This window comes from Osmia lignaria, unplaced genomic scaffold, assembly GCF_051020975.1.
Source record: "Osmia lignaria lignaria isolate PbOS001 unplaced genomic scaffold, iyOsmLign1 scaffold0006, whole genome shotgun sequence".
NCBI classification, from domain to species: domain Eukaryota; kingdom Metazoa; phylum Arthropoda; class Insecta; order Hymenoptera; family Megachilidae; genus Osmia; species Osmia lignaria.
In genome coordinates, this window is record NW_027478163.1 from 13,743,636 (window position 1) to 13,815,724 (window position 72,089).

A 72,089-nucleotide genomic window follows, 5' to 3' on the forward strand; every position below is an offset into this window, starting at 1 on the left:
ACATTTTCCCATAGCTGGCATCGTTTCCGAGATATTTGCAGATATATCTCAAGGGAAGGGGCCTGACGGACATATTCCGAGATATTTCTTCTTCTTGTTGTTCCTCTTCTGCACAGCTAAGCTGGAAGTGGCATTTGCAGCTCGCAATAGTGCAGAGTTATCTCAAAGAAAGAGGCCACGGTGTTTCTGCACCTCTATTATGTTGGTGCAGCTTCGGAACTTTTAAATATCTTGATATATCTCGAGAACTACGCATCTGATCAAAAAATATCATAGAACATAAAAAGTAGGAAACTTAATTCTCTACAAAAAAGGTCTCTTAACGTTTTGCAATAGCTCGCTTTGTTTCCGAGATATTTGCAGATTTATCTCAAGGGAAGGGTCCTGACGGACATATTTCGAGATATTTCTTCTTCTTGTTGTTCTTCTTCTGCACAGCTAAACTGGAAGTGGCATTTCCAGCTCGCAATAGTGCAGAGTTATCCCAAAGAAAGGGGCCACGGTGTTTCTGTATCTCTATTATGTTGGTGCGGCTTCGGAACTTTTAAATATCTCGATATATCTCGAAAACTACGCTTCTGATCAAAAAATATCATAGAACATAAAAAGTAGGAAACTTAATTCTCTACAAAAAAGTCTGTTAACATTTTGCTATAGCTCGCTTCGTTTCCGAGATATTTGCAGATTTATCTCAAGGGAAGGGGCCTAACGGACATATTCCGAGATATTTCTTCTACTTGTTGTTCCTCTTCTGCACAGCTAAGCTGGAAGTGGCATTTGCAGCTCGCAATAGTGCAGAGTTATCTCAAAGAAAGAGGCCACGGTGTTTCTGCACCTCTATTATGTTGGTGCAGCTTCGGAACTTTTAAATATCTTGATATATCTCGAGAACTACGCATCTGATCAAAAAATATCATAGAACATAAAAAGTAGGAAAGTTAATTCTCTACAAAAAAGGTCTCTTAACGTTTTGCAATAGCTCGCTTTGTTTCCGAGATATTTGCAGATTTATCTCAAGGGAAGGGTCCTGACGGATATATTTCGAGATATTTCTTCTTCTTGTTGTCTTCTTCTGCACAGCTAAACTGGAAGTGGCATTTCCAGCTCGCAATAGTGCAGAGTTATCCCAAAGAAAGGGGCCACGGTGTTTCTGTATCTCTATTATGTTGGTGCAGCTTCGGAACTTTTAAATATCTTGATATATCTCGAGAACTACGCATCTGATCAAAAAATATCATAGAACATAAATTGTAGGGAACATAATTCTCTACAAAAAAGGTCTCTTAACATTTTGCCATAGCTCGCTTCGTTTCCGAGATATTTGCAGATTTATCTCAAGGGAAGGGTCCTGATGGACATATTTCGAGATATTTCTTCTTCTTGTTGTTCTTCTTCTGCACAGCTAAACTGGAAGTGGCATTTCCAGCTCGCAGTAGTGCAGAGTTATCTCAAAGAGAGGGGCCACGGTGTTTCTGTATCTCTATTATGTTGTTGCGGCTTCGGAACTTTTAAATATCTCGATATATCTCGAAAACTACGCTTCTGATCAAAAAATATCATAGAACATAGATTGTAGGAAACATAATTCTCTACAAAAAAGGTCTCTTAACATTTTGCCATGGCTCGCTTCGTTTCCGAGATACTTGCCGATTTATCTCAAGGGAAGGGGCCTGACGGACATATTTCGAGATATTTCTTCTTCTTGTTGTTCTTCTTCTGCACAGCTAAGCTGGAAGTGGCATTTGCAGCTCGCAATTGTGCAGAGTTATCTCAAAGAGAGGGGCCACGGTGTTTCTGTATCTCTATTATGTTGGTGCGGCTTCGGAACTTTTAAATATCTTGATATATCTCGAGAACTACGAATCTGGTCAGAAAATATCATAGAAGATAAAAAGTAGGAAACTTAATTCTCAACAAAAAAGGTCTCTTAACATTTTGCCATAGCTCGCTTCGTTTCCGAGATATTTGCAGATTTATCTCAAGGGAAGGGTCCTGATGGACATATTTCGAGATATTTCTTCTTCTTGTTGTTCTTCTTCTGCACAGCTAAACTGGAAGTGGCATTTCCAGCTCGCAATCGTGCAGAGTTATCTCAAAGAAAGGGGCCACGGTGTTTCTGTATCTCTATTATGTTGGTGCGGCTTCGGAACTTTTAAATATCTTGATATATCTCGAGAACTACGCCTCTGATCGAAAATATCATAGAACATAAAAAGTAGGAAACTTAATTCTCTACAAAAAAGGTCTCTTAACAGTTTGCCATAGCTCGCTTCGTTTCCGAGATATTTGCAGATATATCTCAAGGGAAGGGGCCTGACGGACATATTTCGAGATATTTCTTCTTCTTGTTGTTCTTCTTCTGCACAGCTAAGCTGGAAGTGGCATTTACAGCTCGCAATATATGCATAGTTATCTGAAAGAAAGGGGCCACGGTGTTTCTGTATCTCTATTATGTTGGTGCGGCTTCGGAACTTTTAAATATCTCGATATATCTCGAAAACTACGCTTCTGATCAAAAAATATCATACAACATAAATTGTAGGAAACATAATTCCCTACAAAAAAGGTCTCTTAACATTTTGCCATAGCTCGCTTCGTTTCCGAGATATTTGCAGATTTATCTCAAGGGAAGGGTCCTGATGGACATATTTCGAGATATTTCTTCTTCTTGTTGTTCTTCTTCTGCACAGCTAAACTGGAAGTGGCATTTCCAGCTCGCAATAGTGCAGAGTTATCTCAAAGAGAGGGGCCACGGTATTTCTGTATCTCTATTATGTTGGTGCGGCTTCGGAACTTTTAAATATCTTGATATATCTCGAGAACTACTCATCTGATCAAAAAATATCATAGAAGATAAAAAGTAGGAAACTTAATTCTCTACAAAAAAGGTCTCTTAACATTTTCCCATAGCTGGCATCGTTTCCGAGATATTTGCAGATATATCTCAAGGGAAGGGGCCTGACGGACATATTCCGAGATATTTCTTCTTCTTGTTGTTCCTCTTCTGCACAGCTAAGCTGGAAGTGGCATTTGCAGCTCGCAATAGTGCAGAGTTATCTCAAAGAAAGAGGCCACGGTGTTTCTGCACCTCTATTATGTTGGTGGAGCTTCGGAACTTTTAAATATCTTGATATATCTCGAGAACTACGCATCTGATCAAAAAATATCATAGAACATAAATTGTAGGGAACATAATTCTCTACAAAAAAGGTCTCTTAACATTTTGCCATAGCTCACTTCGTTTCCGAGATATTTGCAGATTTATCTCAAGGGAAGGGTCCTGATGGACATATTTCGAGATATTTCTTCTTCTTGTTGTTCTTCTTCTGCACAGCTAAACTGGAAGTGGCATTTCCAGCTCGCAATAGTGCAGAGTTATCTCAAAGAGAGGGGCCACGGTGTTTCTGTATCTCTATTATGTTGGTGCGTCTTCGGAACTTTTAAATATCTTGATATATCTCGAGAACTACGCATCTGATCAAAAAATATCATAGAACATAAATTGTAGGAAACATAATTCTCTACAAAAAAGGTCTCTTAACATTTTGCCATAGCTCGCTTCGTTTCCGAGATACTTGCCGATTTATCTCAAGGGAAGGGGCCTGACGGACATATTTCGAGATATTTCTTCTTCTTGTTGTTCTTATTCTGCACAGCTAAGCTGGAAGTGGCATTTGCAGCTCGCAATTGTGCAGAGTTATCTCAAAGAGAGGGGCCACGGTGTTTCTGTATCTCTATTATGTTGGTGCGGCTTCGGAACTTTTAAATATCTTGATATATCTCGAGAACTACGAATCTGGTCAGAAAATATCATAGAAGATAAAAAGTAGGAAACTTAATTCTCTACAAAAAAGGTCTCTTAACATTTTGCCATAGCTCGCTTCGTTTCCGAGATATTTGCAGATTTATCTCAAGGTAAGGGGCCTGACGGACATATTTCGAGATATTTCTTCTTCTTGTTGTTCTTCTTCTGCACAGCTAAGCTGGAAGTGGCATTTGCAGCTCGCAATAGTGCATAGTTATCTGAAAGAAAGGGGCCACGGTGTTTCTGTATCTCTATTATGTTGGTGCGGCTTCGGAACTTTTAAATATCTCGATATATCTCGAAAACTACGTTTCTGATCAAAAAATATCATAGAACATAAATTGTAGGAAACATAATTCTCTACAAAAAAGGTCTCTTAACATTTTGCCATAGCTCGCTTCGTTTCCGAGATATTTGCAGATTTATCTCAAGGGAAGGGGCCTAACGGACATATTTCGTGATATTTCTTCTTCTTGTTGTTCTTCTTCTGCACAGCTAAGCTGGAAGTGGCATTTGCAGCTCGCAATAGTGCAGAGTTATCTCAAAGAAAGGGGCCACGGTGTTTCTGTATCTCTATTATGTTGGTGCGGCTTCTTAACTTTTAAATATCTTGATATATCTCGAGAACTACGCATCTGATCAAAAAATTTCATAGAACATACAAAGTAGGAAACTCAATTCTCTACAAAAAAGGTCTCTTAACATTTTGCAATAGCTCGCTTCGTTTCCGAGATATTTGCAGATTTATCTCAAGGGAAGGGGCCTGACGGACATATTTCGAGATATTTCTTCTTCTTGTTGTTCTTCTTCTGCACAGCTAAGCTGGAAGTGGCATTTGCGGCTCGCACTAGTGCAGAGTTATCTCAAAGAAAGGGGCCACGGTGTTTCTGTATCTCTATTATGTTGGTGCGGCTTCGGAACTTTTAAATATCTTGATATATCTCGAGAACTACGCATCTGATCAAAAAATATCATAGAACATAAAAAGTAGGAAACTTAATTCTCTACAAAAAAGGTCTCTTAACGTTTTGCAATAGCTCGCTTTGTTTCCGAGATATTTGCAGATTTATCTCAAGGGAAGGGTCCTGACGGACACATTTCGAGATATTTCTTCTTCTTGTTGTTCTTCTTCTGCACAGCTAAACTGGAAGTGGCATTTCCAGCTCGCAATAGTGCAGAGTTATCCCAAAGAAAGGGGCCACGGTGTTTCTGTATCTCTATTGTGTTGGTGCGGCTTCGGAACTTTTAAATATCTCGATATATCTCGAAAACTACGCTTCTGATCAAAAAATATCATAGAACATAAATTGTAGGAAACATAATTCTCTACAAAAAAGGTCTCTTAACAGTTTGCCATAGCTCGCTTCGTTTCCGAGATATTTGCAGATATATCTCAAGGGAAGGGGCCTGACGGACATATTTCGAGATATTTCTTCTTCTTGTTGTTCTTCTTCTGCACAGCTAAGCTGGAAGTGGCATTTACAGCTTGCAATAGTGCATAGTTATCTGAAAGAAAGGGGCCACGGTGTTTCTGTATCTCTATTATGTTGGTGCGGCTTCGGAACTTTTAAATATCTCGATATATCTCGAAAACTACGCTTCTGATCAAAAAATATCATAGAACATAAATTGTAGGAAACATAATTCCCTACAAAAAGGTCTGTTAACATTTTGCCATAGCTCGCTTCGTTTCCGAGATATTTGCAGATTTATCTCAAGGGAAGGGTCCTGATGGACATATTTCGAGATATTTCTTCTTCTTGTTGTTCTTCTTCTGCACAGCTAAACTGGAAGTGGCATTTCCAGCTCGCAATAGTGCAGAGTTATCTCAAAGAGAGGGGCCACGGTGTTTCTGTATCTCTATTATGTTGGTGCGGCTTCGGAACTTTTAAATATCTTGATATATCTCGAGAACTACGCATCTGATCAAAAAATATCATAGAACATAAATTGTAGGGAACATAATTCTCTACAAAAAAGGTCTCTTAACATTTTGCCATAGCTCGCTTCGTTTCCGAGATATTTGCAGATATATCTCAAGGGAAGGGGCCTGACGGACATATTCCGAGATATTTCTTCTTCTTGTTGTTCCTCTTCTGCACAGCTAAGCTGGAAGTGGCATTTGCAGCTCGCAATAGTGCAGAGTTATCTCAAAGAGAGGGGCCACGGTGTTTCTGTATCTCTATTATGTTGGTGCGGCTTCGGAACTTTTAAATATCTTGATATATCTCGAGAACTACGAATCTGGTCAGAAAATATCATAGAAGATAAAAAGTAGGAAACTTAATTCTCTACAAAAAAGGTCTCTTAACATTTTGCCATAGCTCGCTTCGTTTCCGAGATATTTGCAGATTTATCTCAAGGTAAGGGGCCTGACGGACATATTTCGAGATATTTCTTCTTCTTGTTGTTCTTCTTCTGCACAGCTAAGCTGGAAGTGGCATTTGCAGCTCGCAATAGTGCATAGTTATCTGAAAGAAAGGGGCCACGGTGTTTCTGTATCTCTATTATGTTGGTGCGGCTTCGGAACTTTTAAATATCTCGATATATCTCGAAAACTACGCTTCTGATCAAAAAATATCATAGAACATAAATTGTAGGAAACATAATTCTCTACAAAAAAGGTCTCTTAACATTTTGCCATAGCTCGCTTTGTTTCCGAGATATTTGCAGATATATCTCAAGGGAAGGGGCCTGACGGACATATTTCGAGATATTTCTTCTTCTTGTTGTTCTTCTTCTGCACAGCTAAGCTGGAAGTGGCATTTACAGCTCGCAATAGTGCAGAGTTATCTCAAAGAAAGGGGCCACGGTGTTTCTGTATCTCTATTATGTTGGTGCGGCTTCGGAACTTTTAAATATCTTGATATATCTCGAGAACTACGCATCTGATCAAAAAATATCATAGAAGATAAAAAGTAGGAAACTTAATTCTCTACAAAAAAGGTTTCTTAACATTTTCCCATAGCTGGCATCGTTTCCGAGATATTTGCAGATTTATCTCAAGGGAAGGGGCCTGACGGACATATTCCGAGATATTTCTTCTTCTTGTTGTTCCTCTTCTGCACAGCTAAGCTGGAAGTGGCATTTGCAGCTCGCAATAGTGCAGAGTTATCTCAAAGAAAGGGGCCACGGTGTTTCTGTATCTCTATTATGTTGGTGCGGCTTCGGAACTTTTAAATATCTTGATATATCTCGAGAACTACGCATCTGATCAAAAAATATCATAGAACATAAAAAGTAGGAAACTTAATTGTCTACAAATAAGGTCTCTTAACATTTTGGCATACCTCGCTTCGTTTCCGAGATATTTGCAGATTTATCTCAAGGGAAGGGGCCTGACGGACATATTTCGAGATATTTCTTCTTCTTGTTGTTCTTCTTCTGCACAGCTAAGCTGGAAGTGGCATTTGCAGCTCGCAATAGTGCATAGTTATCTGAAAGAAAGGGGCCACGGTGTTTCTGTATCTCTATTATGTTGGTGCGGCTTCGGAACTTTTAAATATCTCGATATATCTCGAAAACTACGCTTCTGATCAAAAAATATCATAGAACATAAATTGTAGGAAACATAATTCTCTACAAAAAAGGTCTCTTAACATTTTGCCATAGCTCGCTTTGTTTCCGAGATATTTGCAGATATATCTCAAGGGAAGGGGCCTGACGGACATATTTCGAGATATTTCTTCTTCTTGTTGTTCTTCTTCTGCACAGCTAAGCTGGAAGTGGCATTTACAGCTCGCAATAGTGCAGAGTTATCTCAAAGAAAGGGGCCACGGTGTTTCTGTATCTCTATTATGTTGGTGCGGCTTCGGAACTTTTAAATATCTTGATATATCTCGAGAACTACGCATCTGATCAAAAAATATCATAGAAGATAAAAAGTAGGAAACTTAATTCTCTACAAAAAAGGTTTCTTAACATTTTCCCATAGCTGGCATCGTTTCCGAGATATTTGCAGATTTATCTCAAGGGAAGGGGCCTGACGGACATATTCCGAGATATTTCTTCTTCTTGTTGTTCCTCTTCTGCACAGCTAAGCTGGAAGTGGCATTTGCAGCTCGCAATAGTGCAGAGTTATCTCAAAGAAAGGGGCCACGGTGTTTCTGTATCTCTATTATGTTGGTGCGGCTTCGGAACTTTTAAATATCTTGATATATCTCGAGAACTACGCATCTGATCAAAAAATATCATAGAACATAAAAAGTAGGAAACTTAATTGTCTACAAATAAGGTCTCTTAACATTTTGGCATACCTCGCTTCGTTTCCGAGATATTTGCAGATTTATCTCAAGGGAAGGGGCCTGACGGACATATTTCGAGATATTTCTTCTTCTTGTTGTTCTTCTTCTGCACAGCTAAGCTGGAAGTGGCATTTGCAGCTCGCAATAGTGCAGAGTTATCGCAAAGAAAGGGGCCACGGTGTTTCTGTATCTCTATTATGTTGGTGCGGCTTCGGAACTTTTAAATATCTTGATATATCTCGAGAACTACGCATCTGATCAAAAAATATCATAGAACATGAATTGTAGGGAACATAATTCTCTACAAAAAAGGTCTCTTAACATTTTGCCATAGCTCGCTTCGTTTCCGAGATATTTGCAGATTTATCTCAAGGGAAGGGTCCTGATGGACATATTTCGAGATATTTCTTCTTCTTGTTGTTCTTCTTCTGCACAGCTAAACTGGAAGTGGCATTTCCAGCTCGCAATCGTGCAGAGTTATCTCAAAGAAAGGGGCCACGGTGTTTCTGTACCTCTATTATGTTGGTGCGGCTTCGGAACTTTTAAATATCTTGATACATCTCGAGAACTACGCCTCTGATCGAAAAATATTATAGAACATGAAAAGTAGGAAACTGAATTCTCTACAAAAAAGGTCTCTTAACATTTTGCCATAGCTCGCTTCGTTTCCGAGATATTTGCAGATTCAGCTCAAAGGAACTGGCCTGACGGACATATTTCGAGATATTTCTTCTTCTTGTTGTTCTTCCTCTGCACAGCTAAGCTGGAAGTGGCATTTGCAGCTCGCAATAGTGCAGAGTTATCTCAAAGAAAGGGGCCACGGTGTTTCTGTACCTCTATTATGTTGGTGCGGCTTCGGAACTTTTAAATATCTTGATATATCTCGAGAACTACGCATCTGATCAACAAATATCATAGAACATAAAAAGTAGGAAACTTAATTCTCTATAAAAAAGGTCTCTTAACATTTTGCCATAGCTCGCTTCGTTTCCGAGATATTTGCATATTCAGCTCAAAGGAACTGGCCTGACGGACATATTTCGAGATATTTCGTCTTCTTGTTGTTCTTCCTCTGCACAGCTAAGCTGGAAGTGGCATTTGCAGCTCGCAATAGTGCAGAGTTATCTCAAAGAAAGGGGCCACGGTGTTTCTGTATCTCTATTATGTGGGAGCGGCTTCGGAACTTTTAAATATCTCGATATATCTCGAAAACTACGCTTCTGATCAAAAAATATCATAGAATATAAATTGTAGGAAACATAATTCTCGACAAGAAAGGTCTCTTAACATTTTGCCATAGCTCGCTTCGTTTCCGAGATATTTGCAGATTTATCTGAAGGGAAGGGGCCTGACGGACATATTTCGAGATATTTCTTCTTCTTGTTGTTCTTCTTCTGCACAGCTAAGCTGGAAGTGGCATTTGCGGCTCGCACTAGTGCAGAGTTATCTCAAAGAAAGGGGCCACGGTGTTTCTGTATCTCTATTATGTTGGTGCGGCTTCGGAACTTTTAAATATCTCGATATATCTCGAAAACTACGCTTCTGATCAAAAAATATCATAGAACATAAATTGTAGGAAACATAATTCTCTACAAAAAACGTCTCTTAACATTTTGCCATAGCTCGCTTCGTTTCCGAGATATTTGCAGATTCAGCTCAAAGGAACTGGCCTGACGGACATATTTCGAGATATTTCTTCTTCTTGTTGTTCTTCCTCTGCACAGCTAAGCTGGAAGTGGCATTTGCAGCTCGCAATAGTGCAGAGTTATCTCAAAGAAAGGGTCCACGGTGTTTCTGTATCTCTATTATGTTGGTGCGGCTTCGGAACTTTTCAATATCTTGATATATCTCGAGAACTACGCATCTGATCAAAAAATATCATAGAACATAAAAAGTAGAAAACTTAATTCTCTACAAAAAAGGTCTCTTAACATTTTGCCATAGCTCGCTTCGTTTCCGAGATATTTGCAGATTTATCTCAAGGGAAGGGGCCTGACGGACATATTTCGAGATATTTCTTCTTCTTGTTGTTCTTCTTCTGCACAGCTAAGCTGGAAGTGGCATTTGCGGCTCGCACTAGTGCAGAGTTATCTCAAAGAAAGGGGCCACGGTGTTTCTGTATCTCTATTATGTTGGTGCGGCTTCGGAACTTTTGAATATCTCGATATATCTCGAAAACTACGCTTCTGATCAAAAAATATCATAGAACATAAATTGTAGGAAACATAATTCTCTACAAAAAAGGTCTCTCAACATTTTGCCATAGCTCGCTTCGTTTCCGAGATATTTGCAGATATATCTCAAGGGAAGGGGCCTGACGGACATATTTCGAGATATTTCTTCTTCTTCTTGTTCTTCTTCTGCACAGCTAAGCTGAAAGTGGCATTTACAGCTCGCAATAGTGCAGAGTTATGTCAAAGAAAGGGGCCACGGTGTTTCTGTATCTCTATTATGTTGGTGCGGCTTCGGAACTTTTAAATACCTCGATATATCTCGAAAACTACGCTTCTGATCAAAAAATATCATAGAACATAAATTGTAGGAAACTTAATTCTCTACAAAAAAGGGCTCTTAACATTTTGCCATAGCTCGCTTCGTTTCCGAGATATTTGCAGATTTATCTCAAGGGAAGGGGCCTGACGGACATATTTCGAGATATTTCTTCTTCTTGTTGTTCTTCTTCTGCAAAGCTAAGCTGGAAGTGGCATTTGCGGCTCGCACTAGTGCAGAGTTATCTCAAAGAAAGGGGCCACGGTGTTTCTGTATCTCTATTATGTTGGTGCGGCTTCGGAACTTTTAAATATCTCGATATATCTCGAAAACTACGCTTCTGATCAAAAAATATCATAGAACGTAAATTGTAGGAAACATAATTCTCGACAAAAAAGGTCTCTTAACATTTTGCCATAGCTCGCTTCGTTTACGAGATATTTGCAGATATATCTCAAGGGAAGGGGCCTGACGGACATATTTCGAGATATTTCTTCTTCTTGTTGTTCTTCTTCTGCACAGCTAAGCTGGACGTGGCATTTGCAGCTCGCAATAGTGCAGAGTTATCTCAAAGAAAGGGGCCACGGTGTTTCTGTACCTCTATTATTTTGGTGCGGCTTCGGAACTTTTAAATATCTTGATATATCTCGAGAACTACGCCTCTGATCGAAAAATATTATAGAACATAAAAAGTAGGAAACTGAATTCTCTACAAAAAAGGTCTCTTAACATTTTGCCATAGCTCGCTTCGTTTCCGAGATATTTGCAGATTTATCTCAAGGGAAGGGGCCGACGGACATATTTCGAGATATTTCTTCTTCTTGTTGTTCTTCCTCTGCACAGCTAAGCTGGAAGTGGCATTTGCAGCTCGCAATAGTGCAGAGTTATCTCAAAGAAAGGGGCCACGGTGTTTCTGTACCTCTATTATGTTGGTGCGGCTTCGGAACTTTTAAATATCTTGATATATCTCGAGAACTACGCATCTGATCAACAAATATCATAGAACATAAAAAGTAGGAAACTTAATTCTCTATAAAGAAGGTCTCTTAACATTTTGCCATAGCTCGCTTCGTTTCCGAGATATTTGCATATTCAGCTCAAAGGAACTGGCCTGACGGACATATTTCGAGATATTTCGTCTTCTTGTTGTTCTTCCTCTGCACAGCTAAGCTGGAAGTGGCATTTGCAGCTCGCAATAGTGCAGAGTTATCTCAAAGAAAGGGGCCACGGTGTTTCTGTATCTCTATTATGCGGGAGCGGCTTCGGAACTTTTAAATATCTCGATATATCTCGAAAACTACGCTTCTGATCAAAAAATATCATAGAATATAAATTGTAGGAAACATAATTCTCTACAAAAAACGTCTCTTAACATTTTGCCATAGCTCGCTTCGTTTCCGAGATATTTGCAGATTCAGCTCAAAGGAACTGGCCTGACGGACATATTTCGAGATATTTCTTCTTCTTGTTGTTCTTCCTCTGCTCAGCTAAGCTGGAAGTGGCATTTGCAGCTCGCAATAGTGCAGAGTTATCTCAAAGAAAGGGGCCACGGTGTTTCTGTATCTCTATTATGTGGGTGCGGCTTCGGAACTTTTAAATATGTCGATATATCTCGAGAACTACGCATCTGATCAAAAAATATCCTAGAACATAAAAAGTAGGAAACTTAATTCTCTACAAATAAGGTCTCTTAACATTTTGCCATAGCTCGCTTCGTTTCCGAGATATTTGCAGATTCAGCTCAAAGGAACTGGCCTGACGGACATATTTCGAGATATTTCTTCTTCTTGTTGTTCTTCCTCTGCACAGCTAAGCTGGAAGTGGCATTTGCAGCTCGCAATAGTGCAGAGTTATCTCAAAGAAAGGGGCCACGGTGTTTCTGTATCTCTATTATGTTGGTGCGGCTTCGGAACTTTTCAATATCTTGATATATCTCGAGAACTACGCATCTGATCAAAAAATATCATAGAACATAAAAAGTAGAAAACTTAATTCTCTACAAAAAAGGTCTCTTAACATTTTGCCATAGCTCGCTTCGTTTCCGAGATATTTGCAGATTTATCTCAAGGGAAGGGGCCTGACGGACATATTTCGAGATATTTCTTCTTCTTGTTGTTCTTCTTCTGCACAGCTAAGCTGGAAGTGGCATTTGCGGCTCGCACTAGTGCAGAGTTATCTCAAAGAAAGGGGCCACGGTGTTTCTGTATCTCTATTATGTTGGTGCGGCTTCGGAACTTTTAAATATCTCGATATATCTCGAAAACTACGCTTCTGATCAAAAAATATCATAGAACATAAAAAGTAGAAAACTTAATTCTCTACAAAAAAGGTCTCTTAACATTTTGCCATAGCTCGCTTCGTTTCCGAGATATTTGCAGATTTATCTCAAGGGAAGGGGCCTGACGGACATATTTCGAGATATTTCTTCTTCTTGTTGTTCTTCTTCTGCACAGCTAAGCTGGAAGTGGCATTTGCGGCTCGCACTAGTGCAGAGTTATCTCAAAGAAAGGGGCCACGGTGTTTCTGTATCTCTATTATGTTGGTGCGGCTTCGGAACTTTTAAATATCTCGATATATCTCGAAAACTACGCTTCTGATCAAAAAATATCATAGAACATAAATTGTAGGAAACATAATTCTCGACAAAAAAGGTCTCTTAACATTTTGCCATAGCTCGCTTCGTTTACGAGATATTTGCAGATATATCTCAAGGGAAGGGGCCTGACGGACATATTTCGAGATATTTCTTCTTCTTGTTGTTCTTCTTCTGCACAGCTAAGCTGGAAGTGGCATTTACAGCTCGCAATAGTGCAGAGTTATCTCAAAGAAAGGGGCCACGGTGTTTCTGTATCTCTATTATGTTGGTGCGGTTTCGGAACTTTTAAATATCTTGATATATCTCGAGAACTACGCATCTGATCAAAAAATATCCTAGAACATAAAAAGTAGGAAACTTAATTCTCTACAAATAAGGTCTCTTAACATTTTGCCATAGCTCGCTTCGTTTCCGAGATATTTGCAGATTCAGCTCAAAGGAACTGGCCTGACGGACATATTTCGAGATATTTCTTCTTCTTGTTGTTCTTCCTCTGCACAGCTAAGCTGGAAGTGGCATTTGCAGCTCGCAATAGTGCAGAGTTATCTCAAAGAAAGGGGCCACGGTGTTTCTGTATCTCTATTATGTTGGTGCGGCTTCGGAACTTTTCAATATCTTGATATATCTCGAGAACTACGCATCTGATCAAAAAATATCATAGAACATAAAAAGTAGAAAACTTAATTCTCTACAAAAAAGGTCTCTTAACATTTTGCCATAGCTCGCTTCGTTTCCGAGATATTTGCAGATTTATCTCAAGGGAAGGGGCCTGACGGACATATTTCGAGATATTTCTTCTTCTTGTTGTTCTTCTTCTGCACAGCTAAGCTGGAAGTGGCATTTGCCGCTCGCACTAGTGCAGAGTTATCTCAAAGAAAGGGGCCACGGTGTTTCTGTACCTCTATTATGTTGGTGCAGCTTCGGAGCTTTTAAATATCTTGATATATCTCGAGAACTACGCATCTGATCAAAAAATATCATAGAACATAAAAAGTAGGAAACTTAATTCTCTACAAAAAAGGTCTCTTAACGTTTTGCAATAGCTCGCTTCGTTTCCGAGATATTTGCAGATTTATCTCAAGGGAAGGGTCCTGACGGACATATTTCGAGATATTTCTTCTTCTTGTTGTTCTTCTTCTACACAGCTAAACTGGAAGTGGCATTTCCAGCTCGCAATAGTGCAGAGTTATCCCAAAGAAAGGGGCCACGGTGTTTCTGTATCGCTATTATGTTGGTGCGGCTTCGGAACTTTTAAATATCTCGATATATCTCGAAAACTACGCTTCTGATCAAAAAATATCATAGAACATAAATTGTAGGAAACATAATTCTCTACAAAAAACGTCTCTTAACATTTTGCCATAGCTCGCTTCGTTTCCGAGATATTTGCAGATTCAGCTCAAAGGAACTGGCCTGACGGACATATTTCGAGATATTTCTTCTTCTTGTTGTTCTTCCTCTGCACAGCTAAGCTGGAACTGGCATTTGCAGCTCGCAATAGTGCAGAGTTATCTCAAAGAAAGGGGCCACGGTGTTTCTGTACCTCTATTATGTTGGTGCGGCTTCGGAACTTTTAAATATCTTGATATATCTCGAGAACTACGCATCTGATCAACAAATATCATAGAACATAAAAAGTAGGAAACTTAATTTTCTATAAAGAAGGTCTCTTAACATTTTGCCATAGCTCGCTTCGTTTCCGAGATATTTGCATATTCAGCTCAAAGGAACTGGCCTGACGGACATATTTCGAGATATTTCGTCTTCTTGTTGTTCTTCCTCTGCACAGCTAAGCTGGAAGTGGCATTTGCAGCTCGCAATAGTGCAGAGTTATCTCAAAGAAAGGGGCCACGGTGTTTCTGTATCTCTATTATGTGGGTGCGGCTTCGGAACTTTTCAATATCTCGATATATCTCGAAAACTACGCTTCTGATCAAAAAATATCATAGAATATAAATTGTAGGAAACATAATTCTCTACAAAAAAGGTCTCTTAACATTTTGCCATAGCTCGCTTCGTTTCCGAGATATTTGCAGATATATCTCAAGGGAAGGGGCCTGACGGACATATTTCGAGATATTTCTTCTTCTTGTTGTTCTTCTTCTGCACAGCTAAGCTGGAAGTGGCATTTACAGCTCGCAATAGTGCAGAGTTATCTCAAAGAAAGGGGCCACGGTGTTTCTGTATCTCTATTATGTTGGTGCGGCTTCGGAACTTTTAAATATCTCGATATATCTCGAAAACTACGCTTCTGATCAAAAAATATCATAGAACATAAATTGTAGGAAACATAATTCTCTACAAAAAAGGGCTCTTAACATTTTGCCATAGCTCGCTTCGTTTCCGAGATATTCGCAGATTTATCTCAAGGGAAGGGGCCTGACGGACATATTTCGAGATATTTCTTCTTCTTGTTGTTCTTCCTCTGCACAGCTAAGCTGGAAGTGGCATTTGCAGCTCGCAATAGTGCAGAGTTATCTCAAAGAAAGGGGCCACGGTGTTTCTGTACCTCTATTATGTTGGTGGGGCTTCGGAACTTTTAAATATCTTGATATATCTCGAGAACTACGCATCTGATCAACAAATATCATACAACATAAAAAGTAGGAAACTTAATTCTCTATAAAAAAGGTCTCTTAACATTTTGCCATAGCTCGCTTCGTTTCCGAGATATTTGCAGATTCAGCTCAAAGGAACTGGCCTGACGGACATATTTCGAGATATTTCTTCTTCTTGTTGTTCTTCCTCTGCACAGCTAAGCTGGAAGTGGCATTAGCAGCTCGCAATGGTGCAGAGTTATCTCAAAGAAAGGGGCCACGGTGTTTCTGTATCTCTATTATGTGGGTGCGGCTTCGAACTTTTAAATATCTCGATATATCTCGAAAACTACGCTTCTGATCAAAAAATATCATAGAATATAAATTGTAGGAAACATAATTCTCTACAAAAAAGGTCTCTTAACATTTTGCCATAGCTCGCTTCGTTTCCGAGATATTTGCAGATATATCTCAAGGGAAGGGGCCCGACGGACATATTTCGAGATATTTCTTCTTCTTGTTGTTCTTCTTCTGCACAGCTAAGCTGGAAGTGGCATTTACAGCTCGCAATAGTGCAGAGTTATCTCAAAGAAAGGGGCCACGGTGTTTCTGTATCTCTATTATGTTGGTGCGGTTTCGGAACTTTTAAATATCTTGATATATCTCGAGAACTACGCATCTGATCAAAAAATATCCTAGAACATAAAAAGTAGGAAACTTAATTCTCTACAAATAAGGTCTCTTAACATTTTGCCATAGCTCGCTTCGTTTCCGAGATATTTGCAGATTCAGCTCAAAGGAACTGGCCTGACGGACATATTTCGAGATATTTCTTCTTCTTGTTGTTCTTCCTCTGCACAGCTAAGCTGGAAGTGGCATTTGCAGCTCGCAATAGTGCAGAGTTATCTCAAAGAAAGGGGCCACGGTGTTTCTGTATCTCTATTATGTTGGTGCGGCTTCGGAACTTTTCAATATCTTGATATATCTCGAGAACTACGCATCTGATCAAAAAATATCATAGAACATAAAAAGTAGAAAACTTAATTCTCTACAAAAAAGGTCTCTTAACATTTTGCCATAGCTCGCTTCGTTTCCGAGATATTTGCAGATTTATCTCAAGGGAAGGGGCCTGACGGACATATTTCGAGATATTTCTTCTTCTTGTTGTTCTTCTTCTGCACAGCTAAGCTGGAAGTGGCATTTGCGGCTCGCACTAGTGCAGAGTTATCTCAAAGAAAGGGGCCACGGTGTTTCTGTATCTCTATTATGTTGGTGCGGCTTCGGAACTTTTAAATATCTCGATATATCTCGAAAACTACGCTTCTGATCAAAAAATATCATAGAACATAAATTGTAGGAAACATAATTCTCTACAAAAAACGTCTCTTAACATTTTGCCATAGCTCGCTTCGTTTCCGAGATATTTGCAGATTCAGCTCAAAGGAACTGGCCTGACGGACATATTTCGAGATATTTCTTCTTCTTGTTGTTCTTCCTCTGCACAGCTAAGCTGGAAGTGGCATTAGCAGCTCGCAATAGTGCAGAGTTATCTCAAAGAAAGGGGCCACGGTGTTTCTGTATCTCTATTATGTTGGTGCGGCTTCGGAACTTTTAAATATCTTGATATATCTCGAGAACTACGCATCTGATCAAAAAATATGATAGAACATAAAAAGTAGGAAACTTAATTCTCTATAAAAAAGGTCTCTTAACATTTTGCCATAGCTCGCTTCGTTTCCGAGATATTTGCAGATATATCTCAAGGGAAGGGGCCTGACGGATATATTTCGAGATATTTCTTCTTCTTGTTGTTCTTCTTCTGCACAGCTAAGCTGGAAGTGGCATTTGCGGCTCGCACTAGTGCAGAGTTATCTCAAAGAAAGGGGCCACGGTGTTTCTGTATCTCTATTATGTTGGTGCGGCTTCGGAACTTTTAAATATCTCGATATATCTCGAAAACTACGCTTCTGATCAAAAAATATCATAGAACATAAAAAGTAGGAAACTTAATTCTCTACAAATAAGGTCTCTTAACATTTTGCCATAGCTCGCTTCGTTTCCGAGATATTTGCAGATTCAGCTCAAAGGAACTGGCCTGACGGACATATTTCGAGATATTTCTTCTTCTTGTTGTTCTTCCTCTGCACAGCTAAGCTGGAAGTGGCATTTGCAGCTCGCAATAGTGCAGAGTTATCTCAAAGAAAGGGGCCACGGTGTTTCTGTATCTCTATTATGTTGGTGCGGCTTCGGAACTTTTCAATATCTTGATATATCTCGAGAACTACGCATCTGATCAAAAAATATCATAGAACATAAAAAGTAGAAAACTTAATTCTCTACAAAAAAGGTCTCTTAACATTTTGCCATAGCTCGCTTCGTTTCCGAGATATTTGCAGATTTATCTCAAGGGAAGGGGCCTGACGGACATATTTCGAGATATTTCTTCTTCTTGTTGTTCTTCTTCTGCACAGCTAAGCTGGAAGTGGCATTTGCGGCTCGCACTAGTGCAGAGTTATCTCAAAGAAAGGGGCCACGGTGTTTCTGTATCTCTATTATGTTGGTGCGGCTTCGGAACTTTTAAATATCTCGATATATCTCGAAAACTACGCTTCTGATCAAAAAATATCATAGAACATAAATTGTAGGAAACATAATTCTCGACAAGAAAGGTCTCTTAACATTTTGCCATAGCTCGCTTCGTTTACGAGATATTTGCAGATATACCTCAAGGGAAGGGGCCTGACGGACATATTTCGAGATATTTCTTCTTCTTGTTGTTCTTCTTCTAAACAGCTAAGCTGAAAGTGGCATTTACAGCTCGCAATAGTGCAGAGTTATCTCAAAGAAAGGGGCCACGGTGTTTCTGTATCTCTATTATGTTGGTGCGGCTTCGGAACTTTTAAATATCTCGATATATCTCGAAAACTACGCTTCTGATCAACAAATATCATAGAACATAAAAAGTAGGAAACTTAATTCTCTATAAAAAAGGTCTCTTAACATTTTGCCATAGCTCGCTTCGTTTCCGAGATATTTGCATATTCAGCTCAAAGGAACTGGCCTGACGGACATATTTCGAGATATTTCGTCTTCTTGTTGTTCTTCCTCTGCACAGCTAAGCTGGAAGTGGCATTTGCAGCTCGCAATAGTGCAGAGTTATCTCAAAGAAAGGGGCCACGGTGTTTCTGTATCTCTATTATGTGGGAGCGGCTTCGGAACTTTTAAATATCTCGATATATCTCGAAAACTACGCTTCTGATCAAAAAATATCATAGAATATAAATTGTAGGAAACATAATTCTCGACAAGAAAGGTCTCTTAACATTTTGCCATAGCTCGCTTCGTTTCCGAGATATTTGCAGATTTATCTGAAGGGAAGGGGCCTGACGGACATATTTCGAGATATTTCTTCTTCTTGTTGTTCTTCTTCTGCACAGCTAAGCTGGAAGTGGCATTTGCGGCTCGCGCTAGTGCAGAGTTATCTCAAAGAAAGGGGCCACGGTGTTTCTGTATCTCTATTATGTTGGTGCGGCTTCGGAACTTTTAAATATCTCGATATATCTCGAAAACTACGCTTCTGATCAAAAAATATCATAGAACATAAATTGTAGGAAACATAATTCTCTACAAAAAACGTCTCTTAACATTTTGCCATAGCTCGCTTCGTTTCCGAGATATTTGCAGATTCAGCTCAAAGGAACTGGCCTGACGGACATATTTCGAGATATTTCTTCTTCTTGTTGTTCTTCCTCTGCACAGCTAAGCTGGAAGTGGCATTAGCAGCTCGCAATAGTGCAGAGTTATCTCAAAGAAAGGGGCCACGGTGTTTCTGTATCTCTATTATGTTGGTGCGGCTTCGGAACTTTTAAATATCTTGATATATCTCGAGAACTACGCATCTGATCAAAAAATATGATAGAACATAAAAAGTAGGAAACTTAATTCTCTATAAAAAAGGTCTCTTAACATTTTGCCATAGCTCGCTTCGTTTCCGAGATATTTGCAGATATATCTCAAGGGAAGGGGCCTGACGGACATATTTCGAGATATTTCTTCTTCTTGTTGTTCTTCTTCTGCACAGCTAAGCTGGAAGTGGCATTTGCGGCTCGCACTAGTGCAGAGTTATCTCAAAGAAAGGGGCCACGGTGTTTCTGTATCTCTATTATGTTGGTGCGGCTTCGGAACTTTTAAATATCTCGATATATCTCGAAAACTACGCTTCTGATCAAAAAATATCATAGAACATAAATTGTAGGAAACATAATTCTCGACAAGAAAGGTCTCTTAACATTTTGCCATAGCTCGCTTCGTTTACGAGATATTTGCAGATATACCTCAAGGGAAGGGGCCTGACGGACATATTTCGAGATATTTCTTCTTCTTGTTGTTCTTCTTCTGCACAGCTAAGCTGAAAGTGGCATTTACAGCTCGCAATAGTGCAGAGTTATCTCAAAGAAAGGGGCCACGGTGTTTCTGTATCTCTATTATGTTGGTGCGGCTTCGGAACTTTTAAATATCTCGATATATCTCGAAAACTACGCTTCTGATCAACAAATATCATAGAACATAAAAAGTAGGAAACTTAATTCTCTATAAAAAAGGTCTCTTAACATTTTGCCATAGCTCGCTTCGTTTCCGAGATATTTGCATATTCAGCTCAAAGGAACTGGCCTGACGGACATATTTCGAGATATTTCGTCTTCTTGTTGTTCTTCCTCTGCACAGCTAAGCTGGAAGTGGCATTTGCAGCTCGCAATAGTGCAGAGTTATCTCAAAGAAAGGGGCCACGGTGTTTCTGTATCTCTATTATGTGGGAGCGGCTTCGGAACTTTTAAATATCTCGATATATCTCGAAAACTACGCTTCTGATCAAAAAATATCATAGAATATAAATTGTAGGAAACATAATTCTCGACAAGAAAGGTCTCTTAACATTTTGCCATAGCACGCTTCGTTTCCGAGATATTTGCAGATTTATCTGAAGGGAAGGGGCCTGACGGACATATTTCGAGATATTTCTTCTTCTTGTTGTTCTTCTTCTGCACAGCTAAGCTGGAAGTGGCATTTGCGGCTCGCGCTAGTGCAGAGTTATCTCAAAGAAAGGGGCCACGGTGTTTCTGTATCACTATTATGTTGGTGCGGCTTCGGAACTTTTAAATATCTCGATATATCTCGAAAACTACGCTTCTGATCAAAAAATATCATAGAACATAAATTGTAGGAAACATAATTCTCTACAAAAAACGTCTCTTAACATTTTGCCATAGCTCGCTTCGCTTCCGAGATATTTGCAGATTCAGCTCAAAGGAACTGGCCTGACGGACATATTTCGAGATATTTCTTCTTCTTGTTGTTCTTCCTCTGCACAGCTAAGCTGGAAGTGGCATTTGCAGCTCGCAATAGTGCAGAGTTATCTCAAAGAAAGGGGCCACGGTGTTTCTGTACCTCTATTATGTTGGTGCGGCTTCGGAACTTTTAAATATCTTGATATATCTCGAGAACTACGCATCTGATCAACAAATATCATAGAACATAAAAAGTAGGAAACTTAATTCTCTATAAAAAAGGTCTCTTAACATTTTGCCAGAGCTCGCTTCGTTTCCGAGATATTTGCATATTCAGCTCAAAGGAACTGGCCTGACGGACATATTTCGAGATATTTCGTCTTCTTGTTGTTCTTCCTCTGCACAGCTAAGCTGGAAGTGGCATTTGCAGCTCGCAATAGTGCAGAGTTATCTCAAAGAAAGGGGCCACGGTGTTTCTGTATCTCTATTATGTTGCTGCGGTTTCGGAACTTTTAAATATCTTGATATATCTCGAGAACTACGCATCTGATCAAAAAATATCCTAGAACATAAAAAGTAGGAAACTTAATTCTCTACAAATAAGGTCTCTTAACATTTTGCCATAGCTCGCTTCGTTTCCGAGATATTTGCAGATTCAGCTCAAAGGAACTGGCCTGACGGACATATTTCGAGATATTTCTTCTTCTTGTTGTTCTTCCTCTGCACAGCTAAGCTGGAAGTGGCATTTGCAGCTCGCAATAGTGCAGAGTTATCTCAAAGAAAGGGGCCACGGTGTTTCTGTATCTCTATTATGTTGGTGCGGCTTCGGAGCTTTTCAATATCTTGATATATCTCGAGAACTACGCATCTGATCAAAAAATATCATAGAACATAAGAAGTAGAAAACTTAATTCTCTACAAAAAAGGTCTCTTAACATTTTGCCATAGCTCGCTTCGTTTCCGAGATATTTGCAGATTTATCTCAAGGGAAGGGGCCTGACGGACATATTTCGAGATATTTCTTCTTCTTGTTGTTCTTCTTCTGCACAGCTAAGCTGGAAGTGGCATTTGCGGCTCGCACTAGTGCAGAGTTATCTCAAAGAAAGGGGCCACGGTGTTTCTGTATCTCTATTATGTTGGTGCGGCTTCGGAACTTTTAAATATCTTGATATATCTCGAGAACTACGCATCTGATCAAAAAATATCATAGAACATAAAAAGTAGGAAACTTAATTCTCTATAAAAAAGGTCTCTTAACATTTTGCCATAGCTCGCTTCGTTTCCGAGATATTTGCAGATTTATCTCAAGGGAAGGGGCCTGACGGACATATTTCGAGATATTTCTTCTTCTTGTTGTTCTTCTTCTGCACAGCTAAGCTGGAAGTGGCATTTCCGGCTCGCACTAGTGCAGAGTTATCTCAAAGAAAGGGGCCACGGTGTTTCTGTATCTCTATTATGTTGGTGCGGCTTCGGAACTTTTAAATATCTCGATATATCTCGAAAACTACGCTTCTGATCAAAAAATATCATAGAACATAAATTGTAGGAAACATAATTCTCTACAAAAAAGGGCTCTTAACATTTTGCCATAGCTCGCTTCGTTTCCGAGATATTTGCAGATTTATCTCAAGCGAAGGTGCCTGACGGACATATTTCGAGATATTTCTTCTTCTTGTTGTTCTTCTTCTGCAGAGCTAAGCTGGAAGTGGCATTTGCGGCTCGCACTAGTGCAGAGTTATCTCAAAGAAAGGGGCCACGGTGTTTCTGTATCTCTATTATGTTGGTGCGGCTTCGGAACTTTTAAATATCTCGATATATCTCGAAAACTACGCTTCTGATCAAAAAATATCATAGAACATAAATTGTAGGAAACATAATTCTCTACAAAAAAGGTCTCTTAACATTCTGCCATAGCTAGCTTCGTTTCCGAGATATTTGCAGATATATCTCAAGGGAAGGGGCCTGACGGACATATTTCGAGATATTTCTTCTTCTTGTTGTTCTTCTTCTGCACAGCTAAGCTGAAAGTGGCATTTACAGCTCGCAATAGTGCAGAGTTATGTCAAAGAAAGGGGCCACGGTGTTTCTGTATCTCTATTATGTTGGTGCGGCTTCGGAACTTTTAAATACCTCGATATATCTCGAAAACTACGCTTCTGATCAAAAAATATCATAGAACATAAATTGTAGGAAACTTAATTCTCTACAAAAAAGGGCTCTTAACATTTTGCCATAGCTCGCTTCGTTTCCGAGATATTTGCAGATTTATCTCAAGGGAAGGGGCCTGACGGACATATTTCGAGATATTTCTTCTTCTTGTTGTTCTTCCTCTGCACAGCTAAGCTGGAAGTGGCATTTGCGGCTCGCACTAGTGCAGAGTTATCTCAAAGAAAGGGGCCACGGTGTTTCTGTATCTCTATTATGTTGGTGCGGCTTCGGAACTTTTAAATATCTCGATATATCTCGAAAACTACGGTTCTGATAAAAAAATATCATAGAACATAAATTGTAGGAAACATAATTCTCTACAAAAAACGTCTCTTAACATTTTGCCATAGCTCGCTTCGTTTCCGAGATATTTGCAGATTCAGCTCAAAGGAACTGGCCTGACGGACATATTTCGAGATATTTCTTCTTCTTGTTGTTCTTCCTCTGCACAGCTAAGCTGAAAGTGGCATTTACAGCTCGCAATAGTGCAGAGTTATCTCAAAGAAAGGGGCCACGGTGTTTCTGTATCTCGATTATGTTGGTGCGGCTTCGGAACTTTTAAATATCTCGATATATCTCGAAAAATACGCTTCTGATCAAAAAATATCATACAACATAAATTGTAGGAAACATAATTCTCTACAAAAAAGGGCTCTTAACATTTTGCCATAGCTCGCTTCGTTTCCGAGATATTTGCAGATTTATCTCAAGCGAAGGGGCCTGACGGACATATTTCGAGATATTTCTTCTTCTTGTTGTTCTTCTTCTGCACAGCTAAGCTGGAAGTGGCATTTGCGGCTCGCACTAGTGCAGAGTTATCTCAAAGAAAGGGGCCACGGTGTTTCTGTATCTCTATTATGTTGGTGCGGCTTCGGAACTTTTAAATATCTCGATATATCTCGAAAACTACGCTTCTGATCAAAAAATATCATAGAACATAAATTGTAGGAAACATAATTCCCTACAAAAAAGGTCTCTTAACATTCTGCCATAGCTCGCTTCGTTTCCGAGATATTTGCAGATATATCTCAAGGGAAGGGGCCTGACGGACATATTTCGAGATATTTCTTCTTCTTGTTGTTCTTCTTCTGCACAGCTAAGCTGAAAGTGGCATTTACAGCTCGCAATAGTGCAGAGTTATGTCAAAGAAAGGGGCCACGGTGTTTCTGTATCTCTATTATGTTGGTGCGGCTTCGGAACTTTTAAATACCTCGATATATCTCGAAAACTACGCTTCTGATCAAAAAATATCATAGAACATAAATTGTAGGAAACTTAATTCTCTACAAAAAAGGGCTCTTAACATTTTGCCATAGCTCGCTTCGTTTCCGAGATATTTGCAGATTTATCTCAAGGGAAGGGGCCTGACGGACATATTTCGAGATATTTCTTCTTCTTGTTGTTCTTCCTCTGCACAGCTAAGCTGGAAGTGGCATTTGCGGCTCGCACTAGTGCAGAGTTATCTCAAAGAAAGGGGCCACGGTGTTTCTGTATCTCTATTATGTTGGTGCGGCTTCGGAACTTTTAAATATCTCGATATATCTCGAAAACTACGCTTCTGATCTAAAAATATCATAGAACATAAATTGTAGGAAACATAATTCTCTACAAAAAACGTCTCTTAACATTTTGCCATAGCTCGCTTCGTTTCCGAGATATTTGCAGATTCAGCTCAAAGGAACTGGCCTGACGGACATATTTCGAGATATTTCTTCTTCTTGTTGTTCTTCCTCTGCACAGCTAAGCTGAAAGTGGCATTTACAGCTCGCAATAGTGCAGAGTTATCTCAAAGAAAGGGGCCACGGTGTTTCTGTATCTCTATTATGTTGGTGCGGCTTCGGAACTTTTAAATATCTCGATATATCTCGAAAACTACGCTTCTGATCAAAAAATATCATAGAACATAAATTGTAGGAAACATAATTCTCTACAAAAAAGGGCTCTTAACATTTTGCCATAGCTCGCTTCGTTTCCGAGATATTTGCAGATTTATCTCAAGGGAAGGGGCCTGACGGACATATTTCGAGATATTTCTTCTTCTTGTTGTTCTTCTTCTGCACAGCTAAGCTGGAAGTGGCATTTGCAGCTCGCAATAGTGCAGAGTTATCTCAAAGAAAGGGGCCACGGTGTTTCTGTACCTCTATTACGTTGGTGCGGCTTCGGAACTTTTAAATATCTTGATATATCTCGAGAACTACGCATCTGATCAACAAATATCATAGAACATAAAAAGTAGGAAACTTAATTCTCTATAAAAAAGGTCTCTTAACATTTTGCCATAGCTCGCTTCGTTTCCGAGATATTTGCATATTCAGCTCAAAGGAACTGGCCTGACGGACATATTTCGAGATATTTCGTCTTCTTGTTGTTCTTCCTCTGCACAGCTAAGCTGGAAGTGGCATTTGCAGCTCGCAATAGTGCAGAGTTATCTCAAAGAAAGGGGCCACGGTGTTTCTGTATCTCTATTATGTTGGTGCGGCTTCGGAACTTTTAAATATCTTGATATATCTCGAGAACTACGCATCTGATCAAAAAATATCATAGAACATAAAAAGTAGAAAACTTAATTCTCTACAAAAAAGGTCTCTTAACATTTTGCCATAGCTCGCTTCGTTTCCGAGATATTTGCAGATTTATCTCAAGGGAAGGGGCCTGACGGATATATTTCGAGATATTTCTTCTTCTTGTTGTTCTTCTTCTGCACAGCTAAGCTGGAAGTGGCATTTGCGGCTCGCACTAGTGCAGAGTTATCTCAAAGAAAGGGGCCACGGTGTTTCTGTATCTCTATTATGTTGGTGCGGCTTCGGAACTTTTAAATATCTCGATATATCTCGAAAACTACGCTTCTGATCAAAAAATATCATAGAACATAAATTGTAGGAAACATAATTCTCTACAAAAAAGGTCTCTTAACATTTTGCCATAGCTCGCTTCGTTTCCGAGATATTTGCAGATATATCTCAAGGGAAGGGGCCTGACGGACATATTTCGAGATATTTCTTCTTCTTGTTGTTCTTCTTCTGCACAGCTAAGCTGAAAGTGGCATTTACAGCTCGCAATAGTGCAGAGTTATGTCAAAGAAAGGGGCCACGGTGTTTCTGTATCTCTATTATGTTGGTGCGGCTTCGGAACTTTTAAATATCTCGATATATCTCGAAAACTACGCTTCTGATCAAAAAATATCATAGAACATAAATTGTAGGAAACATAATTCTCTACAAAAAACGTCTCTTAACATTTTGCCATAGCTCGCTTCGTTTCCGAGATATTTGCAGATTCAGCTCAAAGGAACTGGCCTGACGGACATATTTCGAGATATTTCTTCTTCTTGTTGTTCTTCCTCTGCACAGCTAAGCTGGAAGTGGCATTAGCAGCTCGCAATAGTGCAGAGTTATCTCAAAGAAAGGGGCCACGGTGTTTCTGTATCTCTATTATGTTGGTGCGGCTTCGGAACTTTTAAATATCTTGATATATCTCGAGAACTACGCATCTGATCAAAAAATATCATAGAACATAAAAAGTAGGAAACTTAATTCTCTATAAAAAAGGTCTCTTAACATTTTGCCATAGCTCGCTTCGTTTCCGAGATATTTGCAGATTTATCTCAAGGGAAGGGGCCTGACGGACATATTTCGAGATATTTCTTCTTCTTGTTGTTCTTCCTCTGCACAGCTAAGCTGGAAGTGGCATTTGCAGCTCGCAATAGTGCAGAGTTATCTCAAAGAAAGGGGCCACGGTGTTTCTGTATCTCTATTATGTTGGTGCGGCTTCGGAACTTTTAAATATCTTGATATATCTCGAGAACTACGCATCTGATCAAAAAATATCATAGAACATAAAAAGTAGAAAACTTAATTCTCTACAAAAAAGGTCTCTTAACATTTTGCCATAGCTCGCTTCGTTTCCGAGATATTTGCAGATTTATCTCAAGGGAAGGGGCCTGACGGACATATTTCGAGATATTTCTTCTTCTTGTTGTTCTTCTTCTGCACAGCTAAGCTGGAAGTGGCATTTGCGCCTCGCACTAGTGCAGAGTTATCTCAAAGAAAGGGGCCACGGTGTTTCTGTATCTCTATTATGTTGGTGCGGCTTCGGAACTTTTAAATATCTCGATATATCTCGAAAACTACGCTTCTGATCAAAAAATATCATAGAACATAAATTGTAGGAAACATAATTCTCTACAAAAAAGGTCTCTTAACATTTTGCCATAGCTCGCTTCGTTTCCGAGATATTTGCGGATATATCTCAAGGGAAGGGGCCTGACGGACATATTTCGAGATATTTCTTCTTCTTGTTGTTCTTCTTCTGCACAGCTAAGCTGAAAGTGGCATTTACAGCTCGCAATAGTGCAGAGTTATGTCAAAGAAAGGGGCCACGGTGTTTCTGTATCTCTATTATGTTGGTGCGGCTTCGGAACTTTTAAATATCTCGATATATCTCGAAAACTACGCTTCTGATCAAAAAATATCATAGAACATAAATTGTAGGAAACATAATTCTCTACAAAAAACGTCTCTTAACATTTTGCCATAGCTCGCTTCGTTTCCGAGATATTTGCAGATTCAGCTCAAAGGAACTGGCCTGACGGACATATTTCGAGATATTTCTTCTTCTTGTTGTTCTTCCTCTGCACAGCTAAGCTGGAAGTGGCATTAGCAGCTCGCAATAGTGCAGAGTTATCTCAAAGAAAGGGGCCACGGTGTTTCTGTATCTCTATTATGTTGGTGCGGCTTCGGAACTTTTAAATATCTTGATATATCTCGAGAACTACGCATCTGATCAAAAAATATCATAGAACATAAAAAGTAGGAAACATAATTCTCTACAAAAAAGGTCTCTTAACATTTTGCCATAGCTCGCTTCGTTTCCGAGATATTTGCAGATATATCTCAAGGGAAGGGGCCTGACGGACATATTTCGAGATATTTCTTCTTCTTGTTGTTCTTCTTCTGCACAGCTAAGCTGGAAGTGGCATTTACAGCTAGCAATAGTGCAGAGTTATCTCAAAGAAAGGGGCCACGGTGTTTCTGTATCTCTATTATGTTGGTGCGGCTTCGGAACTTTTAAATATCTTGATATATCTCGAGAACTACGCATCTGATCAAAAAATATCATAGAACATAAAAAGTAGGAAACTTAATTCTCTACAAAAAAGGTCCCTTAACATTTTGCCATAGCTCGCTTCGTATCCGAGATATATGCAGATTTATCTCAAGGGAAGGGGCCTGACGGACATATTTCGAGATATTTCTTCTTCTTGTTGTTCTTCTTCTGCACAGCTAAGCTGGAAGTGGCATTTGCGGCTCGCACTAGTGCAGAGTTATCTCAAAGAAAGGGGCCACGGTGTTTCTGTATCTCTATTATGTTGGTGCGGCTTCGGAACTTTTAAATATCTTGATATATCTCGAGAACTACGCATCTGATCAAAAAATATCATAGAACATAAAAAGTAGGAAACTTAATTCTCTATAAATAAGGTCTCTTAACATTTTGCCATAGCTCGCTTCGTTTCCGAGATATTTGCAGATTCAGCTCATAGGAACTGGCCTGACGGACATATTTCGAGATATTTCTTCTTCTTGTTGTTCTTCCTCTGCACAGCTAAGCTGGAAGTGGCATTTGCAGCTCGCAATAGTGCAGAGTTATCTCAAAGAAAGGGGCCACGGTGTTTCTGTATCTCTATTATGTTGGTGCGGCTTCGGAACTTTTAAATATCTTGATATATCTCGAGAACTACGCTTCTGATCAAAAAATATCATAGAACATAAATTGTAGGAAACATAATTCTCTACAAAAAAGGTCTCTTAACATTTTGCCATAGCTCGCTTCGTTTCCGAGATATTTGCGGATATATCTCAAGGGAAGGGGCCTGACGGACATATTTCGAGATATTTCTTCTTCTTGTTGTTCTTCTTCTGCACAGCTAAGCTGAAAGTGGCATTTACAGCTCGCAATAGTGCAGAGTTATGTCAAAGAAAGGGGCCACGGTGTTTCTGTATCTCTATTATGTTGGTGCGGCTTCGGAACTTTTAAATATCTCGATATATCTCGAAAACTACGCTTCTGATCAAAAAATATCATAGAACATAAATTGTAGGAAACATAATTCTCTACAAAAAACGTCTCTTAACATTTTGCCATAGCTCGCTTCGTTTCCGAGATATTTGCAGATTCAGCTCAAAGGAACTGGCCTGACGGACATATTTCGAGATATTTCTTCTTCTTGTTGTTCTTCCTCTGCACAGCTAAGCTGGAAGTGGCATTAGCAGCTCGCAATAGTGCAGAGTTATCTCAAAGAAAGGGGCCACGGTGTTTCTGTATCTCTATTATGTTGGTGCGGCTTCGGAACTTTTAAATATCTTGATATATCTCGAGAACTACGCATCTGATCAAAAAATATCATAGAACATAAAAAGTAGGAAACATAATTCTCTACAAAAAAGGTCTCTTAACATTTTGCCATAGCTCCCTTCGTTTCCGAGATATTTGCAGATATATCTCAAGGGAAGGGGCCTGACGGACATATTTCGAGATATTTCTTCTTCTTGTTGTTCTTCTTCTGCACAGCTAAGCTGGAAGTGGCATTTACAGCTAGCAATAGTGCAGAGTTATCTCAAAGAAAGGGGCCACGGTGTTTCTGTATCTCTATTATGTTGGTGCGGCTTCGGAACTTTTAAATATCTTGATATATCTCGAGAACTACGCATCTGATCAAAAAATATCATAGAACATAAAAAGTAGGAAACTTAATTCTCTACAAAAAAGGTCCCTTAACATTTTGCCATAGCTCGCTTCGTATCCGAGATATATGCAGATTTATCTCAAGGAAAGGGGCCTGACGGACATATTTCGAGATATTTCTTCTTCTTGTTGTTCTTCTTCTGCACAGCTAAGCTGGAAGTGGCATTTGCGGCTCGCACTAGTGCAGAGTTATCTCAAAGAAAGGGGCCACGGTGTTTCTGTATCTCTATTATGTTGGTGCGGCTTCGGAACTTTTAAATATCTTGATATATCTCGAGAACTACGCATCTGATCAAAAAATATCATAGAACATAAAAAGTAGGAAACTTAACTCTCTACAAAAAAGGTCTCTTAACATTTTGCCATAGCTCGCTTCGTTTCCGAGATATTTGCAGATTTATCTCAAGGGAAGGGGCCTAACGGACATATTTCGAGATATTTCTTCTTCTTGTTGTTCTTCTTCTGCACAGCTAAACTGGAAGTGGCATTTCCAGCTCGCAATAGTGCAGAGTTATCTCAAAGAGAGGGGCCACGGTGTTTCTGTATCTCTATTATGTTGGTGCGCCTTCGGAACTTTTAAATATCTTGATATATCTCGAGAACTACGCATCTGATCAAAAAATATCATAGAAGATAAAAAGTAGGAAACTTAATTCTCTACAAAAAAGGTCTCTTAACATTTTGCCATAGCTCGCTTCATTTCCGAGATATTTGCAGATTTATCTCAAGGGAAGGGGCCTGACGGACATATTTCGAGATATTTCTTCTTCTTGTTGTTCTTCTTCTGCACAGCTAAGCTGGAAGTGGCATTTGCGGCTCGCACTAGTGCAGAGTTATCTCAAAGAAAGGGGCCACGGTGTTTCTGTATCTCTATTATGTTGGTGCGGCTTCGGAACTTTTAAATATCTCGATATATCTCGAAAACTACGCTTCTGATCAAAAAATATCATACAACATAAAAAGTAGGAAACTTAATTCTCTACAAAAAAGGTCTCTTAACATTTTGCCATAGCTCGCTTCGTTTCCGAGATATTTGCAGATTTATCTCAAGGGAAGGGGCCTGACGGACATATTTCGAGATACTTCTTCTTCTTGTTGTTCTTCTTCTGCACAGCTAAGCTGGAAGTGGCATTTGCGGCTCGCACTAGTGCAGAGTTATCTCAAAGAAAGGGGCCACGGTGTTTCTGTATCTCTATTATGTTGGTGCGGCTTCGGAACTTTTAAATATCTCGATGTATCTCGAAAACTACGCTTCTGATCAAAAAATATCATAGAACATAAATTGTAGGAAACATAATTCTCTACAAAAAAGGTCTCTTAACATTTTGCCATAGCTCGCTTCGTTTCCGAGATATTTGCAGATATATCTCAAGGGAAGGGGCCTGACGGACATATTTCGAGATATTTCTTCTTCTTGTTGTTCTTCTTCTGCACAGCTAAGCTGGAAGTGGCATTTACAGCTCGCAATAGTGCAGAGTTATCTCAAAGAGAGGGGCCACGGTGTTTCTGTATCTCTATTATGTTGGTGCGCCTTCGGAACTTTTAAATATCTTGATATATCTCGAGAACTACGCATCTGATCAAAAAATATCATGGAACATAAAAAGTAGGAAACTTCATTCTCTACAAAAAAGGTCTCTTAACATTTTGCCATCGCTCGCTTCGTTTCCGAGATATTTGCAGATTTATCTCAAGGGAAGGGGCCTGACGGACATATTTCGAGATATTTCTTCTTCTTGTTGTTCTTCTTCTGCACAGCTAAGCTGGAAGTGGCATTTACAGCTCGCAATAGTGCAGAGTTATCTCAAAGAAAGGGGCCACGGTGTTTCTGTATCTCTATTATGTTGGTGCGGCTTCGGAACTTTTAAATATCTTGATATATCTCGAGAACTACCCATCTGATCAAAAAATATCATAGAACATAAAAAGTAGGAAACTTAACTCTCTACAAAAAAGGTCTCTTAACATTTTGCCATAGCTCGCTTCGTTTCCGAGATATTTGCAGATTTATCTCAAGGGAAGGGGCCTAACGGACATATTTCGAGATATTTCTTCTTCTTGTTGTTCTTCTTCTGCACAGCTAAACTGGAAGTGGCATTTCCAGCTCGCAATAGTGCAGAGTTATCTCAAAGAGAGGGGCCACGGTGTTTCTGTATCTCTATTATGTTGGTGCGGCTTCGGAACTTTTAAATATCTTGATATATCTCGAGAACTACGCATCTGATCAAAAAATATCATAGAAGATAAAAAGTAGGAAACTTAATTCTCTACAAAAAAGGTCTCTTAACATTTTGCCATAGCTCGCTTCGTTTCCGAGATATTTGCAGATTTATCTCAAGGGAAGGGGCCTGACGGACATATTTCGAGATATTTCTACTTCTTGTTGTTCTTCTTCTGCACAGCTAAGCTGGAAGTGGCATTTGCGGCTCGCACTAGTGCAGAGTTATCTCAAAGAAAGGGGCCACGGTGTTTCTGTATCTCTATTATGTTGGTGCGGCTTGGGAACTTTTAAATATCTCGATATATCTCGAAAACTACGCTTCTGATCAAAAAATATCATAGAACATGAAAAGTAGGAAACTTAATTCTCTACAAAAAAGGTCTCTTAACATTTTGCCATAGCTCGCTTCGTTTCCGAGATATTTGCACATTTATCTCAAGGGAAGGGGCCTAACGGACATATTTCGAGATATTTCTTCTTCTTGTTGTTCTTCTTCTGCACAGCTAAGCTGGAAGTGGCATTTACAGCTCGCAATAGTGCAGAGTTATCTCAAAGAAAGGGGCCACGGTGTTTCTGTATCTCTATTATGTTGGTGCGGCTTCGGAACTTTTAAATATCTTGATATATCTCGAGAACTACGCATCTGATCAAAAAATATCATAGAACGTAAAAAGTAGGAAACTTAATTCTCTACAAATAAGGTCTCTTAACATTTTGCCATAGCTCGCTTCGTTTCCGAGATATTTGCAGATTTATCTCAAGGGAAGGGGCCTGACGGACATATTTCGAGATATTTCTTCTTCTTGTTGTTCTTCTTCTGCACAGCTAAGCTGGAAGTGGCATTTGCAGCTCGCAATAGTGCAGAGATATCTCAAAGAAAGGGGCCACGGTGTTTCTGTATCTCTATTATGTTGGTGCGGCTTCGGAACTTTTAAATATCTTGATATATCTCGAGAACTACGCGTCTGATCAAAAAATATCATAGAACATAAAAAGTAGGAAACATAATTCTCTACAAAAAACGTCTCTTAACATTTTGCCATAGCTCGCTTCGTTTCCGAGATATTTGCAGATTCAGCTCAAAGGAACTGGCCTGACGGACATATTTCGAGATATTTCTTCTTCTTGTTGTTCTTCCTCTGCACAGCTAAGCTGGAAGTGGCATTAGCAGCTCGCAATAGTGCAGAGTTATCTCAAAGAAAGGGGCCACGGTGTTTCTGTATCTCTATTATGTTGGTGCGGCTTCGGAACTTTTAAATATCTTGATATATCTCGAGAACTACGCATCTGATCAAAAAATATCATAGAACATAAAAAGTAGGAAACATAATTCTCTACAAAAAAGGTCTCTTAACATTTTGCCATAGCTCCCTTCGTTTCCGAGATATTTGCAGATATATCTCAAGGGAAGGGGCCTGACGGACATATTTCGAGATATTTCTTCTTCTTGTTGTTCTTCTTCTGCACAGCTAAGCTGGAAGTGGCATTTACAGCTAGCAATAGTGCAGAGTTATCTCAAAGAAAGGGGCCACGGTGTTTCTGTATCTCTATTATGTTGGTGCGGCTTCGGAACTTTTAAATATCTTGATATATCTCGAGAACTACGCATCTGATCAAAAAATATCATAGAACATAAAAAGTAGGAAACTTAATTCTCTACAAAAAAGGTCCCTTAACATTTTGCCATAGCTCGCTTCGTATCCGAGATATATGCAGATTTATCTCAAGGAAAGGGGCCTGACGGACATATTTCGAGATATTTCTTCTTCTTGTTGTTCTTCTTCTGCACAGCTAAGCTGGAAGTGGCATTTGCGGCTCGCACTAGTGCAGAGTTATCTCAAAGAAAGGGGCCACGGTGTTTCTGTATCTCTATTATGTTGGTGCGGCTTCGGAACTTTTAAATATCTTGATATATCTCGAGAACTACGCATCTGATCAAAAAATATCATAGAACATAAAAAGTAGGAAACTTAACTCTCTACAAAAAAGGTCTCTTAACATTTTGCCATAGCTCGCTTCGTTTCCGAGATATTTGCAGATTTATCTCAAGGGAAGGGGCCTAACGGACATATTTCGAGATATTTCTTCTTCTTGTTGTTCTTCTTCTGCACAGCTAAACTGGAAGTGGCATTTCCAGCTCGCAATAGTGCAGAGTTATCTCAAAGAGAGGGGCCACGGTGTTTCTGTATCTCTATTATGTTGGTGCGCCTTCGGAACTTTTAAATATCTTGATATATCTCGAGAACTACGCATCTGATCAAAAAATATCATAGAAGATAAAAAGTAGGAAACTTAATTCTCTACAAAAAAGGTCTCTTAACATTTTGCCATAGCTCGCTTCGTTTCCGAGATATTTGCAGATTTATCTCAAGGGAAGGGGCCTGACGGACATATTTCGAGATATTTCTACTTCTTGTTGTTCTTCTTCTGCACAGCTAAGCTGGAAGTGGCATTTGCGGCTCGCACTAGTGCAGAGTTATCTCAAAGAAAGGGGCCACGGTGTTTCTGTATCTCTATTATGTTGGTGCGGCTTGGGAACTTTTAAATATCTCGATATATCTCGAAAACTACGCTTCTGATCAAAAAATATCATAGAACATGAAAAGTAGGAAACTTAATTCTCTACAAAAAAGGTCTCTTAACATTTTGCCATAGCTCGCTTCGTTTCCGAGATATTTGCACATTTATCTCAAGGGAAGGGGCCTAACGGACATATTTCGAGATATTTCTTCTTCTTGTTGTTCTTCTTCTGCACAGCTAAGCTGGAAGTGGCATTTACAGCTCGCAATAGTGCAGAGTTATCTCAAAGAAAGGGGCCACGGTGTTTCTGTATCTCTATTATGTTGGTGCGGCTTCGGAACTTTTAAATATCTTGATATATCTCGAGAACTACGCATCTGATCAAAAAATATCATAGAACGTAAAAAGTAGGAAACTTAATTCTCTACAAATAAGGTCTCTTAACATTTTGCCATAGCTCGCTTCGTTTCCGAGATATTTGCAGATTTATCTCAAGGGAAGGGGCCTGACGGACATATTTCGAGATATTTCTTCTTCTTGTTGTTCTTCTTCTGCACAGCTAAGCTGGAAGTGGCATTTGCAGCTCGCAATAGTGCAGAGATATCTCAAAGAAAGGGGCCACGGTGTTTCTGTATCTCTATTATGTTGGTGCGGCTTCGGAACTTTTAAATATCTTGATATATCTCGAGAACTACGCGTCTGATCAAAAAATATCATAGAACATAAAAAGTAAGAAACATAATTCTCTACAAAAAACGTCTCTTAACATTTTGCCATAGCTCGCTTCGTTTCCGAGATATTTGCAGATTCAGCTCAAAGGAACTGGCCTGACGGACATATTTCGAGATATTTCTTCTTCTTGTTGTTCTTCCTCTGCACAGCTAAGCTGGAAGTGGCATTAGCAGCTCGCAATAGTGCAGAGTTATCTCAAAGAAAGGGGCCACGGTGTTTCTGTATCTCTATTATGTTGGTGCGGCTTCGGAACTTTTAAATATCTTGATATATCTCGAGAACTACGCATCTGATCAAAAAATATCATAGAACATAAAAAGTAGGAAACATAATTCTCTACAAAAAAGGTCTCTTAACATTTTGCCATAGCTCCCTTCGTTTCCGAGATATTTGCAGATATATCTCAAGGGAAGGGGCCTGACGGACATATTTCGAGATATTTCTTCTTCTTGTTGTTCTTCTTCTGCACAGCTAAGCTGGAAGTGGCATTTACAGCTAGCAATAGTGCAGAGTTATCTCAAAGAAAGGGGCCACGGTGTTTCTGTATCTCTATTATGTTGGTGCGGCTTCGGAACTTTTAAATATCTTGATATATCTCGAGAACTACGCATCTGATCAAAAAATATCATAGAACATAAAAAGTAGGAAACTTAATTCTCTACAAAAAAGGTCCCTTAACATTTTGCCATAGCTCGCTTCGTATCCGAGATATATGCAGATTTATCTCAAGGAAAGGGGCCTGACGGACATATTTCGAGATATTTCTTCTTCTTGTTGTTCTTCTTCTGCACAGCTAAGCTGGAAGTGGCATTTGCGGCTCGCACTAGTGCAGAGTTATCTCAAAGAAAGGGGCCACGGTGTTTCTGTATCTCTATTATGTTGGTGCGGCTTCGGAACTTTTAAATATCTTGATATATCTCGAGAACTACGCATCTGATCAAAAAATATCATAGAACATAAAAAGTAGGAAACTTAACTCTCTACAAAAAAGGTCTCTTAACATTTTGCCATAGCTCGCTTCGTTTCCGAGATATTTGCAGATTTATCTCAAGGGAAGGGGCCTAACGGACATATTTCGAGATATTTCTTCTTCTTGTTGTTCTTCTTCTGCACAGCTAAACTGGAAGTGGCATTTCCAGCTCGCAATAGTGCAGAGTTATCTCAAAGAGAGGGGCCACGGTGTTTCTGTATCTCTATTATGTTGGTGCGCCTTCGGAACTTTTAAATATCTTGATATATCTCGAGAACTACGCATCTGATCAAAAAATATCATAGAAGATAAAAAGTAGGAAACTTAATTCTCTACAAAAAAGGTCTCTTAACATTTTGCCATAGCTCGCTTCATTTCCGAGATATTTGCAGATTTATCTCAAGGGAAGGGGCCTGACGGACATATTTCGAGATATTTCTTCTTCTTGTTGTTCTTCTTCTGCACAGCTAAGCTGGAAGTGGCATTTGCGGCTCGCACTAGTGCAGAGTTATCTCAAAGAAAGGGGCCACGGTGTTTCTGTATCTCTATTATGTTGGTGCGGCTTCGGAACTTTTAAATATCTCGATATATCTCGAAAACTACGCTTCTGATCAAAAAATATCATACAACATAAAAAGTAGGAAACTTAATTCTCTACAAAAAAGGTCTCTTAACATTTTGCCATAGCTCGCTTCGTTTCCGAGATATTTGCAGATTTATCTCAAGGGAAGGGGCCTGACGGACATATTTCGAGATACTTCTTCTTCTTGTTGTTCTTCTTCTGCACAGCTAAGCTGGAAGTGGCATTTGCGGCTCGCACTAGTGCAGAGTTATCTCAAAGAAAGGGGCCACGGTGTTTCTGTATCTCTATTATGTTGGTGCGGCTTCGGAACTTTTAAATATCTCGATGTATCTCGAAAACTACGCTTCTGATCAAAAAATATCATAGAACATAAATTGTAGGAAACATAATTCTCTACAAAAAAGGTCTCTTAACATTTTGCCATAGCTCGCTTCGTTTCCGAGATATTTGCAGATATATCTCAAGGGAAGGGGCCTGACGGACATATTTCGAGATATTTCTTCTTCTTGTTGTTCTTCTTCTGCACAGCTAAGCTGGAAGTGGCATTTACAGCTCGCAATAGTGCAGAGTTATCTCAAAGAGAGGGGCCACGGTGTTTCTGTATCTCTATTATGTTGGTGCGCCTTCGGAACTTTTAAATATCTTGATATATCTCGAGAACTACGCATCTGATCAAAAAATATCATGGAACATAAAAAGTAGGAAACTTCATTCTCTACAAAAAAGGTCTCTTAACATTTTGCCATCGCTCGCTTCGTTTCCGAGATATTTGCAGATTTATCTCAAGGGAAGGGGCCTGACGGACATATTTCGAGATATTTCTTCTTCTTGTTGTTCTTCTTCTGCACAGCTAAGCTGGAAGTGGCATTTACAGCTCGCAATAGTGCAGAGTTATCTCAAAGAAAGGGGCCACGGTGTTTCTGTACCTCTATTATGTTGGTGCGGCTTCGGAACTTTTAAATATCTCGATATATCTCGATAACTACGCTTCTGATCAAAAAATATCATAGAACATAAATTGTAGGAAACATAATTCTCTACAAAAAAGGTCTCTCAACATTTTGCCATAGCTCGCTTCGTTTCCGAGATATTTGCAGATATATCTCAAGGGAAGGGGCCTGACGGACATATTTCGAGATATTTCTTCTTCTTGTTGTTCTTCTTCTGCACAGCTAAGCTGGAAGTGGCATTTACAGCTCGCAATAGTGCAGAGTTATCTCAAAGAAAGGGGCCACGGTGTTTCTGTATCTCTATTATGTTGGTGCGGCTTCGGAACTTTTAAATATCTTGATATATCTCGAGAACTACCCATCTGATCAAAAAATATCATAGAACATAAAAAGTAGGAAACTTAACTCTCTACAAAAAAGGTCTCTTAACATTTTGCCATAGCTCGCTTCGTTTCCGAGATATTTGCAGATTTATCTCAAGGGAAGGGGCCTAACGGACATATTTCGAGATATTTCTTCTTCTTGTTGTTCTTCTTCTGCACAGCTAAACTGGAAGTGGCATTTCCAGCTCGCAATAGTGCAGAGTTATCTCAAAGAGAGGGGCCACGGTGTTTCTGTATCTCTATTATGTTGGTGCGGCTTCGGAACTTTTAAATATCTTGATATATCTCGAGAACTACGCATCTGATCAAAAAATATCATAGAAGATAAAAAGTAGGAAACTTAATTCTCTACAAAAAAGGTCTCTTAACATTTTGCCATAGCTCGCTTCGTTTCCGAGATATTTGCAGATTTATCTCAAGGGAAGGGGCCTGACGGACATATTTCGAGATATTTCTACTTCTTGTTGTTCTTCTTCTGCACAGCTAAGCTGGAAGTGGCATTTGCGGCTCGCACTAGTGCAGAGTTATCTCAAAGAAAGGGGCCACGGTGTTTCTGTATCTCTATTATGTTGGTGCGGCTTGGGAACTTTTAAATATCTCGATATATCTCGAAAACTACGCTTCTGATCAAAAAATATCATAGAACATGAAAAGTAGGAAACTTAATTCTCTACAAAAAAGGTCTCTTAACATTTTGCCATAGCTCGCTTCGTTTCCGAGATATTTGCACATTTATCTCAAGGGAAGGGGCCTAACGGACATATTTCGAGATATTTCTTCTTCTTGTTGTTCTTCTTCTGCACAGCTAAGCTGGAAGTGGCATTTACAGCTCGCAATAGTGCAGAGTTATCTCAAAGAAAGGGGCCACGGTGTTTCTGTATCTCTATTATGTTGGTGCGGCTTCGGAACTTTTAAATATCTTGATATATCTCGAGAACTACGCATCTGATCAAAAAATATCATAGAACGTAAAAAGTAGGAAACTTAATTCTCTACAAATAAGGTCTCTTAACATTTTGCCATAGCTCGCTTCGTTTCCGAGATATTTGCAGATTTATCTCAAGGGAAGGGGCCTGACGGACATATTTCGAGATATTTCTTCTTCTTGTTGTTCTTCTTCTGCACAGCTAAGCTGGAAGTGGCATTTGCAGCTCGCAATAGTGCAGAGATATCTCAAAGAAAGGGGCCACGGTGTTTCTGTATCTCTATTATGTTGGTGCGGCTTCGGAACTTTTAAATATCTTGATATATCTCGAGAACTACGCGTCTGATCAAAAAATATCATAGAACATAAAAAGTAGGAAACATAATTCTCTACAAAAAACGTCTCTTAACATTTTGCCATAGCTCGCTTCGTTTCCGAGATATTTGCAGATTCAGCTCAAAGGAACTGGCCTGACGGACATATTTCGAGATATTTCTTCTTCTTGTTGTTCTTCCTCTGCACAGCTAAGCTGGAAGTGGCATTTGCAGCTCGCAATAGTGCAGAGTTATCTCAAAGAAAGGGGCCACGGTGTTTCTGCATCTCTATTATGTTGGTGCGGCTTCGGAACTTTTAAATATCTTGATATATCTCGAGAACTACGCATCTGATCAAAAAATATCATAGAACATAAAAAGTAGGAAACTTAATTCTCTACAAAAAAGGTCTCTTAACATTTTGCCATAGCTCGCTTCGTTTCCGAGATATTTGCATATTTATCTCAAGGGAAGGGGCCTGACGGACATATTTCGAGATATTTCTTCTTCTTGTTGTTCTTCTTCTGCACAGCTAAGCTAGAAGTGGCATTTGCGGCTCGCACTAGTGCAGAGTTATCTCAAAGAAAGGGGCCACGGTGTTTCTGTATCTCTATTATGTTGGTGCGGCTTCGGAACTTTTAAATATCTCGATATATCTCGAAAACTACGCTTCTGATCAAAAAATATTATAGAACATGAAAAGTAGGAAACTTAATTCTCTACAAAAAAGGTCTCTTAACATTTTGCCATAGCTCTCTTCGTTTCCGAGATATTTGCAGATTTATCTCAAGGGAAGGGGCCTGACGGACATATTTCGAGATATTTCTTCTTCTTGTTGTTCTTCTTCTGCACAGCTAAACTGGAAGTGGCATTTCAGCTCGCAATAGTGCAGAGTTATCTCAAAGAGAGGGGCCACGGTGTTTCTGTATCTCTATTATGTTGGTGCGGCTTCGGAACTTTTAAACATCTCGATATATCTCGAAAACTACGCATCTGATCAAAAAATATCATAGAACATAAAAAGTAGGAAACTTAATTCTCTACAAAAAAGGTCTCTTAACATTTTGCCATAGCTCGCTTCGTTTCCGAGATATTTGCACATTTATCTCAAGGGAAGGGGCCTAACGGACATATTTCGAGATATTTCTTCTTCTTGTTGTTCTTCTTCTGCACAGCTAAGCTGGAAGTGGCATTTACAGCTCGCAATAGTGCAGAGTTATCTCAAAGAAAGGGGCCACGGTGTTTCTGTATCTCTATTATGTTGGTGCGGCTTCGGAACTTTTAAATATCTTGATATATCTCGAGAACTACGCATCTGATCAAAAAATATCATAGAACGTAAAAAGTAGGAAACTTAATTCTCTACAAATAAGGTCTCTTAACATTTTGCCATAGCTCGCTTCGTTTCCGAGATATTTGCAGATTTATCTCAAGGGAAGGGGCCTGACGGACATATTTCGAGATATTTCTTCTTCTTGTTGTTCTTCTTCTGCACAGCTAAGCTGGAAGTGGCATTTGCAGCTCGCAATAGTGCAGAGATATCTCAAAGAAAGGGGCCACGGTGTTTCTGTATCTCTATTATGTTGGTGCGGCTTCGGAACTTTTAAATATCTTGATATATCTCGAGAACTACGCGTCTGATCAAAAAATATCATAGAACATAAAAAGTAGGAAACATAATTCTCTACAAAAAACGTCTCTTAACATTTTGCCATAGCTCGCTTCGTTTCCGAGATATTTGCAGATTCAGCTCAAAGGAACTGGCCTGACGGACATATTTCGAGATACTTCTTCTTCTTGTTGTTCTTCCTCTGCACAGCTAAGCTGGAAGTGGCATTTGCAGCTCGCAATAGTGCAGAGTTATCTCAAAGAAAGGGGCCACGGTGTTTCTGCATCTCTATTATGTTGGTGCGGCTTCGGAACTTTTAAATATCTTGATATATCTCGAGAACTACGCATCTGATCAAAAAATATCATAGAACATAAAAAGTAGGAAACTTAATTCTCTACAAAAAAGGTCTCTTAACATTTTGCCATAGCTCGCTTCGTTTCCGAGATATTTGCATATTTATCTCAAGGGAAGGGGCCTGACGGACATATTTCGAGATATTTCTTCTTCTTGTTGTTCTTCTTCTGCACAGCTAAGCTAGAAGTGGCATTTGCGGCTCGCACTAGTGCAGAGTTATCTCAAAGAAAGGGGCCACGGTGTTTCTGTATCTCTATTATGTTGGTGCGGCTTCGGAACTTTTAAATATCTCGATATATCTCGAAAACTACGCTTCTGATCAAAAAATATTATAGAACATGAAAAGTAGGAAACTTAATTCTCTACAAAAAAGGTCTCTTAACATTTTGCCATAGCTCTCTTCGTTTCCGAGATATTTGCAGATTTATCTCAAGGGAAGGGGCCTGACGGACATATTTCGAGATATTTCTTCTTCTTGTTGTTCTTCTTCTGCACAGCTAAACTGGAAGTGGCATTTCAGCTCGCAATAGTGCAGAGTTATCTCAAAGAGAGGGGCCACGGTGTTTCTGTATCTCTATTATGTTGGTGCGGCTTCGGAACTTTTAAACATCTCGATATATCTCGAAAACTACGCATCTGATCAAAAAATATCATAGAACATAAAAAGTAGGAAACTTAATTCTCTACAAAAAAGGTCTCTTAACATTTTGCCATAGCTCGCTTCGTTTCCGAGATATTTGCACATTTATCTCAAGGGAAGGGGCCTAACGGACATATTTCGAGATATTTCTTCTTCTTGTTGTTCTTCTTCTGCACAGCTAAGCTGGAAGTGGCATTTACAGCTCGCAATAGTGCAGAGTTATCTCAAAGAAAGGGGCCACGGTGTTTCTGTATCTCTATTATGTTGGTGCGGCTTCGGAACTTTTAAATATCTTGATATATCTCGAGAACTACGCATCTGATCAAAAAATATCATAGAACGTAAAAAGTAGGAAACTTAATTCTCTACAAATAAGGTCTCTTAACATTTTGCCATAGCTCGCTTCGTTTCCGAGATATTTGCAGATTTATCTCAAGGGAAGGGGCCTGACGGACATATTTCGAGATATTTCTTCTTCTTGTTGTTCTTCTTCTGCACAGCTAAGCTGGAAGTGGCATTTGCAGCTCGCAATAGTGCAGAGATATCTCAAAGAAAGGGGCCACGGTGTTTCTGTATCTCTATTATGTTGGTGCGGCTTCGGAACTTTTAAATATCTTGATATATCTCGAGAACTACGCGTCTGATCAAAAAATATCATAGAACATAAAAAGTAGGAAACATAATTCTCTACAAAAAACGTCTCTTAACATTTTGCCATAGCTCGCTTCGTTTCCGAGATATTTGCAGATTCAGCTCAAAGGAACTGGCCTGACGGACATATTTCGAGATACTTCTTCTTCTTGTTGTTCTTCCTCTGCACAGCTAAGCTGGAAGTGGCATTTGCAGCTCGCAATAGTGCAGAGTTATCTCAAAGAAAGGGGCCACGGTGTTTCTGCATCTCTATTATGTTGGTGCGGCTTCGGAACTTTTAAATATCTTGATATATCTCGAGAACTACGCTTCTGATCAAAAAATATCATAGAACGTAAATTGTAGGAAACATTATTCTCTACAAAAAAGGTCTCTTAACATTTTGCCATAGCTCGCTTCGTTTCCGAGATATTTGCAGATTTATCTCAAGGGAAGGGGCCTGACGGACATATTTCGAGATATTTCTTCTTCTTGTTGTTCTTCTTCTGCACAGCTAAGCTGGAAGTGGCATTTGCAGCTCGCAATAGTGCAGAGTTATCTCAAAGAAAGGGGCCACGGTGTTTCTGTATCTCTATTATGTTGGTGCGGCTTCGGAACTTTTAAATATCTTGATATATCTCGAGAACTACCCATCTGATCAAAAAATATCATAGAACATAAAAAGTAGGAAACTTAACTCTCTACAAAAAAGGTCTCTTAACATTTTGCCATAGCTCGCTTCGTTTCCGAGATATTTGCAGATTTATCTCAAGGGAAGGGGCCTGACGGACATATTTCGAGATATTTCTTCTTCTTGTTGTTCTTCTTCTGCACAGCTAAACTGGAAGTGGCATTTCCAGCTCGCAATAGTGCAGAGTTATCTCAAAGAGAGGGGCCACGGTGTTTCTGTATCTCTATTATGTTGGTGCGGCTTCGGAACTTTTAAATATCTTGATATATCTCGAGAACTACGCATCTGATCAAAAAATATCATAGAAGATAAAAAGTAGGAAACTTAATTCTCTACAAAAAAGGTCTGTTAACATTTTGCCATAGCTCGCTTCGTTTCCGAGATATTTGCAGATTTATCTCAAGGGAAGGGGCCTGACGGACATATTTCGAGATATTTCTTCTTCTTGTTGTTCTTCTTCTGCACAGCTAAGCTGGAAGTGGCATTTGCGGCTCGCACTAGTGCAGAGTTATCTCAAAGAAAGGGGCCACGGTGTTTCTGTATCTCTATTATGTTGGTGCGGCTTGGGAACTTTTAAATATCTCGATATATCTCGAAAACTACGCTTCTGATCAAAAAATATCATAGAACATGAAAAGTAGGAAACTTAATTCTCTACAAAAAAGGTCTCTTAACATTTTGCCATAGCTCTCTTCGTTTCCGAGATATTTGCAGATTTATCTCAAGGGAAGGGGCCTGACGGACATATTTCGAGATATTTCTTCTTCTTGTTGTTCTTCTTCTGCACAGCTAAACTGGAAGTGGCATTTCAGCTCGCAATAGTGCAGAGTTTTCTCAAAGAGAGGGGCCACGGTGTTTCTGTATCTCTATTATGTTGGTGCGGCTTCGGAACTTTTAAATATCTCGATATATCTCGAAAACTACGATTCTGATCAAAAAATATTATAGAACATGAAAAGTAGGAAACTTAATTCTCTACAAAAAAGGTCTCTTAACATTTTGCCATAGCTCTCTTCGTTTCCGAGATATTTGCAGATTTATCTCAAGGGAAGGGGCCTGACGGACATATTTCGAGATATTTCTTCTTCTTGTTGTTCTTCTTCTGCACAGCTAAACTGGAAGTGGCATTTCAGCTCGCAATAGTGCAGAGTTATCTCAAAGAGAGGGGCCACGGTGTTTCTGTATCTCTATTATGTTGGTGCGGCTTCGGAACTTTTAAACATCTCGATATATCTCGAAAACTACGCATCTGATCAAAAAATATCATAGAACATAAAAAGTAGGAAACTTAATTCTCTACAAAAAAGGTCTCTTAACATTTTGCCATAGCTCGCTTCGTTTCCGAGATATTTGCAGATTTATCTCAAGGGAAGGGGCCTGACGGACATATTTCGAGATATTTCTTCTTAATGTTGTTCTTCTTCTGCACAGCTAAGCTGGAAGTGGCATTTGCAGCTCGCAATAGTGCAGAGTTATCTCAAAGAAAGGGGCCACGGTGTTTCTGTATCTCTATTATGTTGGTGCGGCTTCGGAACTTTTAAATATCTTAATATATCTCGAGAACTACGCATCTGATCAAAAAATATCATAGAACATAAAAAGTAGGAAACTTAATTCTGTACAAAAAAGGTCTCTTAACATTTTGCCATAGCTCGCTTCGTTTCCGAGATATTTGCAGATTTATCTCAAGGGAAGGGGCCTGACGGACATATTTCGAGATATTTCTTCTTCTTGTTGTTCTTCTTCTGCACAGCTAAGCTGGTAGTGGCATTTGCAGCTCGCAATAGTGCAGAGTTATCTCAAAGAAAGGGGACAGGGTTTTTCTGTATCTCTATTATGTTGGTGCGGCTTCGGAACTTTTAAATATCTCGATATATCTCGAAAACTACGCTTCTGATCAAAAAATATCATAGAACATAAATTGTAGGAAACATAATTCTCTACAAAAAAGGTCTCTTAACATTTTGCCATAGCTCGCTTCGTTTCCGAGATATTTGCAGATACATCTCAAGGGAAGGGGCCTGACGGACATATTTCGAGATATTTCTTCTTCTTGTTGTTCTTCTTCTGCACAGCTAAGCTGGAAGTGGCATTTGCAGCTCGCAATAGTGCAGAGTTATCTCAAAGAAAGGGGCCCCGGTGTTTCTGTATCTCTATTAGGTTGGTGCGGCTTCGGAACTTTTAAATATCTCGATATATCTCGAGAACTACGCATCTCATCAAAAAATATCATAGAACATAAAAAGTAGGAAACCTAATTTTCTACAAAAAAGGTCTCTTAACATTTTGCCGTAGCTCGCTTCGTTTCCGAGATATTTGCAGATTTATCTCAAGGGAAGGGACCTGACGGACATATTTCGAAATATTTCTTCTTCTTGTTGTTCTTCTTCTGCACAGCTAAGCTGGAAGTGGCATTTGCAGCTCGCAATAGTGCAGAGTTATCTCAAAGAAAGGGGCCACGGTGTTTCTGTATCTCTATTATGTTGGTGCGGCTTCGGAACTTTTAAATATCTTGATATATCTCGAGAACTACGCATCTGATCAAAAATTATCATAGAACATGAAAAGTAGGAAACTTAATCCTCTACAAAAAAGGTCTCTTAACATTTTGCCATAGCTCGCTTCGTTTCCGAGATATTTGCAGATTTATCTCAAGGGAAGTGGCCTGACGGACATATTTCGAGATATTTCTTCTTCTTGTTGTCCTTCTTCTGCACAGCTAAGCTGGAAGTGGCATTTACAGCTCGCAATAGTGCAGAGTTATCTCAAAGAAAGGGCCCACGGTGTTTCTGTATCTCTATTATGTTGGTGCGGCTTCGGAACTTTTAAATATCTTGATATATCTCGAGAACTACGGATCTGATCAAAAAATATCATAGAACATAAAAAGTAGGAAACTTAATTCTCTACAAAAAAGGTCTCTTAACATTTTGCCATAGCTCGCTTCGTTTCCGAGATATTTGCAGATTTATCTCAAGGGAAGGGGCCTGACGGACATATTTCGAGATATTTCTTCTTCTTGTTGTTCTTCTTCTGCACAGCTAAACTGGAAGTGGCATTTCCAGCTCGCAATAGTGCAGAGTTATCTCAAAGAAAGGGGCCACGGTGTTTCTGTATCTCTATTATGTTGGTGCGGCTTCGGAACTTTTAAATATCTTGATATATCTCGAGAACTACGGATCTGATCAAAAAATATCATAGAACATAAAAAGTAGGAAACTTAATTCTCTACAAAAAAGGTCTCTTAACATTTTGCCATAGCTCGCTTCGTTTCCGAGATATTTGCAGATTTATCTCAAGGGAAGGGGCCTGACGGACATATTTCGAGATATTTCTTCTTCTTGTTGTTCTTCTTCTGCACAGCTAAACTGGAAGTGGCATTTCCAGCTCGCAATAGTGCAGAGTTATCTCAAAGAAAGGGGCCACGGTGTTTCTGTATCTCTATTATGTTGGTGCGGCTTCGGAACTTTTAAATATCTTGATATATCTCGAGAACTACGGATCTGATCAAAAAATATCATAGAACATAAAAAGTAGGAAACTGAATTCTCTACAAAAAAGGTCTCTTAACATTTTGCCATAGCTCGCTTCGTTTCCGAGATATTTGCAGATTTATCTCAAGGGAAGGGGCCTGACGGACATATTTCGAGATATTTCTTCTTCTTGTTGTTCTTCTTCTGCACAGCTAAACTGGAAGTGGCATTTCCAGCTCGCAATAGTGCAGAGTTATCTCAAAGAAAGGGGCCACGGTGTTTCTGTATCTCTATTATGTTGGTGCGGCTTCGGAACTTTTAAATATCTTGATATATCTCGAGAACTACGCATCTGATCAAAAAATATCATAGAACATAAAAAGTAGGAAACTGAATTCTCTACAAAAAAGGTCTCTTAACATTTTGCCATAGCTCGCTTCGTTTCCGAGATATTTGCAGATTTATCTCAAGGGAAGGGGCCTGACGGACATATTTCGAGATATTTCTTCTTCTTGTTGTTCTTCTTCTGCACAGCTAAGCTGGAAGTGGCATTTACAGCTCGCAATAGTGCAGAGTTATCTCAAAGAAAGGGGCCACGGTGTTTCTGTATCTCTATTATGTTGGTGCGGCTTCGGAACTTTTAAATATCTTGATATATCTCGAGAACTACGCATCTGATCAAAAAATATCGTAGAACATAAAAAGTAGGAAACTTAATTCTCTACAAAAAAGGTCTCTTAACATTTTGCCATAGCTCGCTTCGTTTCCGAGATATTTGCAGATTTATCTCAAGGGAAGGGGCCTGACGGACATATTTCGAGATATTTCTTCTTCTTGTTGTTCTTCTTCTGCACAGCTAAGCTGGAAGTGGCATTTACAGCTCGCAATAGTGCAGAGTTATCTCAAAGAAAGGGGCCACGGTGTTTCTGTATCTCTATTATGGTGGTGCGGCTTCGGAACTTTTAAATATCTTGATATATCTCGAGAACTACGCATCTGATCAAAAAATATCATAGAACATAAAAAGTAGGAAACTTAATTCTCTACAAAAAAGGTCTGTTAACATTTTGCCATAGCTCGCTTCGTTTCCGAGATATTTGCAGATTTATCTCAAGGGAAGGGGCCTGACGGACATATTTCGAGATATTTCTTCTTCTTGTTGTTCTTCTTCTTCACAGCTAAACTGGAAGTGGCATTTCCAGCTCGCAATAGTGCAGAGTTATCTCAAAGAAAGGGGCCACGGTGTTTCTGTATCTCTATTATGTTGGTGCGGCTTCGGAACTTTTAAATATCTTGATATATCTCGAGAACTACGCATCTGATCAAAAAATATCATAGAACATAAAAAGTAGGAAACTGAATTCTCTACAAAAAAGGTCTCTTAACATTTTGCCATAGCTCGCTTCGTTTCCGAGATATTTGCAGATTTATCTCAAGGGAAGGGGCCTGACGGACATATTTCGAGATATTTCTTCTTCTTGTTGTTCTTCTTCTGCACAGCTAAGCTGGAAGTGGCATTTGCAGCTCGCAATAGTGCAGAGTTATCTCAAAGAAAGGGGCCACGGTGTTTCTGTATCTCTATTATGGTGGTGCGGCTTCGGAACTTTTAAATATCTTGATATATCTCGAGAACTACGCATCTGATCAAAAAATATCGTAGAACATAAAAAGTAGGAAACTTAATTCTCTACAAAAAAGGTCTCTTAACATTTTGCCATAGCTCGCTTCGTTTCCGAGATATTTGCAGATTTATCTCAAGGGAAGGGGCCTGACGGACATATTTCGAGATATTTCTTCTTCTTGTTGTTCTTCTTCTGCACAGCTAAGCTGGAAGTGGCATTTGCGGCTCGCACTAGTGCAGAGTTATCTCAAAGAAAGGGGCCACGGTGTTTCTGAATCTCTATTATGTTGGTGCGGCTTCGGAACTTTTAAATATCTCGATATACCTCGAAAACTACGCTTCTGATCAAAAAATATCATAGAACATAAATTGTAGGAAACATAATTCTCTACAAAAAAGGTCTCTTAACATTTTGCCATAGCTCGCTTCGTTTCCGAGATATTTGCAGATACATCTCAAGGGAAGGGGCCTGACGGACATATTTCGAGATATTTCTTCTTCTTGTTGTTCTTCTTCTGCACAGCTAAGCTGGAAGTGGCATTTGCAGCTCGCAATAGTGCAGAGTTATCTCAAAGAAAGGGGCCCCGGTGTTTCTGTATCTCTATTATGTTGGTGCGGCTTCGGAACTTTTAAATATCTCGATATATCTCGAAAACTACGCTTCTGATCCAAAAATATCATAGAACATAAATTGTAGGAAACATAATTCTCTACAAAAAACGTCTCTTAACATTTTGCCATAGCTGGCTTCGTTTCCGAGATATTTGCAGATTTATCTCAAGGAAAGGGGCCTGACGGACATATTTCGAGATATTTCTTCTTCTTGTTGTTCTTCTTCTGCACAGCTAAGCTGGAAGTGGCAATTGCGGCTCGCACTAGTGCAGAGTTATCTCAAAGAAAGGGGCCACGGTGTTTCTGTATCTCTATTATGTTGGTGCGGCTTCGGGATTTTTAAATATCTTGATATATCTCGAGAACTACGGATCTGATCAAAAAATATCATAGAACATAAAAAGTAGGAAACTTAATTCTCTACAAAAAAGGTCTCTTAACATTTTGCCATAGCTCGCTTCGTTTCCGAGATATTTGCAGATTTATCTCAAGGGAAGGGGCCTGACGGACATATTTCGAGATATTTCTTCTTCTTGTTGTTCTTCTTCTGCACAGCTAAACTGGAAGTGGCATTTCCAGCTCGCAATAGTGCAGAGTTATCTCAAAGAAAGGGGCCACGGTGTTTCTGTATCTCTATTATGTTGGTGCGGCTTCGGAACTTTTAAATATCTTGATATATCTCGAGAACTACGCATCTGATCAAAAAATATCATAGAACATAAAAAGTAGGAAACTGAATTCTCTACAAAAAAGGTCTATTAACATTTTGCCATAGCTCGCTTCGTTTCCGAGATATTTGCAGATTTATCTCAAGGGAAGGGGCCTGACGGACATATTTCGAGATATTTCTTCTTCTTGTTGTTCTTCTTCTGCACAGCTAAGCTGGAAGTGGCATTTGCAGCTCGCAATAGTGCAGAGTTATCTCAAAGAAAGGGGCCACGGTGTTTCTGTATCTCTATTATGGTGGTGCGGCTTCGGAACTTTTAAATATCTTGATATATCTCGAGAACTACGCATCTGATCAAAAAATATCGTAGAACATAAAAAGTAGGAAACTTAATTCTCTACAAAAAAGGTCTCTTAACATTTTGCCATAGCTCGCTTCGTTTCCGAGATATTTGCAGATTTATCTCAAGGGAAGGGGCCTGACGGACATATTTCGAGATATTTCTTCTTCTTGTTGTTCTTCTTCTGCACAGCTAAGCTGGAAGTGGCATTTGCAGCTCGCAATAGTGCAGAGTTATCTCAAAGAAAGGGGCCACGGTGTTTCTGTATCTCTATTATGGTGGTGCGGCTTCGGAACTTTTAAATATCTTGATATATCTCGAGAACTACGCATCTGATCAAAAAATATCGTAGAACATAAAAAGTAGGAAACTTAATTCTCTACAAAAAAGGTCTCTTAACATTTTGCCATAGCTCGCTTCGTTTCCGAGATATTTGCAGATTTATCTCAAGGGAAGGGGCCTGACGGACATATTTCGAGATATTTCTTCTTCTTGTTGTTCTTCTTCTGCACAGCTAAGCTGGAAGTGGCAATTGCGGCTCGCACTAGTGCAGAGTTATCTCAAAGAAAGGGGCCACGGTGTTTCTGTATCTCTATTATGTTGGTGCGGCTTCGGGATTTTTAAATATCTCGATATATCTGGAAAACTACGCTTCTGATCAAAAAATATCATAGAACATAAATTGTAGGAAACATAATTCTCCACAAAAAAGGTCTCTTAACATTTTGCCATAGCTCGCTTCGTTTCCGAGATATTTGCAGATTCATCTCAAGGGAAGGGGCCTGACGGACATATTTCGAGATATTTCTTCTTCTTGTTGTTCTCCTTCTGCACAGCTAAGCTGGCAGTGGCATTTGCAGCTCGCAATAGTGCAGAGTTATCTCAAAGAAAGGGGCCACGGTGTTTCTGTATCTCTATTATGTTGGTGCGGCTTCGGAACTTTTAAATATCTTGATATATCTCGAGAACTACGGATCTGATCAAAAAATATCATAGAACATAAAAAGTAGGAAACTTAATTCTCTACAAAAAAGGTCTCTTAACATTTTGCCATAGCTCGCTTCGTTTCCGAGATATTTGCAGATTTATCTCAAGGGAAGGGGCCTGACGGACATATTTCGAGATATTTCTTCTTCTTGTTGTTCTTCTTCTGCACAGCTAAACTGGAAGTGGCATCTCCAGCTCGCAATAGTGCAGAGTTATCTCAAAGAAAGCGGCCACGGTGTTTCTGTATCTCTATTATGTTGGTGCGGCTTCGGAACTTTTAAATATCTTGATATATCTCGAGAACTACGCATCTGATCAAAAAATATCATAGAACATAAAAAGTAGGAAACTGAATTCTCTACAAAAAAGGTCTCTTAACATTTTGCCATAGCTCGCTTCGTTTCCGAGATATTTGCAGATTTATCTCAAGGGAAGGGGCCTGACGGACATATTTCGAGATATTTCTTCTTCTTGTTGTTCTTCTTCTGCACAGCTAAGCTGGAAGTGGCATTTGCAGCTCGCAATAGTGCAGAGTTATCTCAAAGAAAGGGGCCACGGTGTTTCTGTATCTCTATTATGGTGGTGCGGCTTCGGAACTTTTAAATATCTTGATATATCTCGAGAACTACGCATCTCATCAAAAAATATCGTAGAACATAAAAAGTAGGAAACTTAATTCTCTACAAAAAAGGTCTCTTAACATTTTGCCATAGCTCGCTTCGTTTCCGAGATATTTGCAGATTTATCTCAAGGGAAGGGGCCTGACGGACATATTTCGAGATATTTCTTCTTCTTGTTGTTCTTCTTCTGCACAGCTAAGCTGGAAGTGGCATTTGCGGCTCGCACTAGTGCAGAGTTATCTCAAAGAAAGGGGCCACGGTGTTTCTGAATCTCTATTATGTTGGTGCGGCTTCGGAACTTTTAAATATCTCGATATACCTCGAAAACTACGCTTCTGATCAAAAAATATCATAGAACATAAATTGTAGGAAACATAATTCTCTACAAAAAACGTCTCTTAACATTTTGCAATAGCTCGCTTCGTTTCCGAGATATTTGCAGATTTATCTCAAGGGAAGGGGCCTGACGGACATATTTCGAGATATTTCTTCTTCATGTTGTTCTTCTTCTGCACAGCTAAGCTGGAAGTGGCATTTGCAGCTCGCAATAGTGCAGAGTTATCTCAAAGAAAGGGGCCACGGTGTTTCTGTATCTCTATTATGTTGGTGCGGCTTCGGAACTTTTAAATATCTTAATATATCTCGAGAACTACGCATCTGATCAAAAAATATCATAGAGCATGAAAAGTAGGAAACTTAATTCTCTACAAAAAAGGTCTCTTAACATTTTGCCATAGCTCGCTTCGTTTCCGAGATATTTGCAGATTTATCTCAAGGGAAGGGGCCTGACGGACATATTTCGAGATATTTCTTCTTGTTGTTCTTCTTCTGCACAGCTAAGCTGGAAGTGGCATTTGCGGCTCGCACTAGTGCAGAGTTATCTCAAAGAAAGGGGACACGGTTTTTCTGTATCTCTGTTATGTTGGTGCGGCTTCGGAACTTTTAAATATCTCGATATATCTCGAAAACTACGCTTCTGATCAAAAAATATCATAGAACATAAATTGTAGGAAACATAATTCTCTACAAAAAAGGTCTCTTAACATTTTGCCATAGCTCGCTTCGTTTCCGAGATATTTGCAGATACATCTCAAGGGAAGGGGCCTGACGGACATATTTCGAGATATTTCTTCTTCTTGTTGTTCTTCTTCTGCACAGCTAAGCTGGAAGTGGCATTTGCAGCTCGCAATAGTGCAGAGTTATCTCAAAGAAAGGGGCCCCGGTGTTTCTGTATCTCTATTATGTTGGTGCGGCTTCGGAACTTTTAAATATCTCGATATATCTCGAAAACTACGCTTCTGATCCAAAAATATCATAGAACATAAATTGTAGGAAACATAATTCTCTACAAAAAACGTCTCTTAACATTTTGCCATAGCTGGCTTCGTTTCCGAGATATTTGCAGATTTATCTCAAGGAAAGGGGCCTGACGGACATATTTCGAGATATTTCTTCTTCTTGTTGTTCTTCTTCTGCACAGCTAAGCTGGAAGTGGCAATTGCGGCTCGCACTAGTGTAGAGTTATCTCAAAGAAAGGGGCCACGGTGTTTCTGTATCTCTATTATGTTGGTGCGTCTTCGGAACTTTTAAATATCTCGATATATCTGGAAAACTACGCTTCTGATCCAAAAATATCATAGAACATAAATTGTAGGAAACATAATTCTCTACAAAAAACGTCTCTTAACATTTTGCCATAGCTGGCTTCGTTTCCGAGATATTTGCAGATTTATCTCAAGGAAAGGGGCCTGACGGACATATTTCGAGATATTTCTTCTTCTTGTTGTTCTTCTTCTGCACAGCTAAGCTGGAAGTGGCAATTGCGGCTCGCACTAGTGCAGAGTTATCTCAAAGAAAGGGGCCACGGTGTTTCTGTATCTCTATTACGTTGGTGCGGCTTCGGAACTTTTAAATATCTTAATATATCTCGAGAACTACGCATCTGATCAAAAAATATCATAGAACATAAAAAGTAGGAAACTTAATTCTCTACAAAAAAGGTCTCTTAACATTTTGCCATAGCTCGCTTCGTTTCCGAGATATTTGCAGATTTATCTCAAGGGAAGGGGCCTGACGGACATATTCCGAGATATTTCTTCTTCTTGTTGTTCCTCTTCTGCACAGCTAAGCTGGAACTGGCATTTGCAGGTCGCAATAGTGCAGAGTTATCTCAAAGAAAGGGGCCACGGTGTTTCTGTATCTCTATTATGTTGGTGCGGCTTCGGAACTTTTAAATATCTCGAATATCTCGAAAACTACGCTTCTGATCACAAAATATCAAAGAACGTAAATTGTAGGAAACATAATTCTCTACAAAAAAGGTCTCTTAACATTTTGCCATAGCTCGCTTCGTTTCCGAGATATTTGCAGATTTATCTCAAGGGAAGGGGCCTGACGGACATATTTCGAGATATTTCTTCTTCTTGTTGTTCTTCTTCTGCACAGCTAAGCTGGAAGTGGCATTTGCAGCTCGCAATAGTGCAGAGTTATCTCAAAGAAAGGGGCCACGGTGTTTCTGTATCTCTATTATGGTGGTGCGGCTTCGGAACTTTTAAATATCTTGATATATCTCGAGAACTACGCATCTCATCAAAAAATATCGTAGAACATAAAAAGTAGGAAACTTAATTCTCTACAAAAAAGGTCTCTTAACATTTTGCCATAGCTCGCTTCGTTTCCGAGATATTTGCAGATTTATCTCAAGGGAAGGGGCCTGACGGACATATTTCGAGATATTTCTTCTTCTTGTTGTTCTTCTTCTGCACAGCTAAGCTGGAAGTGGCATTTGCGGCTCGCACTAGTGCAGAGTTATCTCAAAGAAAGGGGCCACGGTGTTTCTGAATCTCTATTATGTTGGTGCGGCTTCGGAACTTTTAAATATCTCGATATACCTCGAAAACTACGCTTCTGATCAAAAAATATCATAGAACATAAATTGTAGGAAACATAATTCTCTACAAAAAACGTCTCTTAACATTTTGCAATAGCTCGCTTCGTTTCCGAGATATTTGCAGATTTATCTCAAGGGAAGGGGCCTGACGGACATATTTCGAGATATTTCTTCTTCATGTTGTTCTTCTTCTGCACAGCTAAGCTGGAAGTGGCATTTGCAGCTCGCAATAGTGCAGAGTTATCTCAAAGAAAGGGGCCACGGTGTTTCTGTATCTCTATTATGTTGGTGCGGCTTCGGAACTTTTAAATATCTTAATATATCTCGAGAACTACGCATCTGATCAAAAAATATCATAGAGCATGAAAAGTAGGAAACTTAATTCTCTACAAAAAAGGTCTCTTAACATTTTGCCATAGCTCGCTTCGTTTCCGAGATATTTGCAGATTTATCTCAAGGGAAGGGGCCTGACGGACATATTTCGAGATATTTCTTCTTGTTGTTCTTCTTCTGCACAGCTAAGCTGGAAGTGGCATTTGCGGCTCGCACTAGTGCAGAGTTATCTCAAAGAAAGGGGACACGGTTTTTCTGTATCTCTGTTATGTTGGTGCGGCTTCGGAACTTTTAAATATCTCGATATATCTCGAAAACTACGCTTCTGATCAAAAAATATCATAGAACATAAATTGTAGGAAACATAATTCTCTACAAAAAAGGTCTCTTAACATTTTGCCATAGCTCGCTTCGTTTCCGAGATATTTGCAGATACATCTCAAGGGAAGGGGCCTGACGGACATATTTCGAGATATTTCTTCTTCTTGTTGTTCTTCTTCTGCACAGCTAAGCTGGAAGTGGCATTTGCAGCTCGCAATAGTGCAGAGTTATCTCAAAGAAAGGGGCCCCGGTGTTTCTGTATCTCTATTATGTTGGTGCGGCTTCGGAACTTTTAAATATCTCGATATATCTCGAAAACTACGCTTCTGATCCAAAAATATCATAGAACATAAATTGTAGGAAACATAATTCTCTACAAAAAACGTCTCTTAACATTTTGCCATAGCTGGCTTCGTTTCCGAGATATTTGCAGATTTATCTCAAGGAAAGGGGCCTGACGGACATATTTCGAGATATTTCTTCTTCTTGTTGTTCTTCTTCTGCACAGCTAAGCTGGAAGTGGCAATTGCGGCTCGCACTAGTGTAGAGTTATCTCAAAGAAAGGGGCCACGGTGTTTCTGTATCTCTATTATGTTGGTGCGTCTTCGGAACTTTTAAATATCTCGATATATCTGGAAAACTACGCTTCTGATCCAAAAATATCATAGAACATAAATTGTAGGAAACATAATTCTCTACAAAAAACGTCTCTTAACATTTTGCCATAGCTGGCTTCGTTTCCGAGATATTTGCAGATTTATCTCAAGGGAAGGGGCCTGACGGACATATTCCGAGATATTTCTTCTTCTTGTTGTTCCTCTTCTGCACAGCTAAGCTGGAACTGGCATTTGCAGGTCGCAATAGTGCAGAGTTATCTCAAAGAAAGGGGCCACGGTGTTTCTGTATCTCTATTATGTTGGTGCGGCTTCGGAACTTTTAAATATCTCGAATATCTCGAAAACTACGCTTCTGATCACAAAATATCAAAGAACGTAAATTGTAGGAAACATAATTCTCTACAAAAAAGGTCTCTTAACATTTTGCCATAGCTCGCTTCGTTTCCGAGATATTTGCAGATTTATCTCAAGGGAAGGGGCCTGACGGACATATTGCGAGATATTTCTTCTTCTTGTTGTTCTTCTTCTGCACAGCTAAGCTGGAAGTGGCATTTGCAGCTCGCAATAGTGCAGAGTTATCTCAAAGAAAGGGGCCACGGTGTTTCTGTATCTCTATTATGTTGGTGCGGCTTCGGAACTTTTAAATATCTTGATATATCTCGAGAACTACGCATCTGATCAAAAAATATCATAGAACATAAAAAGTAGGAAACTTAATTCTCTACAAAAAAGGTCTCTTAACATTTTGCCATAGCTCGCTTCGTTTCCGAGATATTTGCAGATTTATCTCAAGGGAAGGGGCCTGACGAACATATTTCGAAATATTTCTTCTTCTTGTTGTTCTTCTTCTGCACAGCTAAGCTGGAAGTGGCATTTGCAGCTCGCAATAGTGCAGAGTTATCTCAAAGAAAGGGCCCACGGTGTTTCTGTACCTCTATTATGTTGGTGCAGCTTCGAAGCTTTTAAATATCTTGACATATCTCGAGAACTACGCATCTGATTAAAAAATATCATAGAACATAAATTGTAGGAAACATAATTCTCTACAAAAAAGGTCTCTTAACGTTTTGCCATAGCTCGCTTCGTTTCCGAGATATTTGCAGATATATCTCAAGGGAAGGGGCCTGCCGGACATATTTCGAGATATTTCTTCTTCTTGTTGTTCTTCTTCTGCACAGCTAAGCTGGAAGTGGCATTTGCGGCTCGCACTAGTGCAGAGTTATCTCAAAGAAAGGGGCCACGGTGTTTCTGTATCTCTATTATGTTGGTGCGGCTTCGGAACTTTTAAATATCTCGATATATCTCGAAAACTACGCTTCTGATCAAAAAATTTCATAGAACATAAATTGTAGGAAACATAATTCTCTACAAAAAAGGTCTCTTAGCATTTTGCCATAGCTCGCTTCGTTTCCGAGATATTTGCAGATATATCTCAAGGGAAGGGGCATGACGGACATATTTCGAGATATTTCTTCTTCTTGTTGTTCTTCTTCTGCACAGCTAAACTGGAAGTGGCATTTCCAGCTCGCAATAGTGCAGAGTTATCTCAAAGAAAGGAGCCACGGTGTTTCTGTATCTCTATTATGTTGGTGCGGCTTCGGAACTTTTAAATATCTTGATATATCTCGAGAACTACGCATCTGATCAAAAAATATCGTAGAACATAAAAAGTAGGAAACTTAATTCTCTACAAATAAAGTGTCTTAACATTTTGCCATAGCTCGCTTCGTTTCCGAGATATTTGCAGATTTATCTGAAGGGAAAGGGCCTGACGGACATATTTCGAGATATTTCTTCTTCTTGTTGTTCTTCTTCTGCACAGCTAAGCTGGAAGTGGCATTTGCAGCTCGCAATAGTGCAGAGTTATCTCAAAGAAAGGGGCCACGGTGGTTCTGTATCTCTATTATGTTGGTGCGGCTTCGGAACTTTTAAATATCTTGATATATCTCGAGAACTGCGCATCTGATCAAAAAATATCATAGAACATAAAAAGTAGGAAACTTAATTCTCTACAAAAAAGGTCTCTTAACATTTTGCCATAGCTCGCTTCGTTTCCGAGATATTTGCAGATTTATCTGAAGGGAAGGGGCCTAACGGACATATTTCGAGATATTTCTTCTTCTTGTTGTTCTTCGTCTGCACAGCTAAACTGGAAGTGGCATTTCCAGCTCGCGATAGTGCAGAGTTATCTCAAAGAAAGGAGCCACGGTGTTTCTGTATCTCTATTCTGTTGGTGCGGCTTCGGAACTTTTAAATATCTTGATATATCTCGAGAACTACGCATCTGATCAAAAAATATCATAGAACATAAAAAGTAGGAAACTTAATTCTCTACAAAAAAGGTCTCTTAACATTTTGCCATAGCTCGCTTCGTTTCCGAGATATTTGCAGATTTATCTCAAGGGAAGGGGCATGACGGACATATTTCGAGATATTTCTTCTTCTTGTTGTTCTTCTTCTGCACAGCTAAGCTGGAAGTGGCATTTGCGGCTCGCACTAGTGCAGAGTTATCTCAAAGAAAGGGGCCACGGTGTTTCTGTATCTCTATTATGTTGGTGCGGCTTCGGAACTTTTAAATATCTCGATATATCTCGAAAACTACGCTTCTGATCAAAAAATATCATAGAACATAAATTGTAGGAAACATAATTCTCTACAAAAAAGGTCTCTTAACATTTTGCCATAGCTCGCTTCGTTTCCGAGATATTTGCAGATATATCTCAAGGGAAGGGGCCTGACGGACATATTTCGAGATATTTCTTCTTCTTGTTGTTCTTCTTCTGCACAGCTAAGCTGAAAGTGGCATTTACAGCTCGCAATAGTGCAAAGTTATCTCAAAGAAAGGGGCCACGGTGTTTCTGTATCTCTATTATGTTGGTGCGGCTTCGGAACTTTTAAATATCTCGATGTATCTCGAAAACTACGCTTCTGATCAAAAAATATCATACAACATAAATTGTAGGAAACTTAATTCTCTACAAAAAAGGTCTCTTAACATTTTGCCATAGCTCTCTTCGTTTCCGAGATATTTGCAGATTTATCTCAAGGGAAGGGGCCTGACGGACATATTTCGAGATATTTCTTCTTCTTGTTGTTCTTCTTCTGCACAGCTAAACTGGAAGTGGCATTTCCAGCTCGCAATAGTTCAGAGTTATCTCAAAGAAAGGGGCCACGGTGTTTCTGTATCTCTATTATGTTGGTGCGGCTTCGGAACTTTTAAATATCTTGATATATCTCGAGAACTACGCATCTGATCAAAAAATATCATAGAACATAAAAAGTAGGAAACTTAATTCTCTACAAAAAAGGTCTCTTAACATTTTGCCATAGCTCGCTTCGTTTCCGAGATATTTGCAGGTTTATCTCAAGGGAAGGGGCCTAACGGACATATTTCGAGATATTTCTTCTTCTTGTTGTTCTTCTTCTGCACAGCTAAACTGGAAGTGGCATTTCCAGCTCGCAATAGTGCAGAGTTATCTCAAAGAAAGGAGCCACGGTGTTTCTGTATCTCTATTCTGTTGGTGCGGCTTCGGAACTTTTAAATATCTTGATATATCTCGAGAACTACGCATCTGATCAAAAAATATCGTAGAACATAAAAAGTAGGAAACTTAATTCTCTACAAAAAAGGTCTCTTAACATTTTGCCATAGCTCTCTTCGTTTCCGAGATATTTGCAGATTTATCTCAAGGGAAGGGGCATGACGGACATATTTCGAGATATTTCTTCTTCTTGTTGTTCTTCTTCTGCACAGCTAAGCTGGAAGTGGCATTTGCGGCTCGCACTAGTGCAGAGTTATCTCAAAGAAAGGGGCCACGGTGTTTCTGTATCTCTATTATGTTGGTGCGGCTTCGGAACTTTTAAATATCTCGATATATCTCGAAAACTACGCTTCTGATCAAAAAATATCATAGAACATAAATTGTAGGAAACATAATTCTCTACAAAAAAGGTCTCTTAACATTTTGCCATAGCTCGCTTCGTTTCCGAGATATTTGCAGATATATCTCAAGGGAAGGGGCCTGACGGACATATTTCGAGATATTTCTTCTTCTTGTTGTTCTTCTTCTGCACAGCTAAGCTGAAAGTGGCATTTACAGCTCGCAATAGTGCAAAGTTATCTCAAAGAAAGGGGCCACGGTGTTTCTGTATCTCTATTATGTTGGTGCGGCTTCGGAACTTTTAAATATCTCGATGTATCTCGAAAACTACGCTTCTGATCAAAAAATATCATACAACATAAATTGTAGGAAACTTAATTCTCTACAAAAAAGGTCTCTTAACATTTTGCCATAGCTCTCTTCGTTTCCGAGATATTTGCAGATTTATCTCAAGGGAAGGGGCCTGACGGACATATTTCGAGATATTTCTTCTTCTTGTTGTTCTTCTTCTGCACAGCTAAACTGGAAGTGGCATTTCCAGCTCGCAATAGTTCAGAGTTATCTCAAAGAAAGGGGCCACGGTGTTTCTGTATCTCTATTATGTTGGTGCGGCTTCGGAACTTTTAAATATCTTGATATATCTCGAGAACTACGCATCTGATCAAAAAATATCATAGAACATAAAAAGTAGGAAACTTAATTCTCTACAAAAAAGGTCTCTTAACATTTTGCCATAGCTCGCTTCGTTTCCGAGATATTTGCAGGTTTATCTCAAGGGAAGGGGCCTAACGGACATATTTCGAGATATTTCTTCTTCTTGTTGTTCTTCTTCTGCACAGCTAAACTGGAAGTGGCATTTCCAGCTCGCAATAGTGCAGAGTTATCTCAAAGAAAGGAGCCACGGTGTTTCTGTATCTCTATTCTGTTGGTGCGGCTTCGGAACTTTTAAATATCTTGATATATCTCGAGAACTACGCATCTGATCAAAAAATATCGTAGAACATAAAAAGTAGGAAACTTAATTCTCTACAAAAAAGGTCTCTTAACATTTTGCCATAGCTCTCTTCGTTTCCGAGATATTTGCAGATTTATCTCAAGGGAAGGGGCATGACGGACATATTTCGAGATATTTCTTCTTCTTGTTGTTCTTCTTCTGCACAGCTAAGCTGGAAGTGGCATTTGCGGCTCGCACTAGTGCAGAGTTATCTCAAAGAAAGGGGCCACGGTGTTTCTGTATCTCTATTATGTTGGTGCGGCTTCGGAACTTTTAAATATCTCGATATATCTCGAAAACTACGCTTCTGATCAAAAAATATCATAGAACGTAAATTGTAGGACACATAATTCTCTACAAAAAAGGTCTCTTAACATTTTGCCATAGCTCGCTTCGTTTCCGAGATATTTGCAGATATATCTCAAGGGAAGGGGCCCGACGGACATATTTCGAGATATTTCTTCTTCTTGTTGTTCTTCTTCTGCACAGCTAAGCTGGAAGTGGCATTTACAGCTCGCAATAGTGCAAAGTTATCTCAAAGAAAGGGGCCACGGTGTTTCTGTATCTCTATTATGTTGGTGCGGCTTCGGAACTTTTAAATATCTTGATATATCTCGAGAACTGCGCATCTGATCAAAAAATATCATAGAAGATAAAAAGTAGGAAACTTAATTCTCTACAAAAAAGGTCTCTTAACATTTCGCCATAGCTCTCTTCGTTTCCGAGATATTTGCAGATTTATCTCAAGGGAAGGGGCCTGACGGACATATTTCGAGATATTTCTTCTTCTTGTTGTTCTTCTTCTGCACAGCTAAGCTGGAAGTGGCATTTGCAGCTCGCAATAGTGCAGAGTTATCTCAAAGAAAGGGGCCACGGTGTTTCTGTATCTCTATTATGTTGGTGCGGCTTCGGAACTTTTAAATATCTTGATATATCTGGAGAACTACGCATCTGATCAAAAAATATCATAGAACATAAAAAGTAGGAAACTTAATTCTCTACAAAAAAGGTCTCTTAACATTTTGCCATAGCTCTCTTCGTTTCCGAGATATTTGCAGATTTATCTCAAGGGAAGGGGCCTGACGGACATATTTCGAGATATTTCTTCTTCTTGTTGTTCTTCTTCTGCACGGCTAAGCTGGAAGTGGCATTTGCAGCTCGCAATAGTGCAGAGTTATCTCAAAGAAAGGGGCCACGGTGTTTCTGTATCTCTATTATGTTGGTGCGGCTTCGGAACTTTTAAATATCTTGATATATCTCGAGAACTACGCATCTGATCAAAAAATATCATAGAACATAAAAAGTAGGAAACTTAATTCTCTACAAAAAAGGTCTCTTAACATTTTGCCATAGCTCGCTTCGTTTCCGAGATATTTGCAGACTCAGCTCAAAGGAACTGGCCTGACGGACATATTTCGAGATATTTCTTCTTCTTGTTGTTCTTCCTCTGCACAGCTAAGCTGGAAGTGGCATCTGCAGCTCGCAATAGTGCAGAGTTATCTCAAAGAAAGGGGCCACGGTGTTTCTGTATCTCTATTATGTTGGTGCGGCTTCGGAACTTTTAAATATCTCGATATATCTCGAAAACTACGCTTCTGATCAAAAAATATCATAGAAGATAAATTGTAGGAAACATAATTCTCTACAAAAAAGGTCTCTTAACATTTTGCCATAGCTCGCTTCGTTTCCGAGATATTTGCAGATTTATCTCAAGGGAAGGGGCCTAACGGACATATTTCGAGATATTTCTTCTTCTTGTTGTTCTTCTTCTGCACAGCTAAGCTGGAAGTGGCATTTGCAGCTCGCAATAGTGCAGAGTTATCTCAAAGAAAGGGGCCACGGTGTTTCTGTATCTCTATTATGTTGGTGCGGCTTCGGAACTTTTAAATATCTTGATATATCTCGAGAACTACGCATCTGATCAAAAAATATCATAGAACATAAAAAGTAGGAAACTTAATTCTCTACAAAAAAGGTCTCTTAACATTTTGCCATAGCTCGCTTCGTTTCCGAGATATTTGCAGATTCAGCTCAAAGGAACTGGCCTGACGGACATATTTCGAGATATATCTTCTTCTTGTTGTTCTTCCTCTGCACAGCTAAGCTGGAAGTGGCATCTGCAGCTCGCAATAGTGCAGAGTTATCTCAAAGAAAGGGGCCACGGTGTTTCTGTATCTCTATTATGTTGGTGCGGCTTCGGAACTTTTAAATATCTCGATATATCTCGAAAACTACGCTTCTGATCAAAAAATATCATAGAAGATAAACTGTAGGAAACATAATTCTCTACAAAAAAGGTCTCTTAACATTTTGCCATAGCTCGCTTCGTTTCCGAGATATTTGCAGATTTATCTCAAGGGAAGGGGCCTAACGGACATATTTCGAGATATTTCTTCTTCTTGTTGTTCTTCTTCTGCACAGCTAAGCTGGAAGTGGCATTTGCAGCTCGCAATAGTGCAGAGTTATCTCAAAGAAAGGGGCCACGGTGTTTCTGTATCTCTATTATGTTGGTGCGGCTTCGGAACTTTTAAATATCTTGATATATCTCGAGAACTGCGCATCTGATCAAAAAATATCATAGAACATAAAAAGTAGGAAACTTAATTCTCTACAAAAAAGGTCTCTTAACATTTTGCCATAGCTCGCTTCGTTTCCGAGATATTTGCAGATTTATCTCAAGGGAAGGGGCCTAACGGACATATTTCGAGATATTTTTGCTTCTTGTTGTTCTTCTTCTGCACAGCTAAACTGGAAGTGGCATTTCCAGCTCGCAATAGTGCAGAGTTATCTCAAAGAAAGGGGCCACGGTGTTTCTGTATCTCTATTATGTTGGTGCGGCTTCGGAACTTTTAAATATCTTGATATATCTCGAGAACTACGCATCTGATCAAAAAATATCATAGAACATAAAAAGTAGGAAACTTAATTCTCTACAAAAAAGGTGTCTTAACATTTTGCCATAGCTCGCTTCGTTTCCGAGATATTTGCAGATATATCTCAAGGGAAGGGGCCTGACGGACATATTTCGAGATATTTCTTCTTCTTGTTGTTCTTCTTCTGCACAGCTAAGCTGAAAGTGGCATTTACAGCTCGCAATAGTGCAAAGTTATCTCAAAGAAAGGGGCCACGGTGTTTCTGTATCTCTATTATGTTGGTGCGGCTTCGGAACTTTTAAATATCTCGATATATCTCGAGAACTACGCATCTGATCAAAAAATATCGTAGAACATAAAAAGTAGGAAACTTAATTCTCTACAAAAAAGGTCTCTTAACATTTTGCCATAGCTCTCTTCGTTTCCGAGATATTTGCAGATTTATCTCAAGGGAAGGGGCCTGACGGACATATTTCGAGATATTTCTTCTTCTTGTTGTTCTTCTTCTGCACAGCTAAGCTGGAAGTGGCATTTGCGGCTCGCACTAGTGCAAAGTTATCTCAAAGAAAGGGGCCACGGTGTTTCTGTATCTCTATTATGTTGGTGCGGCTTCGGAACTTTTAAATATCTCGATATATCTCGAAAACTACGCTTCTGATCAAAAAATATCATGGAACATAAATTGTAGGAAAGATAATTCTCTACAAAAAAGGTCTCTCAACATTTTGCCATAGCTCACTTCGTTTCCGAGATATTTGCAGATATATCTCAAGGGAAGGGGCCTGACGGACATATTTCGAGATATTTCTTCTTCTTGTTGTTCTTCTTCTGCACAGCTAAGCTGGAAGTGGCATTTCCAGCTCGCAATAGTGCAGAGTTATCTCAAAGAGAGGGGCCACGGTGTTTCTGTATCTCTATTATGTTGGTGCGCCTTCGGAACTTTTAAATATCTTGATATATCTCGAGAACTACGCATCTGATGAAAAAATATCATAGAAGGTAAAAAGTAGGAAACTTAATTCTCTACAAAAAACGTCTCTTAACATTTTGCCATAGCTCGCTTCGTTTCCGAGATATTTGCAGATTCAGCTCAAAGGAACTGGCCTGACGGACATATTTCGAGATATTTCTTCTTCTTGTTGTTCTTCTTCTGCACAGCTAAGCTGGAAGTGGCATTTACAGCTCGCAATAGTGCAGAGTTATCTCAAAGAGAGGGGCCACGGTGTTTCTGTATCTCTATTATGTTGGTGCGGCTTCGGAACTTTTAAATATCTTGATATATCTCGAGAACTACGCATCTGATCAAAAAATATCATAGAAGATAAAAAGTAGGAAACTTAATTCTCTACAAAAAAGGTCTCTTAACATTTTGCCATAGCTCAGTTCGTTTCCGAGATATTTGCAGATTTATCTCAAGGGAAGTGGCCTGACGGACATATTTCGAGATATTTCTTCTTCTTGTTGTTCTTCTTCTGCACAGCTAAGCTGGAAGTGGCATTTGCGGCTCGCACTAGTGCAGAGTTATCTCAAAGAAAGGGGCCACGGTGTTTCTGTATCTCTATTATGTTGGTGCGGCTTCGGAACTTTTAAATATCTCGATATATCTCGAAAACTACGCCTCTGATCAAAAAATATCATAGAACATAAATTGTAGGAAACATAATTCTCTACAAAAAAGGTCTCTTAACATTTTGCCATAGGTCACTTCGTTTCCGAGATATTTGCAGATATATCTCAAGGGAAGGGGCCTGACGGACATATTTCGAGATATTTCTTCTTCTTGTTGTTCTTCTTCTGCACAGCTAAGCTGGAAGTGGCATTTACAGCTCGCAATAGTGCAGAGTTATATCAAAGAAAGGGGCCACGGTGTTTCTGTATCTCTATTATGTTGGTGCGGCTTCGGAACTTTTAAATATCTTGATATATCTCGAGAACTACGCATCTGATCAAAAAATATCATAGAACATCAAAAGTAGGAAACTTAATTCTCTACAAAAAAGGTCTCTTAACATTTTGCCATAGCTCGCTTCGTTTCCGAGATATTTGCAGATTCAGCTCAAAGGAACTGGCCTGACGGACATATTTCGAGATATTTCTTCTTCTTGTTGTTCTTCTTCTGCACAGCTAAGCTGGAAGTGGCATTTCCAGCTCGCAATAGTGCAGAGTTATCTCAAGGAGAGGGGCCACGGTGTTTCTGTATCTCTATTATGTTGGTGCGGCTTCGGAACTTTTAAATATCTTGATATATCTCGAGAACTACGCATCTGATGAAAAAATATCATAGAAGGTAAAAAGTAGGAAACTTAATTCTCTACAAAAAAGGTCTCTTAACATTTTGCCATAGCTCGCTTCGTTTCCGAGATATTTGCAGATTTATCTCAAGGGAAGGGGCCTGACGGACATATTTCGAGATATTTCTTCTTCTTGTTGTTCTTCTTCTGCACAGCTAAGCTGGAAGTGGCATTTGCGGCTCGCACTAGTGCAGAGTTATCTCAAAGAAAGGGGCCACGGTGTTTCTGTATCTCTATTATGTTGGTGCGGCATCGGAACTTTTAAATATCTCGATATATCTCGAAAACTACGCTTCTGATCAAAAAATATCATAGAACATAAATTGTAGGAAACATAATTCTCTACAGAAAACGTCTCTTAACATTTTGCCATAGCTCGCTTCGTTTCCGAGATATTTGCAGATTCAGCTCAAAGGAACTGGCCTGACGGACATATTTCGAGATATTTCTTCTTCTTGTTGTTCTTCTTCTGCACAGCTAAGCTGGAAGTGGCATTTACAGCTCGCAATAGTGCAGAGTTATCTCAAAGAAAGGGGCCACGGTGTTTCTGTATCTCTATTATGTTGGTGCGGCTTCGGAACTTTTAAATATCTTGATATATCTCGAGAACTACGCATCTGATCAAAAAATATCATAGAAGATAAACAGTAGGAAGCTTAATTCTCTACAAAAAAGGTCTCTTAACATTTTGCCATAGCTCGCTTCGTTTCCGAGATATTTGCAGATTTATCTCAAGGGAAGGGGCCTGACGGACATATTTCGAGATATTTCTTCTTCTTGTTGTTCGTCTTCTGCACAGCTAAGCTGGAAGTGGCATTTGCGGCTCGCACTAGTGCAGAGTTATCTCAAAGAAAGGGGCCACGGTGTTTCTGTATCTCTATTATGTTGGTGCGGCTTCGGAACTTTTAAATATCTCGATATATCTCGAAAACTACGCTTCTGATCAAAAAATATCATAGAACATAAATTGTAGGAAACATAATTCTCTACAAAAAAGGTCTCTTAACATTTTGCCATAGCTCACTTCGTTTCCGAGATATTTGCAGATATATCTCAAGGGAAGGGGCCTGACGGACATATTTCGAGATATTTCTTCTTCTTGTTGTTCTTCTTCTGCACAGCTAAGCTGGAAATGGCATTTACAGCTCGCAATAGTGCAGAGTTATCTCAAAGAAAGGGGCCACGGTGTTTCTGTATCTCTATTATGTTGGTGCGGCTTCGGAACTTTTAAATATCTTGATATATCTCGAGAACTACGCATCTGATCAAAAAATATCATAGAAGATAAAAAGTAGGAAGCTTAATTCTCTACAAAAAAGGTCTCTTAACATTTTGCCATAGCTCGCTTCGTTTCCGAGATATTTGCAGATTTATCTCAAGGGAAGGGGCCTGACGGACATATTTCGAGATATTTCTTCTTCTTGTGGTTCGTCTTCTGCACAGCTAAGCTGGAAGTGGCATTTGCGGCTCGCACTAGTGCAGGGTTATCTCAAAGAAAGGGGCCACGGTGTTTCTGTATCTCTATTATGTTGGTGCGGCTTCGGAACTTTTAAATATCTCGATATATCTCGAAAACTACGCTTCTGATCAAAAAATATCATAGAACATAAATTGTAGGAAACATAATTCTCTACAAAAAAGGTCTCTTAACATTTTGCCATAGCTCACTTCGTTTCCGAGATATTTGCAGATACATCTCAAGGGAAGGGGCCTGACGGACATATTTCGAGATATTTCTTCTTCTTGTTGTTCTTCTTCTGCACAGCTAAGCTGGAAGTGGCATTTGCAGCTCGCAATAGTGCAGAGTTATCTCAAAGAAAGGGGCCGCGGTGTTTCTGTATCTCTATTATGTTGGTGCGGCTTCGGAACTTTCAAATATCTTGATATATCTCGAGAACTACGCATCTGATCAAAAAATATCATATAACATAAAAAGTAGGAAACTTAATTCTCTACAAAAAAGGTCTCTTAACATTTTGCCATAGCTCGCTTCGTTTCCGAGATATTTGCACATTTATCTCAAGGGAAGGGGCCTAACGGACATATTTCGAGATATTTCTTCTTCTTGTTGTTCTTCTTCTGCAAAGCTAAACTGGAAGTGGCATTTCCAGCTCGCAATAGTGCAGAGTTATCTCAAAGAGAGGGGCCACGGTGTTTCTGTATCTCTATTATGTTGGTGCGGCTTCGGAACTTTTAAATATCTTGATATATCTCGAGAACTACGCATCTGATCAAAAAATATCATAGAAGATAAAAAGTAGGAAACTTAATTCTCTACAAAAAACGTCTCTTAACATTTTGCCATAGCTCGCTTCGTTTCCGAGATATTTGCAGATTTATCTCAAGGGAAGGGGCCTGACGGACATATTTCGAGATATTTCTTCTTCTTGTTGTTCTTCTTCTGCACAGCTAAGCTGGAAGTGGCATTTGCGGCTCGCACTAGTGCAGAGTTATCTCAAAGAAAGGGGCCACGGTGTTTCTGTATCTCCATTATGTTGGTGCGGCTTCGGAACTTTTAAATATCTCGATATATCTCGAAAACTACGCTTCTGATCAAAAAATATCATAGAACATAAATTGTAGGAAACATAATTCTCTACAAAAAACGTCTCTTAACATTTTGCCATAGCTCGCTTCGTTTCCGAGATATTTGCAGATTCAGCTCAAAGGAACTGGCCTGACGGACATATTTCGAGATATTTCTTCTTCTTGTTGTTCTTGCTCTGCACAGCTAAGCTGGAAGTGGCATTTGCAGCTCGCAATAGTGCAGAGTTATCTCAAAGAAAGGGGCCACGGTGTTTCTGTATCTCTATTATGTTGGTGCGGCTTCGGAACTTTTAAATATCTCGATATATCTCGAGAACTGCGCATCTGATCAAAAAATATCATAGAACATAAAAAGTAGGAAACTTAATTCTCTACAAAAAAGGTCTCTTAACATTTTGCCATAGCTCTCTTCGTTTCCGAGATATTTGCAGATTTATCTCAAGGGAAGGGGCCTGACGGACATATTTCGAAATATTTCTGCTTCTTGTTGTTCTTCTTCTGCACAGCTAAACGGGAAGTGGCATTTCCAGCTCGCAATAGTGCAGAGTTATCTCAAAGAGAGGGGCCACGGTGTTTCTGTATCTCTATTATGTTGGTGCGGCTTCGGAACTTTTAAATATCTTGATATATCTCGAGAACTACGCATCTGATCCAAAAATATCATAGAAGATAAAAAGTAGGAAACTTAATTCTCTACAAAAAAGGTCTCTTAACATTTTGCCATAGCTCGCTTCGTTTCCGAGATATTTGCAGATTTATCTCAAGGGAAGGGGCCTGACGGACATATTTCGAGATATTTCTTCTTCTTGTTGTACTTCTTCTGCACAGCTAAACTGGAAGTGGCATTTCCAGCTCGCAATAGTGCAGAGTTATCTCAAAGAGAGGGGCCACGGTGTTTCTGTATCCCTATTATGTTGGTGCGGCTTCGGAACTTTTAAATATCTTGATATATCTCGAGAACTACGCATCTGATCAAAAAATATCATAGAACATAAAAAGTAGGAAACTTAATTCTCTACAAAAAAGGTCTCTTAACATTTTGCCATAGCTCGCTTCGTTTCCGAGATATTTGCAGATTTATCTCAAGGGAAGGGGCCTAACGGACATATTTCGAGATATTTCTTCTTCTTGTTGTTCTTCTTCTGCACAGCTAAACTGGAAGTGGCATCTCCAGCTCGCAATAGTGCAGAGTTATCTCAAAGAAAGGAGCCACGGTGTTTCTGTATCTCTATTATGTTGGTGCGGCTTCGGAACTTTTAAATATCTTGATATATCTCGAGAACTACGCATCTGATCAAAAAATATCATAGAACATAAAAAGTAGGAAACTTAATTCTCTACAAAAAAGGTCTCTTAACATTTTGCCATAGCTCGCTTCGTTTCCGAGATATTTGCAGATTTATCTCAAGAGAAGGGGCCTGACGGACATATTTCGAGATATTTCTTCTTCTTGTTGTTCTTCTTCTGCACAGCTAAGCTGGAAGTGGCATTTGCGGCTCGCACTAGAGCAGAGTTATCTCAAAGAAAGGGGCCACGGTGTTTCTGTATCTCTATTATGTTGGTGCGGCTTCGGAACTTTTAAATATCTTGATATATCTCGAGAACTACGCATCTGATCAAAAAATATCATAGAACATAAAAAGTAGGAAACTTAATTCTCTACAAAAAAGGTCTCTTAACATTTTGCCATAGCTCGCTTCGTTTCCGAGATATTTGCAGATATATCTCAAGGGAAGGGGCCTGACGGACATATTTCGAGATATTTCTTCTTCTTGTTGTTCTTCTTCTGCACAGCTAAGCTGGAAGTGGCATTTGCGGCTCGCACTATTGCAGAGTTATCTCAAAGAAAGGGGCCACGGTGTTTCTTTATCTCTATTATGTTGGTGCGGCTTCGGAACTTTTAAATATCTCGATATATCCCGAAAACTACGCTTCTGATCAAAAAATATCATAGAACATAAATTGTAGGAAACATAATTCTCTACAAAAAAGGTCTCTTAACATTTTGCCATAGCTCGCTTCGTTTCCGAGATATTTGCAGATATATCTCAAGGGCAGGGGCCTGACGGACATATTTCGAGATATTTCTTCTTCTTGTTGTTCTTCTTCTGCACAGCTAAGCTGGAAGTGGCATTTACAGCTCGCAATAGTGCAGAGTTACCTCAAAGAAAGGGGCCACGGTGTTTCTGTATCTCTATTATGTTGGTGCGGCTTCGGAACTTTTAAATATCTTGATATATCTCGAGAACTACGCATCTGATCAAAAAATATCATAGAACATAAAAAGTAGGAAACTTAAATCTCTACAAAAAAGGTCTCTTAACATTTTGCCATAGCTCGCTTCGTTTCCGAGATATTTGCAGATTTATCTCAAGGGAAGGGGCCTAACGGACATATTTCGAGATATTTCTTCTTCTTGTTGTTCTTCTTCTGCACAGCTAAGCTGGAAGTGGCATTTGCGGCTCGCACTAGTGCAGAGTTATCTCAAAGAAAGGGGCCACGGTGTTTCTGTATCTCTATTATGTTGGTGCGGCTTCGGAACTTTTAAATATCTTGATATATCTCGAGAACTACGCGTCTGATCAAAAAATATCATAGAACATAAAAAGTAGGAAACATAATTCTCTACAAAAACGGTCTCTTAAGATTTTGCCATAGCTCGCTTCGTTTCCGAGATATTTGCAGATATATGTCAAGGGAAGGGGCCTGACGGACATATTTCGAGATATTTCTTCTTCTTGTTGTTCTTCTTCTGCACAGCTAAGCTGGAAGTGGCATTTGCGGCTCGCACTAGTGCACAGTTATCTCAAAGAAAGGGGCCACGGTGTTTCTGTATCTCTATTATGTTGGTGCGTCTTCGGAACTTTTAAATATCTCGATATATCTCGAAAACTACGCTTCTGATCAAAAAATATCATAGAACATAAATTGTAGGAAACATAATTCTCTACAAAAAACGTCTCTTAACATTTTGCCATAGCTCGCTTCGTTTCCGAGATATTTGCAGATTCAGCTCAAAGGAACTGGCCTGACGGACATATTTCGAGATACTTCTTCTTCTTGTTGTTCTTCCTCTGCACAGCTAAGCTGGAAGTGGCATTTGCAGCTCGCAATAGTGCAGAGTTATCTCAAAGAAAGGGGCCACGGTGTTTCTGTATCTCTATTATGTTGGTGCGGCTTCGGAACTTTTAAATATCTTGATATATCTCGAGAACTACGCATCTGATCAAAAAATATCATAGAACATAAAAAGTAGGAAACTTAATTCTCTACAAAAAAGGTCTCTTAACATTTTGCCATAGCTCGCTTCGTTTCCGAGATATTTGCAGATTTATCTCAAGGGAAGGGGCCTAACGGACATATTTCGAGATATTTCTTCTTCTTGTTGTTCTTCTTCTGCACAGCTAAACTGGAAGTGGCATTTCCAGCTCGCAATAGTGCAGAGTTATCTCAAAGAAAGGGGCCACGGTGTTTCTGTATCTCTATTATGTTGGTGCGGCTTCGGAACTTTTAAATATCTTGATATATCTCGAGAACTACGCATCTGATCAAAAAATATCATAGAACATAAAAAGTAGGAAACTTAAT